We start from the raw sequence: 71,866 nt of genomic DNA, 5'->3' as shown, positions 1-71,866 counted from the left end.
CTCACTTGGATTTCATTTTCCCTCCCTTCACTGGTTAAAACTCACTTCTTGTTTGAAATCACTGGATAAAACAGCTTATGTGGGTTATTCTGTGGGAAAGAGACAAAGAGGAATGGGGGATAAAGAGAGAGGAAGTATGTATCATGTGCACATTTGTATGCGAAGAGCACAAGTACCATAACTCATAGAGAAAATTGCAAATTCTCCAAGGAGAAGTACAGTGAATCTTCTTTGCCTCATGCTGGTCCAGTCACAGGACCATGCACGGGGCAGGGGCCCAGCAAAAGGCAACATTGCTTGAGCCAGTGAGGGCAGAATTTGTGTAGGTGATTATGTAAGTGTGTAGAAAGGTACAATGAATATGTCTCTGTGACAACATGTCAATGAGTATGTGTCCTGGAAAGGAAATAAGAGAAGAAAAACAATATGAGGTTTAAGCAAGAAGGAATAATGTATTCTTGGAGTGAAGAGAAGACTTACAGGTGGAATACTGAGGATGAGGAGTGGCTTGGGACAGACATCATGGAACTCAGATGTGACTCAGTCCAGAATAAGAAGAGAGTCTTGTTCTACTTATGGCTGCCCAAGTGACAGGCTCTGGCTGTCATTGCACAATACCCTGCTGCTATCCCTGAAATGCCCTCTGAATGTGTCTCCACAGCCTCACAGAAGTACACAGTTCCAGGATTAAATAAATGATACATAAGCTACCCCCTCCCTGTCCATGCATTCTTACTCACAATGGGAGACCAAGAAAGGGGGGAGATTTAACCATTAACACACAGCCAAGAGTGGAGGTAAAAGTAATTTAATGGGACAGAGCAGAAACACACATTATTTTTCCATCCAGAATTCCTCTTCAAATGATCTTTGAGCAACTGGAGAAAACACAGACACTAAGACCTTCTGTTTAATTCAGAAACTTAGAGTACTTCTCAGACTGTGTATAAGGGAAGAATTTATAATACATACTTTTAGGATATGATTAAGACAGAGACAATGACTCAGGGTTTCGTTGTATTGATTACAAAGTTTACAGACAATTAAGACACAGAAGCAGATGGAAAGAAGGTGTTCATCAGATGGTGGTCAGCTCCTGAAGGGCCTGGCTGTGGACTGCATCACTTCTGCTTGGTCTTCTGCTGAGCTGGGCCTGCAGTGACTTTTGTGGGGGAAGGCTCAGGAACCTTGGTGTAGCCTGGCTGAGGGACGTTGGTGTAGCCTGGCTGAGGGGCCGCAGTGCAACCTGGCTGAGGGACACTGGTGTAGCCTGGCTGAGGGGCCACAGTGCAGCCTGGCTGGGGGACCACAGTGCAGCCTGGTTGAGGGACCACAGTGGAGCCTGGCTGAGGGACCACAGTGGAACCTGGCTGAGGGACCTTGGTGCAGCCTGGTTGAGGAACCACAGTGGATCCTGGCTGAGGGACCACAGTGCAGCCTGGTTGAGGAACCACAGTGGAGCCTGGCTGAGTGACCTTGGTGCAGCCTGGCTCTGGAGTCTTGGTATTCCCAGGTTGAGGAACATTGGGGTGGCATGGCTCCGTGATTATGGGAACAAGTGGTCCTTGAGGTGGAGGCTGGGAGGGTTGCTTCACTTGCTGCTCTTGAAGTTGAGGGGGTGGGACAAAGGGCTGCTTCTGCTGGTAGGAACTCATGTTTCAGAAGAGGCTGAACCTACAGGCAGAAAAACTGACTTAGTTTGGAGAAGCAAGGAAGAAACTCAACTTGATGACAAATCTCTTTCATTGCACATCCCTTCATAAGTGAGAGATTCCTTTTTATTTCTTTCTGTTCCTGTGAATTTGAGATCATAGGAGGCTTTATGATCTCTGCATACTTTCAAGGTAAAAGGTAAAGGTGATCTGTTGAGTTTCATGTGAATGGAACCCTTCTCTTTGCTTCCTCTCTACCTAGTGCATCCAGAAATCACACAACACAGACACTGAACACAAACCACTCAATAAAAGAGCAGGTTCCTAGGATTGACATAGGCCCCAGGTTTTCAAAAGTTTGGAAAGATGGTAGAGCAAAAAGTCCCCACTCGTCCATCTGATAGAGTGCCTTAGTTCTCATAGGGCAACTCTGCATGAACCTTCTCTTGGGCCTACAAGAGCCCTCCGGGAGCCTCTGTTTACACTGTCCCCTCTGCAGGTGGTTTCTGGAAGGCTTCCCTCTGCCTCACTGTTTGTCCTCATGTGCTTACTATCCTGGCTCTCCTCCCCAGACCTCTTCCAGATTCTAAGTCAACCTCCTCATTTTACCCCACCAGGGACCATCTACCCTTTTTCTACAATCACTTCTATAATTGTATATTAGTAAATTATTCACATGGATTATATTCTCTGATGTGAAGCAAAGAATTGTGAAGCAAAGAAGAATTTAACTTTCAAGCATTAAAATTGCATAAAGTGTCTACGGCCATACCACCCTGAATGCGCCTGATCTCGTCTGAAATTGCATAAAGCTGCACATTTGACAATGAAATCCTCTATAAAATTAGAGGGACAATTAAAATATCACTGAAAGTGTTACTAACAACCTTTACAGAAATCACTTCCATCTTTAGATCCCCAGTCCACAGCTGTAGTCTTAGGGGAAAGTTAAAAACATCTACATTAGCACCCTTAAGTACAAACTGCTTTTGCATTTAAAATAACCTTTCCTTAGAATGTCCTAAAGTCCCAGTGCAATAAAATACCGTGGGGTAAATGTTAAGAATTTCAAATGGGGAGTCTTACCTGAGAACGTTGAGCTCTCTGGTCTCTCTGGTCTGGTGTGTGAAGTTCCTGGCCAGCTAGATTTTTATACAGAAAATGAGCCCTGCCTTAAGGAAATGAGTTTTTGGAGAGCTGCTCTGCCTTCATTCCAGCTTTTGTGATGAAAATCTTCAGCTTAACATTTTTTCATACTTACTGTCTGACAATGATGTCACCTAGGCCTGTCCCCACAGTCCACCCTTTATGGTATAGTTGCTGTGGACAACAGGTTTCTTGGGGGGCAATGGATTAAATCAAGAGGAAGTACAGGACTACTTGGACCAGAAACAACCATGCTTCTTTATTAAGAACCTAATCTTTACTCAAATTAATCCTGTTTAGCATTTTAGTACTTGAAATTGATATGGAGATGAATAAGAGGCCTTTCTGGTTCTTCTGGGAGCTCATAGGGAAGGTGGTAATAGATAAATCACTTGTCAGTGGGCTCAGGTCTGGGAGGGGAAATAAAAGGCTCAAATGTCTGCCTTGGAAATGAGTTGTCTTCACTCTGGTGGAAGCCATAAAGATGACACATTGGCTGTTTTTTTTTTTTTTTTTTTTTTTTGGTACTGGGGATTCAAACCAGAGCTTTACCACTGAGCTACATCCCCAACCCTTTTTATTTTTCATTTTAAGACACGGTATCTCTGAGCGGCTGAAAGTATCCCTCAGGGCTGAGATTGACCTTGAACTTGGGATTCTCCTGCATGAGCTTCCCAAGTTACTGGCAGTAGAGGCATGTGCCACTGTGCCTGGCTGTTCATGTTGACTTTTTTGAACCTTAAAATTAAAAATATTTTGATTGACATATAGTAATAGTGCATAACTATGAGATACAATGTGATATTGTGATTCGTGTATACATTAGGTGAAACTCAAATCAGAGCCTGTCATCTTAAGCTTTTATCATTTATGACAAAAAATACTAAAAATTCTCTCTTCTAGTTGTTTTTGAAATGCTATGCATTATTGTTAATTATATTCACCTTATGGTGCCACAAAACACCAGAAACTTATTCAGCTTGTATAACTACTGTATTATACCCATAGACCAATCTCTGTCAACCCATTCTCCCTCCCCAGCATCTAGTAACTACTGTTCTCTCAACATCCATGAAGGTGTCTTCATTTTAGATCCCACACAGGAGTGAGATCATGTGATGTTTGTCTCTCTTTGCCTGACTTCCTTCACTTACCATAATAATCTGTAGTTCCATCCATGTTGTCTCAACTAACAAAGTTCCATACATTTTTATGGCCATATAGTATCCTGTTGTGAAAAAAGTCCTCATTTTCTTCATTCATTCATCTGTTGATGGATATTTAGATCAATTCCATATCCTGGCTACTGTAAATAGTGTTGCAATAAACACTGGAGTGCAGGTATCTCTTCAACATGCTGATTTCTTTTCCTTTGTGTATGTACCCAGTAGTGGGATCGAAGGGTAATGGATAATTATATGTTTAGCTTTATGGGGGAAATTGGACATTACATCCATAATGTCTGTACTAATTTACATTCCCACCAACAGGGATAAGAGTTCCCCCTTCATCACACCCTTGATTAATTAATTAATTAATTAAGCATTAATTCTTCTAATCCATGATTATGAGGTATCTTTTCATTTATTTGTATTCTCTTCAATTTTTTTCATCAGTGTTTTATAGTTTTCATTGTAAAGATATTTGGCCTCCTTGGTTAAATTTACTGCAGGGTATTTTCTTTTTGTGGGTATTGTAAATGGGATAATTATCAATTTCTTTTTCAGATAATGTCCCATTAGCATGTAGAAATGCTGTATTGATTTTTGTGTGTCCTGGGACATTATTAAATTCACCTATAAGCTCCAGCATATGTGTGTGTGTGTGTGTGTGTGTGTGTGTGTGTGTAAGTCCACAGGACTTTCTGTGTACAAAATCATGTCATCTGCAAACAAGGGCAGTTTAACTTTCTCTTTTTCAACATGGATGCCCTTTATTTACTTCTCTTGACTAACTGCCTTGGTTCGAACTCCTAATAGTGTTGTGTTGTGTAAAATTGGTGAAGGTGGGTATCCTTACCCTGTTCTAAATCGTAGAGGAAGAGCTTTCAGTCCTTCTCCATTCTGTATGCTGTTAGCTGTTTGTCTTTTATGGCCTTAATTTGTGTAGAGATACATTTCTACAATACCTGATTTGTTGAGAATTCTTATTATTAAGTGATATTGAATCTTATCAAATGCTTTTTCTGCATCTATTGAAATGATCCTGTTTTTGTCCTTGATCCTGTTAATGTAATGTATTAGAGTCATTGATTTGCAGACATTGGATGATCTTTACATCCCTGGAATGAATCCTACTTAATCATTATTTATTCAATGTGCTATTAAATTCAGTTTGTTAGGATTTTATTGAGGATTTTTGCATCTATGTCCATTAGGAATATTGACCTATGGTTTTTGGTATTGTTGTGCTCTTATCTGGTTTGGGTATCAGGGTAATGCTTACTTTGTAGAATGAATTTGGAAGATTTTTTAATAGTTTGATTATAGCTGGGTTTAGTTCTTCTTTAAATGCTTAGTAGAATTTAGCAGTGAAGTCATCAGGTCCTGGATTTTTATTTGATGGAAGTTTTTTTTTTTTTTACTATTGACTTAATCTCATTGCTCATTATTGATCTACTCAGGGTTTCTTTCTTCATGAATCAATTTTGGAAGGTTGTAGGTGTCCAGGAATTTATTCTTTTCTTCTAGTTTTTCAATTTGAGGAATATAGTCGTTTATAATTGTAATGTTTTCATTTTCATCTCCAGTTTTATATAAGTCCCACCTATCTCTCTCTTTTTCTTAGTTTGACTAGCCAAATATTTGTTGATTTTGTCTTTTCAAAAAAACAATTCTTGGTTTCATTCATCTTTTGACTTGCTTTTAAATTTCTATTTCATTTATTTCTGCTCTGATCTTAATTATTTCCTTCATTCTCTTGTTTTGGGTTTAGTTTTTTTCTTATTTTTCTAGTTCCCCAATGTCTAATGTTAAGCTGTTCATTTGAGAGCTTCCTTCTTAAAACTGCTTTTGCTGTATTCTATGAGTTTCAGTAAGTTGTATTTCCATTTTCAATTAACTCAGAATTTTTTTTTTACATTTCTTCATTGACCTATTGGTTTCTTAAGAGCATATTATTTAATTTTCATATATTTATACAATTTCTAGAGTACCCCCTGAGATTAATTACATGGATTAGGACTGATGAATCAACTGCTCAATAAAAATGCAAGTTGAGATTTTCCTCCTTCTGAGACTGAAGCAAACACTCATTGAGCTCCTGGGTGTGGCAGAACCAATGCCTGCTTTTTGTCATGATTTTCAACTTTGGTTGTGTCTCAGCCTGGGTTGGGCCTGGAGGTGGTTTGTGAGACTGCAGGAAGTGCTGTTTAGACTCCAGATGTGGCCGGTTAGTTGTTGAAATTCATCGTGAGGGTCTTCCCTTGCCCAGGCTGGGCCCAGAGACTGGAAATCTAAGAACTCAAGCCAAGAAGTACTTCCTATCTCTTCTGGGAGTAACCATATTGGCTTTATGGTGGGCTATGCTATTGGTATCTCTGGTCCAGTGCAGCCACTGGCAGAAATACTGTGATTTCACTGAAATCTACATACTGGTCTCTGTGAGCTCTGTCTGCTTGCTTATCAGGGCTTAGGTGGGCTAGCCATTCCGTCTCCTCCTATATTCTTCTTGAGCTGAGAAGAGAACTGGCTTTCTAGAAAGCATCTCAGAGTACTAGAGAAGCTGAGGCTTGGCTTTCGCTGTGCTCTCTACTCTCTGTGAGAGCTGTGGTTTCTGGAAATTTCTTTCTTGGTGGTGATGTCCTGACTTGGTAGAAAAGAAGGGATGATATCCAAAGATATACCAGATCTCTTATAATTTTAAAGCAGATTTTTATTCAGTTATGTAAAACATGTAGGTGATACAGTCTTATTCCTCAATTTTTCGGTTTTCACCAAGATGTTATTGTTTGTGTATAGTAGCTAGTTTATCTTTCTAAGGGGAGAGTAAAGACTGGGTTCTCTTATTTAACTGTCTTGGTGATATTCTCAAAATGACATGTTGACCTGGGGTAATATATGTCCTTAAAGAGAGACAGTCAGGATCAAGCAGATTTGCCCAACATGATGGCACTGTCCTAAAGACCCTGACTTTCATGACATCTTTCTTCTCTGGTGTGAACAGAATCTAGAGAACTCTGATTAGAGAATCAGAGTTCATATAGCATCCATTTTCTCTCATTACCAAAAGATGAACCTGAGGTCACTTACTCAGAGTTGCCCTGAATACAATCTCTTATTAGCTGTGTGTGGCCCTTAGGGAATTCCAAAAGTCCTTGAGAGTCAGGTTTGTGGAGGGTTTCTCCTTCCCACTGTGTCACCACTCATGAACGTGATGACCCACACCCAGCCACCACCATCAGCTCCTTCCTCGGTTTCCCAAACCCAGCAGTTGTGCTTCAGCCTCTTACACTGCCTGGTTAGAGTAGATTCTCAGTCAATAGGCAATTATTTTTCTCAATAGACCTATAGGTTCATGGAAGAGAAGAAGAAGAAAAGAGAGAAGAGGGAGGGAGGAAGAAATGAAGGAACAAAGGAGAGAGAGAACTATAAGACAGCTTCTTGAAAATGATTCACTGTCTTATGACAAATTTATGTATGAGTTGAGAAGGAGCAGAGGCTTCCACTGCGTTCCCCACCCATCTCCTCCTTCTCTGCTAGTGTCTGAGAAGCCACCTCCCTCTGGGGTGGTGACAGGGTCTCTGTCACACCTCAGCTCTAGTCTCTAGTATCATAATAGCTCTCCTTTGGGATTGGGTCCTTCTCTCTTTCCTCCTCAAAACCACCTCTCAGTAGCCACAGACACAGGGAGCTACTGTACCTGGGTTCTTATGACCAGGGGAGCCTGCCTCCTGCACCTCTGTCCTCCCTTAAAACTAATTTGTCTCCACAGCCTGGCTGACCTGATACTCAACTTGCAATAAGGGTCTGCTTTGTGTTCACCCCTGATTCATGGTCTTGATTCTAGAAGTAACTCCTTTTTTATTTCCTATGTCCCTTCCCTGGGTGAACACTCTCCTGCCCTTCCCTCATGGTGCCTCATTCACCCCAACACAAGCCTTGTGCCATCAGGGTCTTGAACTCCTAACTTTGCCTACACCCTGTCATTCCTGTTTGTTTGGTCAGGCACATCAGTGGCTGAGTGTTAAGGCTCTTTCTGTCCTTCCAAGAAGCTTTGTTTCTTCATGTGCATTGTTGGGTGTGCCCATGAATCTGGTCTCAGTTTCAGAAAGGATAAGCCCATTGGTTTTTAAAGGTGAGTTCCACATCCTCAGGGACATTAGTTTTTCCCATTGATTCCCTTTTCTAGTAGCAGGTAGCTTTGCTTTGTTCTGATTTCTTCAAGAGGAGGTATTTTCTATGAATGACAAAAAGGAAAGCAAATATATATTTTATAATAAAAAATAGTGGACTGGGGCTGGGGTTGCCTAGCATGTTTGAGGCACTGGGTTCAATTCTCAGCACCACATATAAATTGGTTGATTAAATAAAGGTCCACCAACAACTAAAAAAATTTAAAAAAAAATAGTGGACTGTGGCAAGCTTTGAAGGATCAACACTATTTGTTCTCTTCCTTTTTCTTGGCACAGCATATTTTCCAAACTCCAGTGCATTTAGATGGGATCATGGAATATTGATTCAAATGTGAACAGAAGTGATGAAAATCACATCTGGGTTCAACTGAGTAGGAAGGAGTTTTCCTTCACCTTACCCAAATTTCCCAAGTTCACACTGCAGTGAGGAACAGGCCCTGGAGGATGATAGAAATCACTGGGGTCAGAATCTTGTGTCCCTGGGTGAAATAGCACTTCCTAGTAGCCTAGATTCAGTTATGATATTTGCATAAACTAAACTTCTATTCTAAATCAGTGAAATCTTGGGATTTTTAAATTGAATCATTTCATTTATCTTACTGCAACCAATGTATAAAGCATTATCATTTATTATTTTTAATATATAATCATTTTCCTATGGCCATGATTGCTTATAATCATTATAAAATCTTAAATAAGTAAACAGAAAGATTCATTTGAAAGTTGACATTTTTCTAAGACAGTTTTATATGTCTTACATAATATTAGTTGAAATTTTGCATTAGGATAGTGCAAATAAAATACCAATATATTTAGTAATTACACAGAAAAATACAGTGTTTATAAAATCTTATTTATGAACCTACATAATTCTACAGAATATGTTTATATTTCTAAGAAGATTCCTGACTCATTTTTCACATAAATTCTATGAAATATTCCTCTTCCTTTTAATTCCTGCTTAAAACTCACTCCCATTTTATTAACACATATTAATTGTACATATTAATGGGGTCTAGGGTAGTGTTTCCAAACATGCATATGCCATGCATTGAGCATATACAACTACCTTTCTTCTACCCTAACCTTGGCCCTGCCTCCCCATCCATTACCCCTCCCTTTCAGCTGATCTTTTTTCAGTAGCCACATGTAAGAGAAAACATAAGGAACTTGTCTTGCTGTATCTGACTTATTTGGCTTAACATGATTTCCTCCAGTCATTCATTTTAGTGCAAATGACAGGATTTTATTTTTCTTTATGGCTGAATAATATTTCATTGTGTTTGTTTACCACATGCTCATTTCTTTCTTTTTCTTTTTATTTGTTTGTTTTTTGGAAGTACTGGGAATCAAACTCTACCATTGAGCTATATACCCAGTGCATTTATAATTTTTTTAATGTCAAAACTGTGCACATGCATAGATTGAGCTTTATTTTTCAACAGAGATCAGACAATATTACATAAAACATACTAGTATGGAGAGAATCTGTTTTTAAAAGAATGTAGACATTCTATGGAAAACATAAAAAAAAGATAAAATATAATCTGGAATGGATTCTATGATGCTTAATTATTTGTGATAATCAAATATTTGTATGCACTTGGAAATGAAAGTGTTGAGGAGGAAATTATGGTTCAGTGCAATACTTTTAACATAAACTATGAGAATTAAAGTGTTTGGACAAGAGATGCTTCAGTGTTCACACTGTACTGAAGAAAGAAGTAAAAACTAGAACTCTCCATGTCTTCATTTCTGTTCCTAAAGTTACCATTACTCGTAGTTTCTTCTCTTTATATATTTATACACACCTTTTCCCACTTCTTCAAATGTGAATACAGATTGAATTATGGCATACAACTGCAGTATAAGCGCTTCTTGACATACTTCTTAACACTTAGTATCTATTCTATTTTTTTTTTTTTTTATTTTGAGACAGGGTCTTACTAAATCAATGGAGCTGGTCTCGAACTTGCAATGCTCCTGCATCCGCATTCTAAATAGCTGGGATTATAAGTGTGCATCACTGTGCCCCTTTAGATTCTTTTTAATCTTTAACAATTAGTAATAATGCTGTAATGAGTAACTTAACACACAAGTCATTTCTGTGTTTAATATAAATTAATGGAAAAAGAATTGTTTAATTGCTGGTGGGAATGCAAATTGGTGAACCACTCTGGAAAGCAGTATGTACATTCTTCAGAAAAGTGGGAATGGAACCACCATTTGACCCAGTTATCCCACTCCTTGGTTTATACCCAAAGGGCTTAAAATCAGCATACTACAATGACACAACCTCATCAATGTTTATAGCAGCTCAGTTCACAATAGCTAAACTATGGAACCAACCTACATGCCCTTCAGCAGATGAATGGATAAAGAAACTGTGATACACACACACACACACACACACGCATACATACACATACATATGATGGAATATTACTCAGCTTTAAAGAAGAATGAAATTCTGGCATTTGCTGGTAAATAGATGGAATTAGGTAATATTATGCTAAGTGAAACAAGCCAAACCCAAAAAAACCAACCGCTGAACGTTTTCTTTGCTATGCAGAAGGTAATTCACAATAAGGAGGGGTGCTAGGGAAGAATAAAGTTACCTTATATTAGGTAGAGGAGAGTGAAGGGAGGGAAAGGAGTATGGGGATAGGAAGATAGTAGAGTGAAACACACATTATTACCTCATGTGCATGTATGACTGCATGACTGATGTGATCCTACAATATGTATAGTCAGAAAAATGAGATTACACTCCATTTATGTGTGATCTATCAAAATGTATAAATGCATTCTACTGTCATGTGCAACTTATTAGAACAAATAGAATAAAATAAAAGAACTGTTCAGTCAAAGGGTATGTGCATGTTCTTTTTTATTTTTGGTATTGGGGTTTTAACCCGGGGCACTTTAGCACCAAGTCACTTCCCCAGATCATTTTCACTTTTTATTTTGATTCAGGGTCTAAGTTATTTTGAAACAAGTTCCTAAGTTTCTTAGGGTCTTGCTAAGTTGCTGAGGCTTGTCTGGAACTTGCAATCATCCTGCCTCAGCCTCCTAAGTTGCTAGGATCACAAGTGTGTGCCACCATGCCTGTCATATTTGCCATATTTTCTTAATCCATTCATCTGTGAATATGTACCTGGGTTGTATCATGGCTTCTGTGAATAATGCCACAATAAACATGGGCACGAAGATATCTCTTTTCGATTCTGAGTTCATTTCCTTTGAATATATACTCAGGAGAGAGAGCACTGGATTTTATGTTAGTTCTTTTTTTAGTCTTTTGGGAAACCTCCATGTGGTTCTGCAGAGTGACTTTCATTCTCACACTGTATAAAAATTCCTATTTCTCCACATCTTTGACAGAATTTGTTTTGTTTACTTTTTTAAAATAAAAGTTATGTTATGATTTATTAGCTGCAATTTTTTATTGGTTTGTTTTAGTTATACATGACAGTGGAATTCATTTTGGTAAAATCATACAAGCATGGAATAGATCTTATTCTAATTAGGACACCATTCTTGTGAAAGTACACCATGGTGGGATTCACTGTGGTGTATTCATTTAGGTACATAGGAAACTTATGTCAGAGTCATTCAACTACCTTTCCTTTTCCTAGCCTCTCCTTCTATTCATTCCTCTTTGTCTAATCTACTGAATTTTTATTCTCTGTCCCCCTGACCCTACTGTGGGGACATATTATAGGACTTCATACATCCATTAACATAGATATTATTAATATTATTTTATGAACTATAAATTACTAAATGTTTCCATTTTATATGTTGTACACTAATATAAAATTTTTCATTTAGTTGCAAATAAAATTATTTAAGAAATAGAAAACCCCTTTTAAACATGTTAATCCTCCATTATTCATAATCCTTCTGGTTTACCTAACTCATGTAAGGATTTTTTAACCAACCACAAAAAAATCACTACCTTTAGCAAATGGGTGAAAATTAAAGTTAAAACCAGTTATGCTTTGAACATGATAAATGATTTAATTTTAAAAGTCTATGATTACAGGGACTTGGAAAAAAATGTGTTGGGGGAAGACACATGTCATTGAATATGAATTGGTAGGAATGTTCTTTTTTACCCATTCACTCAAGGATTCAATGTCCTGGTCCTGTATGGTTCCATCACCTTCTGGGGTCTCCCTCCACTTCACAGTGCCGTGTGAACCTAGAAAAAGTCTGTTTGTGGGGGATGAAAACTTGCTCCTGGGGCTCAGAGATGATATTCATCACTCTTGATCACATTCCATAGGGTAGAGCGCATTTCTGTGACACCATCCAACTGTATTGACTCTGGACATGTAAACCGTGCTTGTTCCCAGGAGAGGTTAGAAAACACAGATAACTATGATCCTTCAAAGCCGGCCACAATCCACTTTTTTGTTCATTAAGAATATTTTCTCCCCTTTTTACATTCAAACAGAATACCTCATAAAGAAGTCAGCACATGGGGATTAAATCATTTTCATCCACTTTCTCACTGTCCAGGATCTATGAGTGATGCATGGTCTTCTCCAGATCCTCACAGACCAGGCCTTCGTGGATCAAAAACATTTTGATATAAAAAAAGACAAACTACAGGTACAGTGGCACTTGCCTATAATCCAAGTGGCTCGGGAGGCTGAGGCAGGAGGATCACAAGTTCAAAGTCAGTCTCAGAAACTTAGTAAGGCCCTAAGCAACTTAGCAAGACTCTGTCTCTAAACAAAATATTTGAAAAGGGGGTTAGGGAGGTGGCTTAGTGGTTGAGCACCCCTAAATTCCATCCTTGGTACCAAAAAAGAAAAAAGATGAGAAAAGATAAACTATCATTGTCTCATTGCCAATGCCACACACCATAGTGGAACAATGCACGAAAATTTAGGAAGAACTTCCCTGAGGACAGAGGAAGAATAGGAGTCAATCATAAATCCTACCTACCTTGTGTTTTGAAGCCCACCTTCCCCTTGATTCTTCTCCCCAGCAGGCACTCCCTGGTCCTCTTTCACTGTGCCCTAAGTCTAGAGATTCCTCTCTGCTCATTAACCTCCATGACCATACTTGCACATGCTTAAGAATCTTAAGAGAACCCTTAACCAGAATGTTCTTCTTTCATATGTGTGTGTGTGTGTGTGTGTGTGTGTGTGTTGTGTGTTTACAGACTGAATTTTGATTCATTGTACACAAATGGGGTGTAACTTTTCATTTCTATGGTTGTACACAATGTAGATTCACACCATTCATGTAATCATACATATACATAGGGTAATACTGTCTGTTTCATTCTACTATCTTTCTTTCCTGCACCCCCTCTTGCCCCATTTTACTCTACACAATCCAAAGTTCCTCCATTCTTCTCTTGTCCCCCCTCCCCCCATTATGTATCATCATCCACTTATCAGAGAAAACATTCAGCCTTTGGCTTATTTCACTTAGCATGATGTTCTCCAACTCCATCCATTAACCAGCAAATGCCATAATTTTATTCTTCTTTATGGCAAGTAATATTCAATTGTGTATATATACCACAGTTTCTTTATCCATTCATCAATTGAAGGGCATCTAGGTTGGTTCCACAGTCTAGCTATTGTGAATTGAGCAGCTATGAACATTGATATGACTGCATCACTGTACTGTGCTGATTTTAAAAGAGAGCCTACAGAGTGGGAGAAAATCTTTTCCACACACACTTCAGAAAGAGCACTCATCTCCAAAATTTATAAAGAATTTAAAAAACTTTACACCAAAAATCAAAGAACCCAATCAATAAATGGGCTAAGGAACTGGGCAGACACTTCAAAGAAGATATAGAGGTTATCAACAAATATATGAAAAATTGCTCATCATATCTAGTAATTAGAGAAATGCAAATTAAAACCACCCTAAGAGTTCATCTAACTCCAGTTAGAATGGCTATTATCAAGAACACAAGCAACAGTAAGTGTTGGTGTGGATGTGGGATAAAAGGTACACTCATACGTTGCTGGTGGAGTTGCAAATTGGTGCAGCCACTCTGGAAAGCAGTATGGAGTTTCCTCAGAAAACTTGGAATGGACCCACCATTTGACCCAGCTATCCCACTCCTTGGTTTATACCCAAAGGACTTAAAATCAGTATGCTACAGGATGCACTTTTTAAATGCTTGGAATTCTTTACTGAAATTTTCCCATTCTACTCCACAGTGGCATGTTAAAATAGATGGTCTTTTCATATCATCATTTTCTAGACCAGGGAAGAGTTCTATGAGGACCTGATTGAGAGGATTGTCTATCTAGAAGAGGTAAGAATGCAGCTCTGTTGTGGGCATCGTAGTATATGTTAGGGGAGTTGTGTTCCCCAAACTTCAGCCTCTCTATTTTTTCATTGTTCTAACACACCTTTATCTTGTATTTGTTTCGCAGGTTCTTCTTCATTGTGACTGATAACAAGTGACTAAAATATTATACTGATGTTAGGTAAAAATTACCATAAGATGATAGCATTGATGTTCCAGTTATAAATTATTTTAATGTGTATTAACACATTTATCAAAATGATAAGTAAGCAGGTTATTATTGTCAACTAAAAATACTCCTGCAACATAAGAAATTATATCTGCTAATGCAGAATTTTCTGTATACATACTTTTTCTATTCTCAAAGACATTTACGCATGACTTTAAACCACTCCCTTAACTCTTCCTCTATAGGGCAAAAACTCTCATAAACAGAAATAAGATATTTGGGGGGGTATGAGACTGATCAAATTATGTGCATATACAAATATGACATAAGAATTCCAATATTATGTATAATGTAACCAAGAAATATGATAGCTTTAAAAATTAGAAATATCTGAAGATTGTAGTACATTTTTTATGGTTTGGATGTGAGGAGTCCCTCAAAATGTTAAGCTTTTGCACTAAAAGGAGTGTTATGAACACTTCTGTTAATGCAGGAGTGTTCAGAGGTGGAATGAGTGAATTCTGAGAGCCATAACCTAATCAGTTCATTCTGGTTTGAATGGACTGACTGGTTGGTAACTGTAGGAGGGTGGGGCATGGCTGGAGGATGTAGGTCACTTGGGCACACCCTGGAAGGACTCATTTTTCCGTTGCCCCATTCTCCCCACCTTCTCTCCCTCTGCTCCCTGACCCACCAGGAGCTGAGCAGCTTTCCTCTAATAGGCTCGTCTGCCACTTTGCTCTGTCTCAAATTGGGCCCAGAACAATGGACTGAACTTGCTAAACCTGTGAGCCAAAATAAACTTTTCTTCAAGTTGTTCTTGCCTTATGTTTTAGTCACAGAGACTCAAAGCTGACCAAAACAGGAATGGGTATCAAGAAGTGGGGTCATTGCCATGACTCACCTGATCATGTAGTTCAGAAACATTTGGAAATGGTTTGTGGAAGGAGTTTGGAAAAATTTAGAGATGCAGGCTGGAAAAGCTTTAGAAAATGTAAGTGGAGCTCAATGGACAATTCTGGTGGGAGATAAGAAGACCAGAAAGCCAAAACTGCTTGTGAAGTTTCAAAAGGAAATGAGAACTCTAATGGGAATTGAACTATAGGCCACTCATATTGCATTCTTGCTAATTGCCAATAAAATAATAAAAGGTAGGGGTTGTGATATTTTGGTCACAGCAACACAAATCTGACTAAAACACATTTGGACACTTGAAAAGACATTCTTTTTAAAAAATTTTGTTATAATTAGTTATACTTGACAATGCATTTTGACACAGCGCACATAAATGGAATAAAACTTCTCATTCCTCTGGTTGTACATGACATGATGTGGCATTACACAGGTCATATAATCATGCATGCACATAGTAATAATGTCTGATTCATTCTACTATCAATTCTACCCCCATGCTCCCTCCCCTCCCCTCAATCCCCTGTATTTACTTCAAAATATCACTATTCCCCTCCACCCGCTTAGTGTGAATTAGCATCCACATATCAGAGAAAACATTCAGTCTTTGGTTCTTTGGGATTGGCTTATTTTTAGCATGATATTCTCCAGTTCCACCTATTTACCAGCAAATGCCATAATTTCATTCTTCTTTAAGGCTGAGTAATATTTCTTTGTGTATATATACCACAGTTTCTTTATCCATTAATCTGTTGAAGGGTATCTAGGTTGGTTCCATAGTTTAGCTATGGTGAATTGAGCTGCTATAAACATTGATGTGGCTGCATCACTGTAGCATGCTGATTTTAAGTCCTTGGGGTATAAACCAGGAGTGGGACAACTGGGTCAAATTGTGGTTCCATTCTGTGTTTTCTTAGGAATCTTCACACTGCTTTCCAGAGTGGTTGCACCAACTGACAGTCCCACCAGCAATGTGTGAGTGAACCTTTTTCCTGACATCTTCACCAACACTTATTGTTGCTTGTATTCTTGGTAATTGTCATTCTGACTGGAATGAGATGAAATCTCCGTGTCATTTTGATTTGCATTTCTCTAATTGCTAGAGATGTTGAACATTTTTTCATATATTGGTTGATCAACTGTATTTCTTCTTCTGTGAAGTGTCTGTTCAGTTCCTTTGCCCATTTATTGATTGGGTTTTTTATTTTTTTGGTGTTTTTTGAGTTCTTTATATAACCTGGAGATTAATGCTGAAGGACATTTTTTAGTATATTTTTCTTTGAGCTAATTCCTTCTGCAGTGTGGGTAAGCTTAAAGTAAGGCGAGAGAGAGGGATGGAGGGGGGGGGGAGAGAGAGAGAGAGAGAGAGAGAGAGAGAGAGAGAGAGAGAGAGAGAGAGAGAGAATGCTCAATATTCTGTATACAAAGTGGTTGAAAAGAACCCTAAGCTTCTGGAGTAAAAGTAGAAGCCAGGACTCCTTTCCTTTGCCCCTCACTTGGCACCCTTTTACCCACTGTTGACTCCCCACTAACACTGTCATGCTCTTGTCTACAGGTAATCATATCAGAAATTCTCTTTGTCTATTTATTTTCCCAGATATCCATATATCTCAACTACCTCGTCCCCTTTATTTCTCTGAAACAGCAGCTTCTCAGGTGGATCTAACTTGACAGTACTTTTAAATTGCAACCATCAAGCCTGTCCATTCTCATCCTTGTCATTACTCATACTACTTTATTTTCATAGAAGTAACATAAATTTTTACTTTTTGATTATATGTATCACTTATTGTCCTCCCTTACATACTTTCAGCAATTACCATCAACATTTAAGATCTACAAAGATAGGGATCTTCATTTTTCTTTACTCATGTATTCCATTTAGTGGAACACTGTGGGCATGCAGTAAATTTTATGAACAAATGGATTAAAGAAGGCCCCAATTGGTCTAGAATTGGATAATCTTGTAATTCTTCAATTGTCATAGGCATTCAAATTTCCGGGAGAAGCAGAGTCTGCAGTCCTGAGTCTTTGCCCCAGCATAGCAGCATGACTGCCTGAACCCCTCAGTTATTTCAGACAACTTGTGTGTTAATTGAGAAATAACAGTCCAGTCTTGTGTTGGTAGACCCACTTCTCTATGTTAATTCTATAAATGGTTATTCTCCATAGCTGTCACTCTTCAAATTTGATTTTCAACCATATTAGAAAATCAGGTAAATCAGAATTCTTGGTATTCGTTTCTATTTATTTATTTTTTTCAAAAAACCACATGGCAAACATTAGGGTTTGAGATCAAGCAGTTCTCTTGAAATAGCATCTGCATTGTTTTCTAGGATTCTTGCTTTTAAGGTACATTATCATGATAATTTCTTCTGATGACAAGTAAGAACTAAATTCTAGGGTCATTTATTACTCAGACATGCTGTTTTATAAAACAAGAATTTTCTTTGAATGATTGCATAGGAATGGAGAGGATGTTTAGAGTTTGTAGAACAATTTACTGAAAGAGGAAAAAAACATCAAAATAAAGGAAGTGGAAGTCATTCATTATCACAATCATCAATTTGAGTTATCAGAGAATATCCTCGTAGATTAGAAAACTTCCCAGCTCATTATAGGTCCATTGATTTCTCTTACTTCTACCAACACCTTCACTTACTTTCTTTCGACTTTCCTAAGCTTGAGTAAAGGTAGGTACAGTGCAGACTTTTCTGTTACCACCTGTAATTCCTCCAGAAAACTCAAGCAGAAAGCTTGGATGGGGTGAGTGATCTGCACTAAACATATGTGGGGTTGGGAGTCTCTTTCACTCCTCCTGGTGTTCTGTGGTTCTTAAAGCCATCACTTTTTTGAAGCTGCCCAGCCTGTTCAAAGATATGAGTCCTTCTTTAAATATCAAATTTCTGCATTTTAAAAAAATGACAAATGACAAATTCTTAATGCCTGTGAGGAATAGGACATGCAAATAGCTAATAAGTTATGTTCTTGTTTTTTTGTAATGTGATCTTATTTGCCAAATCTTCAGTAGCTATATAGCCTTCTTTCCACTTATCCCTTCTCCAAAGTACAGCAACCCTGGCAAGACTTTTATTGAGATAGTGATTTGTGAAGTTTTAGTTTGTGGTATGGGTCCTTTCTGTCTCAAGGATTTATATATTGTCTTGCCCCAAGGCCAATGTTACTGGGCCCAAAGAAGAAACTACTTAGTTTTGCAAATCTAGGCACAGGATATTGTTATTCTAGATCAGCAGTTCTCAAAGTATGATGTGCAGGTTTTCAGGGGTTTTTAAGAAAGCTATCAGGGAGTCTCTGATGTCAAGACTGATAACAAAATCATAAGATGACAGTCTTTTTATTTTATTAATATTGCTCAAATTGTTCAATATAAAATGGAAAAGGACAAGTAAAATTCCTGGGAATTTAGCGACTAAGGCAGTGGGACCAAACTGTATAGGTAAACAATGCAGGAAGTTATTTCATCCATATATGATTTATAAATCAGAACAAGCAGTACAGGAAGTATTCAAGTGATTGATATAATGCACTTTGTCATCACATGCTCAACCATTTCCTCTGACTTCTGAAACACGCAATTCTAGTGAACACATCACCTTTTGAAGAATATTCATCATTGCGAGTCAGCAACTTGCAGGTGAGCAGAATCTGGCTGGGCAGTGGTGGCTGGTTTAGCCAGGAACTGCAACAAGATGCTGATGGTGATGGAGTTGGGAGTTGGTGATCTTAAAGCCCCAGGGCACACTCCTGGAGCCCCTGAGCCAGGGCCTGACCAACTGAGACATCCTCATGGCTAGGGTGTCTCCTGCATAACCCAGACCCTGAGGCTGCCAATACACTTCGTCTTCCTCGTATCATGGGGTTAAGATGCACTACATTTACTTGGTCAAATCCAGGACTAAAAATCCCACAAGAATAAATGAGGAGTGTGCAGAGGATTTTACATAAATACAAAACCACAGGGTCCATAAATGATCTCCAATTGCTCAACCATGGGCAAGAGTCTATCCTCCACAATCCAGATACCAAAAGTTCATATTTACATTTAAATGTCATATGTGGCTAGTGGCTGCTCTGTTGACCAGCCCAGTTCCAGAGACTCCAAAGATGGATCAGTTCCAAACTTCTTGCACTGATCTATCAGATGACTTCCTGACCTTGGCCTCAGCACTGCTTTCCATCACTAGGCATTTATGTTTCTCTTTTTCATCTCAAATACAGCATGTGTTTCAGAACATGCCAGACTGGATTCCTTTTAATCAGAGCTTAAGAAAATGATTTATGTGCAGCTAGTTTCTTTGGGAACATAATTGTAGAGAGGAGGAATATGGGATTAAGGGAGAGAGAAACCAAGCAAAAGGAAAAATTGATAAAGAATAAGTGACTAAGTAGGTAGCCACCAAGGGCAACTGAAATTATATTTTATTGTTTGTTTGTTATGGTACTAGGGATTGAAACCAGGGGCACTTAACCAGTGAGCCACATCCCCAGACCTTTTTACTATTTTTTTGTTGTTGTTGTTTGTTTGTTTGTTTTTTGTTTTGAGACAGTGTCTCACTAAGTTGTTTAGGGCCTCACCAAGTTGCTGAGGCTGGCTTTGAACTTGCAATCCTCTGGGTAACTGAAATTTGATCCTCAGAATCATCTAAGAGAACAGAAAAAATTTGTCATAGAAGGATTATCCCTGGGAATGAAAGAGGAAAACATCATCTATTAGTTAATATCCTCTACTGACAAAATATGGTTACTTGGTGTTAACCATTTTGGACTTCAAGCATGCATATCCACAGTGTATTAAAGATTCCCACAGACTGTGGCATCAGAAAAACCTTAGGTCTGAAAAGGAGGGGAAGAGCCATAGACAACATTTTAGAATGGACCATACAACTAGAACAGGTAAAAGAACAAGATCCGAAAGATTTGGACACTGCCAAGAAGTTACCCAGTACTACTCACAAACAAGTCCCAAGAAAGTCCAGGAAAATGAAGTTGGAAAAAAAATCAGTCTCCTACCACCAGAGAATACAGTGAGGAAGACCAAGGTACCTGGAGATGTGGGATTTAACTTCAGAAGCTACTCGGTTTACCCTCTTTGAAACTGAGATCAGATTCATGGGCACACCCAACAATGCACATTAAGAAACAAAGCTTCTTGGAAGGACAGAAAGAGCCTTAACACTCAGCCACTGAGTGTGCCTGACCAAACAAACAGGAATGACAGGGTGGGGGCAAGTTAGGAGTTCAAGATCCTGATGGCACAAGGCTTGTGTTGGGGTGAATGAGGCACCATGAGGGAAGGGCAGGCAAGTGTTCACCCAGGGTAGGGACATAGGAAATAAGAAAAGAGTCTCTTCTAGAACCAAGGTTCAGAATCAAGGGTGAACATGGAAGAAACCCTGAATGCAAGCTGAGGTCACCCAGAGAGGTGCATGGTGCCATCCACTTATGGTCCCAGGAAGGTCTCAGATCAATGAAGTAGGAAGGAGGATGGAGGAGCAGGAGCAGAAGATCAGAACCCTGGTGGAACAGCAGGGAATGACCAGAGTTCCTTGCATCTGGGGCTATAAGGAGGTGCCTTGGGAGAGGAAAAGGAACCTGAACCTCACTCCAAAGAAAATAGAATGTGATATCAGAGACTGGCCTTAGGTGTGACAATGACCCTGGCATCACCTCCCAGGGTGGTAGCTTCTCAGACACTAGCAGAGAAGGAACAAGATAGGTGGGAGGCTGTGGTGGCAGCTGCTCCTTGAAGAACCCTCGCCCTTCTCAGCTCACACCGCAAGGCCTGTCAAATACGCTGGATCATTTTCAAGGGCAGTCCTATGTTTCTCAAAGCAGTTTCTCAGTGTGTCTGTATTCCATGCTTTTCTTTTTTCTCCTCCTTTTCTTATTATCATTCTATTCATTCTACTTCCTTCATTCCTTTCTGTCTGCCTTCCAGTGTTTTTTGTTTACCTACAAATCTATTTTAAAAAAAGAATAATTGTCCATTGGCTGAGTATTTACTATAACCAGGCAGTGTGAGGACAGAGAATGACTTCTGACTTTGGGAAACAGGTGGAAGGTGCTAATGATGGTGGCCAAACCTGGGGTATCAGGTTGATGGGAGGTAACGCTGTGGTCCATCAGTGGATGGGAGAAACTATCCACATACCTGAGCTTAAAGGATGTTTGGATTTCCTGTGGACCATACCTAGTAAGAGATTGTGTATTCAGAGCAACTATGAGTGAGTGACCTCAGATTCCTCCTTTTGTGATGAGAGGAAATGGCTTGTATATAAATTCAGTGAACCAGAACTCTTTTTATTCCTGTATCATTCCAGAAAAAAAAAAAGGTAACATAAGATGCAGGGTCTGTAGGCCTGTGCCATCATGTCAGAAAAAGCCTACCAATCCCGACTGTCATTTCCAATGGTGCCTCTACTATCCCTGGTCAACATGGCATCTTAAGTTCTCCGAAATGAAAATAACCTATTTCCAAAGGAGACATTTGGCCCTTTCATTTCTTATTGATGACTTAGAACCACTGAGAGATTGAAAACCAGATGATTCACTTACTCTGCACCACCCCATTCCCTACCAGAAGAACCAGAAATGCCTATTAATATCCACACATCCGCTTCAAATGTTGAGAAGGCCAATAGGACTAATCTAGGCTAAAGATTAGGGCTGTGGTCAAGAAGCATGACTCTTTCTGGTCCTGGCAGACCAAGAAATTCCTTCTGTTTTAACATATTACTTCCCCTCCAAGAAGCCTGTTGTGCGTAGCAACCACCCCACAAAGGGTGGACAGTGGAGACATGCCCAAATGACATCATTGTCAGAGAGTAAGCACAAAAAAAAAAAAAAAAAAAAAAAAAAAAAAAAAGAAAGAAAGAAAAGAAAAACGTTGATCCGGAGATCTCCATCACTAAGCTGGAATGAAGGCAGAGCAGTCAAAATTAAAATCCTACTTCCTTAAGGTAGGGCTTATTTTCTGTATAAAAAGGGAGTCAACCAGAGACTCCACACCAGTCCTGAGAGTCCAGAGAGCTTGAATTTCCCTGCACACCAGGTGAGTCTCCCCACCGAAACGTCTTAATATTCTCCTATCAGTACATCAAATTAATTGGGATCTATTTGCCATGTTAAGGATACATCTATTTTTAATGTGAGGGTGGTTTTATTCAGGGTGACTTCACAATGTTTCTTTTACTTCTCACTCAAATTACAGCTGTGGAACTGAAGATCAAAAAAGGGGAGTGATCTGTGTAAACATTTGTTAACAGGAGAATATGACTATATCAAGGGCACTTTTTGTGACATTTTAATCATTCCTCTAATATTTTTTGAGAATTTTTAATATAGAAGGTAATATATTGGCAATTTGAATATTCTTAAGTATTCCTTACCCATGAATGTATGATCCATTAGAAAATGTGTGCATGGGCATAATTTGCTAACTATAAAAAGGGAGGACAGAGGCCCTGCGTGGGTAAAATGAGAAAGGCAAATTGGAAGAGGAGGAAGCAAAGAGAAGGATTCCATTCACATGAAACTCAACAGATCACCTTTACCTTTTACCTTGAAAGTGTGCAGGGATCTTAAAGCCTCCTATGATCTCAAATTCACAGGAACAGAAAGAAATAAAAAGGAATCTCTCACTTATGAAGGGATGTGCAATGAAAGAGATTTGTCATCAAGTTGAGTTTCTTCCTTGCTTCTCCAAACTAAGTCAGTTTTTCTGCCTGTAGGTTCAGCCTCCTCTGAAGCATGAGTTCCTACCAGCAGAAGCAGCCCTTTGTCCCACCCCCTCAACTTCAAGAGCAGCAAGTGAAGCAACCCTCCCAGCCTCCACCTCAAGGACCACTTGTTCCCATAATCACGGAGCCATGCCACCCCAATGTTCCTCAACCTGGGAATACCAAGACTCCAGAGCCAGGCTGCACCAAGGTCACTCAGCCAGGCTCCACTGTGATTCCTCAACCAGGCTGCACTGTGGTCCCCCAGCCAGGATCCACTGTGGTTCCTCAACCAGGCTGCACTGTGGTCCCCCAGCCAGGTTCCACTATGGTCCCTCAACCAGGCTGCACTGTGGTCCCCCAGCCAGGCTGCACTGTGGCCCCTAAGCCAGGCTACACCAACGTCCCTCAGCCAGGCTACACCAAGGTTCCTGAGCCTTCCCCCTCAAAAGTCACTGCAGGCCCAGCTCAGCAGAAGACCAAGCAGAAGTGATGCAGTCCACAGCCAGGCCCTTCAGGAGCTGACCACCATCTGATGAACATCCTCTTCCCATCTGTATCTTTGTCTCAATTTTCAATAGACCTCATAATCAATATGTTGTCACCCTGACTCCTTATCTGTATCCTAAAACTATGCACTCTAAAACCTTCCCTTGCACACACTTTAAGGAAGTATGTATAGGACTTTAAGAAACTCTTAGTGTCTTTGCTGGTCTTTAGTTTCTGAGAGTTCATCTGAATGGTTTTTCTTGATGGAGGGAAATGCATGTTTCCTGCTCTGTCCCATTAAATTACTTTATCTCCACTCTTGGTGTACATGCCATTTATTTAACCTTGGTACTGCATACTTTTATGAGACTATGGGGGATAAACTTCAAGGGCATTTCTTGGATATTAATGAGGTATAATATAAAGCAACCAGAGACTGTCACTTTGGGCAGTCACAATTAGAACAAGGATTGCTTCTTACTTTGGACTGAGTCACATTTGAGTTCTATGATGCCTCCTCGAAGCCACTCTTGCTCTTCAATATTCTGCCTAGAAGTCTCCCGTCTATTCCAAGAAAACTTCACTTCTACATATTGGAATTTGGTAATTTATTTTTCTTCACTCATTTTACAGTCCAGCTACCCTGAGACATATAGAACCACATATATTCACAGAGACATATTTTTTGTAAGTCTTTTTGCTCAATATCTTGCTGAGTATCTTTTGCTCAATAGTTATGTGCATGGAGACCTAACACTGTTCCAGGAAGATGGAGAAAAGGGCACAGGGTGGCTCCTGTGGAGAATTTGTAGTCTTCTTTAGGAGATGAGATACTCACATTCTTTTCATACAAATATACAACTACACCTCCCCATATCCTTACAAACACATTCCCAATAGTTTCTCTCCCAAAGTGGCCCTCAGAAGTCTAAGAAGCAACTTTTTAAAGGGATGACCGATAGAAATGAATATTATCAAAAACAAAACAAGTATAAGAAGTAAAATCAATAATCAATAAATGGGATGGTATCAAACTAAAAAGCTTCCTCACAGCAAAGGAAACACGAGCATGAAGAGAGAGCCTACAGAATGGGAGAAAATATTTGCCACCTGCACCTCAGAAAGGGCATTAATTTCCAAGGCATATAAAGAAGTCTGAAAACTTAACACCAAATGAACAAATAACCAAATCAATAAATGGGCAAAGAAAGTGAACAAACACTTTTCAAAAGAAGAAATATGAATGGTCAACAAATATATGAAAAATGTTCAACATCTCTAGCAGTTAGAGAAATGCAAATTAAAGCTACACTGAGATTTCATCTCACTTCAATCAGAATGGCAATGATCAAGAATACAAGTAGTAATAAATGTTGGAAAAGCTGTGAGGAAAAAGGTAAACCCATACATTGTGGCGGGACTGCCAATTGGTGCAACCACACTCAAAAGCAGAATGGAGATTCCTCAAAAAACTAGGAATGGAACCACCATTCGACCTAGCTCTCCCACTTCAGTATATACTCAAATGACTTAAAATCAGCATACAATAGTGCTGCATCCACAACAATATTTGTAGCAGTTCAATTCACAATAGTTAAGCTATGGAGCCAACCCAGGTGCCCTTAGACAGATGAATGGATAAAGAAAAAAATGTGGTATATGTACTCAATAGATTACCACTCAGCCTTAAAGAAGAATGAAATTATGGCATTTTCAGTAAATGGATGGAATTGGAGAATATTATGCTAAGCAAAATAAGCTAATTCCAAAGAACCAAAGGCTGAATGTTTTTTCTGATATGCAGATACTAATTCACAATTGTGAGGGCCTAGGAAAGAATGGACTGGGGAATCTCTCAGTTGGATTGGAGAGAGAGCTCTGTCCTCAGGAGCTCTAAGTCTTCTAAAGGAATCAAGATACCTCTATTCAAAGGGTGTTGCAGGTATGACTAGGTAAGAGCATGTGGTTTTCACTGTCATGAGCATTGCTGCCTTAGATATGTAGGGAGAATGAGGTTGGGGAAGGATAATGCTCAGTGATCCCCAAGATAAGAGTGATCTGTGTTCAAAGAATGTAGTGCAGACATCCTCAAATTCCCTACATCATTCAGTGAAGGTAAAATCTCTCAGCAGAGATGAAATGACCCCAGCCACTTTGCCGGTAGCAAGATGGACCCAGTAGAGAAGCTCTAAGCAAGACAAAGAAGATATGGATCCAGGATAAGTGCATTGTGTGGGACATGCAGGGCCATTTGGCATAGGATGCAGCACATTTGAAAGCTGTGTCTGTTAATGTATCAAGGGCCAGTGGAAGCCTAATAAGACCTTAAAGCCTAGACTGGACATTTGGTTCTGGGGAAATATGTGAGGTAGCAGAGTTGAGAGAGTGGTGAACATAAAACTGGAATAGAAGAACAAGAAGAGAAGCATGACAGAGAACCAAGTAAATTAAGTAGGGCAATGGAGGAAGCCAGTTGGGACATGATTTCACAGAGATGTCCACGGAAGAGCTCTCCAAAGTCAGAAGTAGGGAGGAAACAGCCAGCCGCCCAGTAGGAATCCCCTTATTAAACTGTTCTTATCTAAACAAGATAATGGCTTTCTTTTTTGTTCAGTACACATGGAGACTCCTGGTCCTGCTAGGACACAGGAATGAGAGGGTGAGGAAACCAAGATATGGTCATGAGAAGAAACTAAATATGCATCTCTTTACCTGCACAAAGTGAGGTCAGCAGGCAGGTTGTGAACCTGCAATTCACCAAGCAGTGTGTGGTTTGTGCCTTGAATTCCTCATGTAAAAAACAAGACCCTGCCCTCTATTGTTGACTCGATGAATAGCATTCCCTTATCATTGCACAAGAAAGCCGCCAGGGGAAGAGTAAGAGCTCTGACAGGGAGAGTTCAGCCCTGGCCAGGTATACTTTATCCTGGGATGGCAGTGTTGAAGTCAGAGGAGAGATTGGAGCCTTTGTGAGTGGGGCGGAGGGAGTGTCATTGGGGATTTAGAATTGAACTGTGGTGTTATGTGCATACCACCACAAAGTCTTAGGACTCTTGCCCCCACCCATTTCACCTTTGGGTTGCTGGCCTGGAAATTGCTGCAGGGCTTCTGGAAAGTTCTGGACACACACTTTCCCTCTAGTTATTGATTTTTTAAACATATAAAGAAGTATTATAAATAAACATATCAATTTATGGGATAAACAATGGCTAAAATATACAGATATTCAAAGATAAAGTAATACATTGTACTCAACAAATGTAGTCACTGTTTATGCTTTGCTATAGTTACTTCTATTTTTATTGTGCAAAGATGTGATTATGTCTTATATGCCAAAGTATTTTAAATGATTTTAATATTATCAAAACATTTTTGCATATAACTATTATCATTTTATGTTTGCAGTATACTACAGCCCTTAGAGTCAATTTTCTCTTTTGGGAATGTATGTTTTTTCCCTCCCATTTTTTAAATGACATATAATGTTAAAATGATCACCCTAACAAATAAATAATTTGTACAGGAATGACTGTTACCCTGTGGAATTCAGGGAGCATGCAGATATTTAAGGATTTCAATTCATTTTGCTCTTGGCTTTACACCCCTAACAGCTATGTATCACCTGCCAGTCTCACCTGGGCCTGCCCCTTTAAATTAAAGTGACTACTCCTAGAGATGTTAGTGACATTTTCCATCATGCTAATAAGTTGTAATTTGAAGTCATCTCAATATGTGCATACCTTACAGATCCAAGTGATGTATGTTATTCTCTCCTGCTAGTCTGACATCTACTCTTCAACTTGCAAAAACTTTTTAGACAATTTTTATCTTTGGTTTGAGCTCTTTCCAGACTCACTTGGAGTGCTGACATGTCACACAGGTGTTGCCTGTCTCCTGACTCACGCTCCTTTGGTGTTGTGGACCATCCATCTTGGCTAGGAATGGGGTTTGCTCCCCAGTGACCTCTGCATCCCCTCTGAAAATCCCCATTGGCCTCTCATCCTCTGGAGATGATTTACAAATAACTCAGACCTGGTCAACTGAGACTTTGAAACCTACTGGCCACCAGGGGAGCAGGATGATAGGGCTCCAGAGGCTGAGAGTCAGAAGAGCTGGGTTCCAGGGGTGATTCAGAGACACGACTTCTGGATGACTTTAAATAATTATATTCACCTTTCTGGATCCTGTCTATCTGGAAAATGAGTGGACTGGCCTAGGTGCTCTAACTTCCCCTAAAATTTATATCGTGATGACCTGTTCACCCTCATTTAATGCTGGACTTTTGTTCTATTTTTGTTAATCTTTCTTCTTCTGAAACCTGCTTAAACTATTTGGTCTTTTATTTGATGCATTTTTTTTTTTTGTTTTATTTTGAGAAGTACTGTGTGTATGTGGAGAGAGAGAGAGAGAAAGAGAGCTCTGTGTGTACTTTTCTGAGAATGTATGTTTGTATGGGATGGGATAAACATCATCTCTCTTAGAGTTATCATAGGGCAGGCACTATGGATTCTACTCTCCTTTGTCCTGCTATCATAGGTGTCTTCATGGTGGGAACTCAATAAAAGAAGACTGACTAAGCTGATCAAATCTGACTGTGTATGCACTTTTTGTGTGACTTGGGTGATCTAAGTGTGTGGAGGTGTCTGTGTGTGTCCATCTTCTAAGTACAGGAGTCTACCCCTGCATGTATGTGGGCAATATGTGTTTGAGGATGTGAGTGTTGAGTATACAAGTGTTTGACTCCAAGCATAGTGAACATCAAAAAGGGAAGATGAATGAGGACAAATGATCAGGTTGGAATTTATACAAGAACTATTTTTTGGAGTTATTTTTTTTTTAAGAATAAGGACAGTTTAGGGGCAAGGACTGAGTCAGGGATGGCTTGAAGCAGGTACCACGTATACTTAGGTGTGACTTTACACAGGTGAAAAGAAGAAAGCCCTTCTCCAACTGTAGCAGCCCAGAGTAACAAATGTTGGATGATCTTGAACACTCTCACTGCCAACCCAGGGGTATCCTATATGTAAGATCCGCACAAGCACATTGCTCTCAGTGCCAGGGTTTCTGCCAACAGCGTTTATCCTACTAGTTCCTGCTTCACGCTGAGAGAGTAATGAAGGTTGAATCATCGAATGACACACTCAGCCAGTTGTGGAGTTAAAAGTGATTTAATGAGGACAGAACAGGGAAAATTCACTTGATCCTTCCCAACATCCCTCTTCAGATTAATTCTGAGCCCCTGGAAGACCTACTCATTCAGTGAGACTGAGTCACACTCAGGGGCTCCAGAAACCCTCCATAGTGAATGTGAGGGACATCTTTTTAGGGGGTTCAAGAAGGAGGGATTATGACTCAGGGTGATAGCATGTTAATTTAAGGTCAGAAGAAAAATGGAACTCATGAGCAAAACGGGAAGGGGGATGAAGCATCCAGTGGTTGTCTCTTCAAGGGCATGGCTGTGATCCGTGTTACTTCTGCTTTATCTTCTGCTGAGCTGGTGTTGGAGTGACCATTGAGGGGCAGGGCTCTGACACCTTAGATTGGCAAGGCTCAGGCACCTTGGGTTGGCAGGGCTCAGGCACGCTGGGTTGGCAGGGCTCAGGCACGCTGGGTTGGCAAGGCTCAGGCACCTTGGGTTGGCAGGGCTCAGGCACCTTGGGTTGGCAGGGCTCAGGCACCTTAGGTTGGCAGGGCTCAGGCACCTTGGGTTGGCAGGGCTCAGGCACCTTGGGCTGGCAAGGCTCAGGCACTTTTGTGTGGCAGGGCTCCTTGGTTTTGGGAACACATGGTTCCTGGGGTGGAGGCTGGCAAGGCTGTTTCATCTGGTGCTGCTGCAGCTGAGGGGGCAGGGTGCAGGGCTGCTTCTGCTGCTGGGAACTCATGCTTCAATGATAGCTGGTCCTAGAGACAGAAAAGCTGACTCAATGATTCAATGAAACAGAGACGAAGACAAGTTCAGTGCCCAGTAGATTTCATTTCATGCCCGTTTAGAGAAAAGAGCCTCTTCTTTCCCCTCACTGACCCCTACGTTTGAAAATTTACTATGATGATTTCTGGGATCCTTTAAGAGGAGGAGCTTAAAGGCAGTTTGCTCTGTCCATTGTAATGGGGTTCACTCCTCAGCTTTTCTTCCCCAGACATGTTACATCCCTCATTGGAAAATGCATGAAGAAAACTGGCTTCTGAGAAACACAGATCAGATCTTCTGGAGACTGGCATCACAGACATGACTGTAGTCTATCCTCCTGGTTCTCCTTGGAATGCTGTGTGACCTATAGGATGGCTCTCTGTTAATCCAAGCCCCATGGTTTTGATTCTGGTATTTGCTCACATTATTTCCTATAAAATGCTTTCCCTTTCATGTCTGCTTGTCAAATACTCCTCCATTATGGCTCACATCACATGCCACCACCAAGAGGCTCTTCCTGACCAATGTTTCCCTGAACCCCAAGCCCTTCCCTGCCCTGCACTCCTTAAACTAACTACTATCTACCTTGCATTGCATCTATTTATCTGCATGTATTAACATCCATGATAGGTTGTTAAGTTTGGTAAGTTCCATATTGGTCTATTTATCTAAAGTGTCTAGCATAATGTCTTTTTTTTTTTTTAGCATACTGTCTTAAAGGCAATAAGTACTCAATAGATGGACCTCAATAGGTCCATCTAACAAATTAAAATTTCCATAGTAAGTATCACAACAGAGAAAATTGTGATGTAGACCTGAGCCTTAGCCCTTGTCCTGCTATGAACTTCCTGTGGGCATTTGAATGGATCCCTCTCCTTCTCTGGCCCCCCAATTCCATGGCTGTCCACTGAGGAGACAGACAACCATCTTTAAGTTCCCTTCAAACCCAAACTGTGCTTTAATTTAAAATAAAGATATTCCAGTGTTCTCTAACTCTAGTTAATACACTGCATCAACCTTCTTCCATACATTTATCTTGTCTAGTCTCCAGCAAAAGTAATAAAACAAACAATAAGTTCATATCAGTTGTAATCAGAGACTTACCTGGTATTCAGAGATGAATGGTCTGTCTGGCCACTTGGGTCTGATGTGAAGGAAACAGCCAGCTGGCTTTTATAAGTTGAACAGCTCTCCTCCAGGAAATAGAATTGCCTCAGCTGCTCTGTTTTCATTCCTTACCTGTTACACATGACTCACTCTACTCCCCTCCATCATCCTTTGACTCAGTTTTCATGATGAAAACCGCCCACCGGATTTAATGGCACTGGTAGTCTGACAATGATGTCATCTGGGTTCCACTGTTGCCCTGCCCCTCAGACACAGGTGTCCTGCATGACCAACAGGCCCCTCTGGAGGTTTAACGAGTTAGACCTGAAGGAAGTCTGAGTTCTCTACTGGTTCCATTGTAATGGTTGCTGTTCATGCTTTGGGGGACAGAATACTTTTGGGCAATTGAATGGCTGGGAAAGAGGAGTTGAGGTGGGCACTGGCTGTCTGTCTTAGGTACAAACTAGAGATAAGGAACTGACTGATTACAGACTCCTCAGATCATCTGGGGTGATCCAAGAACTTTATGTCCATGTCCCACATCTTTCTCCTAATTCCATTGAGCCACACACATTCAGAATTATTTACGTATCACCCCCACCCCACCCCTCCCTGGTTGGTTGCTAGTCTGGGAAAACCTGCTTTGCTTTCACCAACCACACCTTCACCCCTCTCCTATTTCATTAAATTTCAACAACTAATCCCTCTTCTGGGATAACCTTTTTCTGTACTCCACCCATTCAGGGGGACATGGCCCTTTCCTCCTTCCTAACCCAACTGTATTCTATCCCCCACCCAAACACCTGGAAGCCTTTTCTAACTGCTTTCACCGCATGCTCATTCATGGAGTCCTTAGTACTTAACCGTCTACCAACTCTTGCCCACTTCTGCCTCCAGCCCCAACACCTCTTCTAGCTTCAATGTTTGCCTCCCTTGTTCGATTGTACTCCTGGGGGCTCTTGAGGGTCAGGGATGTGCCTGCTCAAACCAATGGTGTTCCCATGGTCATATTGCTTTCTCTTCATTCAAAAAATATTGATGGAGCACCTAATATATACCAATCATGTCTGTCATTCTAGGAGCTAAGGATGAAGCCCACTTTCACTGATAGAGAGGGAACTCCTCAGGGTGAGTATAAGCCACTGGATTTAATGGGTCTCAGAGAATCTTTTGTCCACATTGCTCAAAGGATGATTAGGGATTTGAGGCCATGGGAGGTGAAACAACTCACCAAAGGTGGAACAACAGACTCCCAGAGGAAAAGAATGCTACACAGATATTCCATATTCTCCTTTGTTTTAAACCCTTCTGTTTCCCCAGGGGAAATTAAGCCCAGATAGGAAAATGATGAAAGGTAGGATGGGGAGTTCAGACTTCTTTGCTTGGCACTGGGTCTACTCACATGAGTGGAAATGTGAGAGGACAGAAAAAGCCCTGCCTTGTGGGTAAGCCCTTAATCGTTGGTAAAATGCAGCCTCTTAATTAAGAATAAAGCTGCTTCGTGTTTGAAATGGCTCTGGGAATTAACAATAGGTATTTCTAAGCACTGGTAAAAAATAGGAGGAGGCATGATTAGCATAGGTAGAAATAAGGGACTTATGTAGCTCAGCATCTCTCGGTGGACCAGAGTATAAGAGAGGAAGGAAAAAGCTAAAAATGCTAAAATGTCTTTTGAACTCAATTGCTTTCACTCTGGAGGAGGTCTCAGGGCGGCATAGTGACTTGATCAGTGAGACCTTGAGGATGCCTCTGAGCACCTGTTCAGGTATGCCTCCCTCCCTGGTCTGAGAACATAGAACAAGGATTCCCTGAGCTCTTGTACCAACAGTTTTCTCCAATTAGCATAACATGAAACTGAGGTCACTGATTCAGAGCTGTATTCCAAACACAATCTGTTAACAGTTGTAGCCTTGGAAAACTCAAATTACCTTAATACTCAGGTATGTGGATGGCTCCTCTTCTTTATCCCACCCCTCCTTTCCCCAAACACATACCTAATAGTGGTGGAGCATCTGCTGTCTGGGTCATCTCCTATGGACTTGAGTCCAGATCAATCTCCCACTGTGTCCCAAGTCATTGGTCCACATACATTCTCACATGGTGCCTGATGTGTAGTAGTTGCTTAGTATTTGGTAATTGTAGACTGACTGATTGAATGCATGAATGAATGGGTGAGTGAGTGAGTGAGTGAGTGAGTGAGTGAGTGAATGAATGGCATTATTTGTAGAGAGGCCTGGAAACCAGTTAAAGAACTGTTGAGAAGTTTCTTGTAAGAGAAACATTCCCTTGTGATGGGTCTTTAGGGATGAACTGCAAAGGAGAGAGAGGGCTTAGCAAAGGACAGACAAGGCTTCCACTGCCTTTCCCCACCCATCTCCTTTATTTTCAACCAGTTTAATAACTCACCTTTCTCAGGCTAGTGCAGTGCCACTGCCACCCCTGAGTCCCAAGCCTCTTGCCTCATTTCAGCTTGCTGTAGTGGGCTTAGGTCCCTCTCTTTGCCAAATCTCCTCTTCAGGGCCTGTGACTGCAGGAGCTCTAGGCAGAATCTGCTTCTGTGGTTGGGAGGGTTCTGAGCCCTAGAAGAATCTGTTTCTTGATCCTCTGTCCTCCAGTGCTACCCAGCCTGTCTCAGCTCCAGGTGGACCTGAACCCAGCTCTGAAGGTAGGGTACTCCCATGCCCCCTGGATGTGAAGGAATCCCTCTCTCATCAGGTATCTGCCATTGGCTGGACATTCTTGCCTGCCTCCACCTGTGCCACCTTCTCTCCAAGGATGCTCTGGTTCTAACCTCTGGAACTTCCCCTTGATTCCCAACATTGTTTTACATGAATTTATCTGAAGTAATTTATTGGTGACTTGAACTCTCTCCTTTTAGAAGAGTCTTAGTTTCTTCACCACCAGGACTAGGTGAACTTTTGAATCAGGCCTTACAAACTCCCACATGCAACTGGACCTTTTCTGATGATAAGTACAACTCCCAAGATTTCTCAGCCTTGCCCAGGAACCCCAACTTATAGCACAGGAAGCTGCTGCTCTTCCCATGTTGAAAACTGGCTCCCATTCATCCCTAAGTCAGGATCCTCCACTGACTCTGGGTGTCTCTAGTTCACCCCTCATTTGCAAAGCAGGGCAGATTAATGGCCCTAAATTTAATCAGTGGTCAGGCTTTTCTTGGCTTAGATTACTCCTTCCTCACCACTTTCCTAATACTCAGAAGGCCTTGCAGAAATGAGGTTCTAGTCTTTGCTCATGTGCATACTTAAAGCATATTAACATCTGGAAACATGTAGTCTTGGAAAAGTTTGACCTTCTGTCCTCTGATCCTGTTTAGGACCCAGGGAAACCACCATGTCAGCTGCTTGATTCATGAAAAAAAAAAATTTAAATTAACTGAACTATGAAACCGAGATGCCCTTCAACAGATGAATGGTTAAAGAAAATGTGATATATATATCATAAATATATATTATATGACATATATATGATGAAATATCATTCAGCTTTAAAGAAGAATGAAATTCTGGCATTTGCTGGTAAATGGATGGAGTTAGAGAATATCATGCTAAGTGAAATAATCCAAACCCAAAAACCTAAAGGCTGAATGTTTTCTCTGATATGCTAATTCACAATAAGGGGGTAGATAGGAAAGAATAGAGTTACTTTATATTAGGTAGAAGGGAGTGAAGAAATGTGACAGGGTATGGGGGAAGGAATGATAGTAGAGTGAAACAGACATTATTACCTGATGTACATGTATGACTGACTGCATGATTGATGTGATCCTACAATATGTATAATCAGAAAAATGAGAGATTACATTCCATTTATGTATGATCTTTAAAAGTGTGTAAATACATTCTACTGTCATGTACAGCTAGTTAGAACAAATAAAAAAAAATTAAAAAAAGAGTCCTTAACACACATGTCCCCTGCTTCATGAAAAAAACAAGGAATGAAGGAAGAAACATCAGATCCCAATTGTTAGACGCCTCCTGAACACTTTGACCCAACAGACAGGAAAAGTCAAGTTTGCTAACATGGGGGCAGAGGAGAGAGAGGGAAGAGAAAGGTAAGGAGGAGGTACCCATTTTAAGCTCTATAGCAGCACAGTCAGACCAAAGCCTGAATGCCAGATCTCCATTCCACTATCTCCCTAAGAATATAGCCTGTTGCTTTTCCTTCCTTTTTTCTTAACAATTCTGATAGGGTAGAAAAAAGTTAATATGGCTTCTCTTGCTTGATAAGGAAAAGACCCAGGATGCTAAGCTGTTTCAAAGCCTTGTTATGCCCTTATTCCTTGGATAACTTGAACAAGTTGCTTAACTTTTCTGCACTTTTATTGTTGTCATCTTTATAAGAAAAACTTTAAATACTACACAAAATTCTGCTTCTCAATACTAGTGGGGCATTTTATGAGCTAGAGGAATAGTTTTAGAAAAGACACTCATTGAGTGGACATGCTCACACATCTGCACTAATCAACTACCTATCATTTATTTGAGAGAGAGATTCTCTGGGTATGGATGATTGACACAGAGACTCCCCAGGGTACTGGAATCTGGGGCAGTTCAGACTGATGAGCTCTTCTGATCACTCATTGTCCTTTGAAATGTGATGGGGGGCAAAGAGAGAAGCACATGGTTTAAAATTTTCTACAGAAAATCCAAAACTCCATTGGAGGTATACACTGTTTGCAGATACTTTCTTTTATGTATACATCTGTGCCTGCTTTATCCCTGGCCTTCCTTTGAAAGTAAGTTCCTCCAGAGTGCAGAGTTGTCTCTGTAGGGCACAGGTTTGAAAACAAAAGTCTTAACTTGAAATCCATACTCAGTTCCTTACTAGCTATGTGTATGGTATTAGAAAAGTTTACAAATGATAACTACCACTAGCTTGGCATGGACCCTCACACTAGCAGTGCAAGGAACAGATCATAAATATATTCCATAGATGGGGAAGTTGGAACACAAAGACTAAATCACTTGCCCAAATTAATGGGCAAATAGGAGGCTTAGCCAAGATGCAAATCCAGCACTGTGACTCTGTGGCCTTTATGAATCTCAGTTTATCTTATCTGTAACTTAGGAATGATAATATTTGCTCTCTGAGGTGTTATTAAATGATATTACATATGCAAAACTACTATAGTGACTCGAACACAGTGGATGGATAATAGGTATCAAGTGCCTCTCTTCTCATTAGGGTTTGAACTACATCTATTATTAGAAGCTTATCTCCAGTGACTCATAGACTTCCATCATTTTCTTCATTTTTGAAGTAGTCAGTCAGTCAGTCATTTGACACATGTTTGCTGAATGACAGTCAAATGTCAAGTGTGAAGCCTCAGCTTTATGAAATCTGGAGGGGAACTAGCCGGCATCCTATGAGCTTCTGGGGTCCATTCTTCATTTGTGAGGGGTGTATCCCCAACTGATCTAACCATAATACTCTCTTGGGATCTTGCTACAGTCTCTCCATCAGAATGAAGGAGAATAGTTGTGGGCCTGTATTTCTAAAGTATGTACTAGATGGTTTTTATGATTAAACAAGTTGGGAAACACTAGATTTTAAACACAATGGCTTTTCTACCTTGATTACAATCAACACCATCTGGTCTATGTCTGAGTTCCATGACAGCTTTATTTAGTCAATTAATTTTCTAAGACCCCCAGATGATGTGAGGAATTAAAATCACTGCCCTAACAGAAATAACAACTTGCGAGACCTGAACCTATCAGGACTGTCCCAGTCCTATGAACTACTCCAGGTGGAAGGAGGGTCAGGTGGGTGCTAAGGTACCTATGCAAACATTGGTGTTGGTGCAACTGATTCTGATGCATGTGGGTGATTGGCCTGAGGGTATTGGGAGATTTAAGCAATTAAGTACCAAGGAAGGCTAAGTACTTCTACACACCCTTGTACCTCACTCTCCCTCCAAGGAATCATCAAAGGACAGGTTCAGGTTGGTTCAGTAGGGGTTCTAGAGCAAGTAGCCTGGAGGAAGGGGATGATCCTGTGTCACCTTCCTGGACTCTGTCATGTGCATGGTATGGAAATTTTCTAGTGGGTTACAGGCCCATATTTCCTAACTCCAAGGAGCTTCTGACAGGGATAAATTACAACCTTTGGAGTTCCAAAGTACTAAGTATTGTTTTCTGCTGTTGAAAAGGAAAATCTTACCCTCTTAGATTCACTGATGGGGGGCTGTGAATTTAAGCGGCAAAAGACAAATTAACAGGAGAAAGACGTGTTTCTTATTAATGTTAGTGTTTTTTACATTCACAGGAGCTTCACAAAAAAGAAGTGAATACTCAGGGAAGAGGTTAGACTTGAAAAGAAGTAGAAAAGACAATCATAAAATTCATATGTAATCACAAAAGACCCCAAATAGCCAAAGCAATCTTAAGCAAGAAGAACAAAGCTGAATGTGTCATACTATCTGACTTGAGAATACACTAGAAAGTTACAGGAACCCAAATGGCATGGAAATGATATAAACAGAGAGACACATAGGCACAGCCTAGACACATGGAACAGACCAGGAAGCCCAGAAATAAGTCCACAGATTTATAGCTAACTGATTTTTGACTAAGATACCAAGAGGACAATCTTTTCAATAATGTGTTGGGAAAACTGGATATCCACATGTGGAGGAATACAATTAAAACCTTATTTCTTACCATGTAAAATATCATCTCCAAAGAGATGGAAGATTTAAGTACAAGATCCAAACTGTGACACTACTTGAAGAAAATACAGAGGAAATGTTTTATGACGTTGGTTTGGGCAATAACTTTTTGTATATGACCTCAAAAGCACAGGCACCAAAACCAAAAATAGACAAATGGAATAACATCAAGCTAAAAAGCTTCTGCCCAGCAAAGTAAGCAATCCAAAAAGGAAGAGACAGCCTACAGATGGGGAGAAAATATTTTCTTTTTTGTTTTTATTGGTTCATTTTAGAAATACATGACAATAGGGCTCATTTTGGCATAATTATCAAAGCTTGGAATATAATTTGTTCGAATTCAGTATCCAGTATTTCCCCTTCTCCTCCCATTCTCCCACCCCCTGTTCCCTTCCCTCTAGTCTACTGATCTTTCTGCTATGTACTTTTAGTTTTACTTAAATTAGTGTTTTGTGGATGTGCATGCTATCTTTAAATCCTTTGGATGGAAAAAGAAAGAAGTGGTCAAATGGTCGTTCTGTTCTAAGTTTTCTGAGGAATCTCCATACTGTTTTCTAGAATGGTTGCAACAATTTGCAGTCACATCAGTGATTTATGAGTGTACCCTTTCCCCTATATCTTTGCCAGCTCTTACTGTTACTTGTATTCTTGATAATTGCCATTCTGATTGGAGTGAGATGTGATTTCGGTGTACTTTTAATTTGTATTTTTCTAATTGCTAGAGATGTTGAACTTTTTTCATGTATTTGTTGACCATTTTTATTTATTATTTTAAGAAGTGTCTGTTCAGTTCCTATACCCATTTATTGATTGGGTTATTTATTTCCTTGGTGCTAAGTTTTTTGAGTTCTTTGTGTATATCCCAGAGATTAATGTACTGTCTGAGGTGCAGGTGGCAAAGATTTTCTCCTGTTCTGTAGTAGCTCTCTCTTCACACTCTTGATTGTTTCTTTTGCTATGAAGAAGCTTTTTAGTTTTATACCATCCCATTTATTGATTTTTTATTTTACTTTTTACACTTTAGGAATTCTTGTTAAGGAAGTCAATTCCTGAGCTGACATATTGTAGTATTAGTCCTACATTTTCTTCCAGCAGGTACAGGGGTTCTTGTCTTATTCCTAGGTATTTGATTCACTTTGAATTAAATTTTGTGCAAGGTGAGAGATAGAGGTCTAGTTTCATTCTACTATATATGGATTTCCAGTTTTCCCAGCACCATTTGTTGAAGAGCCTATCTTTTCTCTAATGTATATTTTTGGCATCTTTGTTTAGTATGAGATAACTGTACTTATGTGGGTCTGTCTTGTCTCTGTGTCTTCTAGTCTATTCCATTGGTCTTAATGCCTGTTTTGGTGCCAGTACTAGGCTGTTTTGTTACTACAACTTTGTTGCGTAATTGGAGGGCCTGTATTTGTGATGCTTCCTGTTTCACTTTTCTTGCTAATTATCACTTTGGCTATTTTGGGTCTCTTGTTTTGCCAAATTAACTTCATGAATGCTTTTTCTATTTCTATGAAAATGTCATTGGAATTTTGATGGGAATTGCATTGAATATTCATAGTGCTTTCTGATAAAATGACCATTTGGACAATAGTGATTCTGCCTATCCGAGAACATGGGTGATCTTTCCAAGAGGAGAACATGTTTTCAAACTGTACATCTGACAAGAGATTAATATCAAAAATTCATAATAAACTCAACTCCATAGCAAGAAAACAAATAACCTAATTAAACCTGGGTAAAAGGCCTGAGTAGACACCTTTCAAAGGAAGACATATAACTGGTCACAGGCATATTAAAAATGCTCATTATTACCAATTATAAGAAAAAATGTAAACCAAAACCACAGTATCACCTCCTACCTGTAAGAATGGCTATTATAAAAAAGATGAAAGATAATATGTGTTGATGAGGGTATAGAGAAAAGAGAACTCTAACACTACTGTTGGAGATGTAAACTAGTATTCCATTATGGAATAGCAGTATGGAGTTTTCTCAAAAAACCAAAACCAAAACGAAAAATACAGAACTACCATATGGTTCAGCTAACCCACTACTGGATCTACATTTAAAGGAAATGAAAGAAGTATTTTGAGGAGATATCTGTATTCTCATATTTATTGAAGCACTATTCACCATACCTCAAATATGGAATCAACCTCAATGTTCATCAATGAATGAATGGATAAAGGATATGTGGTATTTATAATCCAATGAAATATTATTCAGTTATAAAAAGGAATCAAATTGTCACTTGCAGCAACATGGATGGAACTGGAGGACATCGTGTTAAGTGTAGTAAGCCAGACACAGAAGAACAAGTACCTCACATGGAATATAAAAACATTGATCTCACACACATGGAATATAAAAACATTGATCTCATAGAGGCAGAGAGCAGAATGATAGTTACCAAAGACTTGGGTGGTTGGGGGAGGTGCACAGGATGGGAGAATGTTGACAGAAGAGTATGTAATTACAGTTATATAGTTTTTTTTTAAAGTGTGTGCCAAGAATAGGCAAATTCAGAAGGACAGAAAATAATTGTGGGAGTCAGGGAGATAGTTGGGGTAGGGGAGAAAAATAGGGAGTGACTGCTAATGGCTATAAAGTTTCTTTTCTGTGTGATGAACATATTCTAAAACTGTGGTGATGGTTACACAACTCCATGAATATACTGGGAACCACTAGATTGTACACTTTAAATGGATGGATTATATGATACATGGATTGAATCTTAATAAATCTGTTTTAAAAATGAAAACAAAAGAAAAGAAGATAGAGGGTTGGATTTGAAAGGATAATACACTACAGAGGATATATGGGGAGTCAGGGGAAGACAGGGTGTATTTCAGCAGGCATTGTTTGCTCAGACTCATCTTTGTGCTGGTTCTCTGCCCCTGGTAATAAGAGTTGCTCCACTTGCTCTGATCAGGAGGGGGAGGAATTGTGCCACCTCACAAAGGGAAATTCTTGTACTGCTTTTAGGCAGATAAAGGAAGGGGAGAAAATTCTATCTGTATCTATTGATACTTAATTGTCTTCAGTTCAAAATTACCAAAGTGACACTTTTTTATGTTTTTAATTTTTAAAATTTGTTCTAATTTGTTGTACATGACAGTAGAATGCATTTATACATTCTGACAGATCATACAAAAATGGAGAGTAATCTCCCATCCCTCTCATCATACATATTGCAGGATCACACCGGTCATTGAGACACATATGCACATAAGGCAACAATGTGTGCTTCACTATACTACCATTTATACCCCCAACCCCCTCCCTTCTCCTCCCCTTTCTCCCCTCTACCTAATATAAAGTAACTATTCTTCCTTATCCCCCCACTGCCCCCACTGTGAATTAGCATCTACATATTGGAGAAAACAATAGGCCTTTGGTTTTTTGGGGTTTGGCTTATTTCACTTAGCATGGTATTCTTTAACTCCATCCATTTACCAACAAATGCCATAATTTCATTTTTCTTTAAAGCTGAGTAATATTCCATAATATATACACACCACATTTTCTTATCCATTCATCTGTTGAAGGGCATCTAGATTGGTTCCATATTTAGCTAGGGTGAATTGAACTGCTGTAAACATTGATGTGGTTGTGCAAAGTAACACATTTTAGAGTGGCAGATCCTGACCTCTTCACAGCTTTCCACACTCCCTGTACATCTGTGTAATTCAGAATTAATCTTTATCTTCCAAAATCACCTAAATATCATAGTTGCTACTTCTTTTTAGATTTTCTGGTGACCACAGTCTGAAATTATTCAGGGAATCAGAGCTTCACTCATTTATTTATTTTCTTACATTTTTTTATTGGTGCATTACAGTTGTACATAATGATGGGATTTTTTGTTATGTGTTCATAAATGCACACAATGTAACAAAACAATTTGGCCAATATCATTCCCTAGCACTCCCCCTCCTCCCCAGCCTCCCCACTTCCCACCCTGTGGTCCCTTTCCTCTACTGATCTTCCTTTGATTTTCATGAGATCCCCCATCCCTGCCACCTTTTTTTCATTTTTTCTTTTCCAACTTTTGCATATGAGAGAAAATATATGACCTTTGACCTTCTGAGTTTAACTTATTTCACTTAACATAATGGTCTCTAGTACCATCTGACTTCCTGTGAATAACATGATTTCATTCTTCTTTATGACTGAATAAAGCTCTACTGCATGTATATATATATTTTACATTTTGTTTATCCATTCATCCACTGATGGACAACTAGGTTGGTTTCATACTTTGGCTATTGGTATAGCTGCAGAATGGTATAGCTCAGTCATATGGTGGTTCCATGCCTACTCTTTTGAGGAACCTGCATACTAACTTACAGTCCCAACAACAATGTGAAAGTGTTCCTTTTTCTCCACATCCTCCCCAACCTTTATTATTATTTGTTTTCTTGATAACTTCCCTCCTGACTGGTGTGAGATGAAATCTTAGTGTAGATTTGATTTGCATTTCCCTGTTGATAATGATGTTGAACATTTTTTCATATATTTGCTGACCTTCTCTATTTCTTCTTTGGAGAAGTGTCTGCTTAATTCATTTGCCCACTTATTTATTGGGGGTTTTGTTTCTTTAGTGTTTTTTTTTTGAGTTCTGTATATATTCTAGATATTAATCCTCTTTCAGAAGAGTAGCTATCAAAGGTTTTCTCCCATTATGTAGATTCTCTCCTTTTTATTTTCACTTATTTATTTTCTCACTTTCTGGGCTTTGCTGATGTCCCAAATGCCTATACTTGGCTTATTAGGAAGTCAACAGCTTCACCTCCATGGAGTGAAGAGGGTGGAGTAGGGAACAAAGTCACAAAAAGGCAAAAGAATTCAAGGAATCACTTAATTTTTCAGTCAGGAAGAAGGTATCAAACTTAACCTTACATTTGCTAGGTAAAAGACTGAGATTAAAAAACTTGCCCAAGATCTGTTCACTAGCAGAGTCAGAACCAGAACCCAAGTCTTCTCTTTCCCAGCCCAGAGCTCTTCCCAGCTGGGAAACAGATAACAAGTACACATTATTATAGATTCCTGAACCAGAGTAAAAGGACTTCCACATGGCCACCTTCTATGCAGAGGAGTATCTTTTTTTTTTTTTTCCTTAAATCACAACACATGGTTTTTATTAAAAATTTAGGATCACATGGTAGAGAACTGGAGTTGCCCTGAAAACCAGGACACAAATTTTTTGCTGTATATTTTTCATTTATTCTTTTTAGTTATTTGTGACAGTGGAATGTATCTTGACATCTCATACATACATGGAGTATGACCTCTGTGGTTGTATGTGATGTGGAGTTACACTGTCCTGTGTTCATATATGAACATGGGAGAGTTATGTACAATCCATTCTACTGTCCTTCCCATTCCCATCCCTCTTCCTTCCACCCATTCCCCACTTTCTAATCTGGTGAACATCCACTCCTCCCTCCTCCCTACCTATTGTTAGTCAGCATCCACATATCGGAGAGAACATTCACTTAGTTCTTTGGGATTGCTTATTTCACTTAGCATGACAGCCTCCGGTTCCATCAATTTACCAGAAAATGCCATGATTTCATTCTTCTCTATGACTGACTAATGTTCCATTGTGTATATGTACCACTTTTTCTTTATCTATTCATCTATTGAAGGGCACCTAGTTGGTTCCATAGTTTAGCGATTGTGAATTTAGCTTCTATGAACAGTGATGTGGTCATGTCAGTATAGTATGCTGATTTTAAGTCCTTTGGGTATGTACTGAGGAGAGAGATAACTGGGTCAAATAGTGGTTCCACTCTAAGTTTTCTAAGGAATCTCCGTACTGCTTTCCAGAGTTATAACACCAGTTTGCAGTCCCACCAGCAAGGTATGAGTGTACCTTTTCCCCCACATCCTCACTGACATTTATTGTTACCTGTATTCTTGATAATTGCAATTCTAACTGGAGTGAGATGAAATTTCAGTGTAGTTTTAATTTGCATTTCCCTAACTACTAGAGGTGTTGAACATTTTTTTCATATATTGTTGACCATTTGTATTTTTTCTTCTGTGAAGCATCCCTTCAGTTCTTTGGCTGATTTTTTTTTTGATAGTGTTATTTTTTTTCTTTTTGGTGTTAATATTTTGAGTTCTTTGTATATCCTGGAGATGAAGCTCTATCTGAGGTGCTTGTGGCAAAGATTTTCTCCCATTCTGTATGCTTGCAGAGGAGTATTTCGACTGATACTTTGGGAGTTACCTTCCCCAGGAGTAAATGACAACAACATCAACCATTTGATGAGCATATACTGTATCTAGCCACTTTCTGGATTTTATTACTAGTCCTCACAAAAATGCAACAAATGATTGTTATTAAATCATTACAGCTTTTCATGTACAGGATATATATGATAAAACTTAGATTTGGGGTCCAAGTAACTGAATGAAATCGCCCAGCTAGAAAATGAGAAGCTGGGATTCAGTTCTATGTTATCTGACTGTAGCCCTTACTGCTTTTTAAAAAGTAATGAATGTCTGAACAGCTCCTTTGTAGATACCCAAGCCTGGTCAATTTGACTCTAAAGGGTTCCTGGCCAGAACAGAAAGTGAGGGAATTTGAGACAATCAGGTCTATAACAGATGGATTAGGTTGGGGCACTGTTTTGTTTCAGGGGTGGAGAGAATTTTCTGGGCAAGGTGAGGAGGGACAGTGGAAGGGGAGTGTAGTGAAATATCCCTACCCTGTGGAGTGCTTAGAGGCTTCAGAAACATAAACATAAACATTAACATTAGAAAACATTAGAAAAACAGGAATTTTAATTTCATTAATATATTGCAGGATAGGGTTTAAAGATAAAATGGGAAAATTAGTGAAGGGATAGTGAGAAAAATCACTTAAGTTCATCAGAATGGAAATATTGCCTAGGTAATTTTTAAATTTATATAATCATTTTTAAATAAAAATATATTATTTACAGGAAAATGTGCATGCATACAGCTTATTAATTTTCAAAAAGTGACCACTTCCATTTTACTAGATCCCAGATAAAGATAAAACTTTACCAGCTCCCTGTAAAGATCATTTTCTAGTCATTCTATTGTACAAATGGAGTCATAAAATAAGTAATTTAAATTCCTGCTTTTTTTCTTTAAAGATTATGTCTGTAAGATTCATCCCTATCACGTAGCATAGTTTGTCTAATCTCATTGTTTTGGGGTATCTCATTGTATGAATATATCACAATTAATTTGTCCGTCCTACTGTTAATGGATATTTGAGATATTTTCAATCAGAGGTGTTTACAAATACTGCTATAATAAACATTTTCATACATGTGATTTTAGCAATCACATATACATATTTCTGTTTTGTAGACACTAAAGAGTGAAATTGCTGGAATGTGGATGCATGTGCTGAGCCTTAGAAAATACTGTTTTTTGAAATTATGTCCAATTTACACAGTCATCAGAAGTTTATGAAAGTTCTGAATTACCCATGTAATTACATGGGTAAATACATGGTATTTTCTTTTTTAATTTGTTCTAATTAGTTATATATGACAATAGAATGCATTTGATACATCATACATAAATGGAGTATAACTTCTCATTGCTCTGGTTGCACATGATGTAGAGTTATATAGGTCATGTAATCACATATGCACATAGGGTAATAAGGTCTGATTCATTCTACTATCATTCCTACCCCTACACCCCCTCCCCTCCCTTCACTTTCTTCTGTCTAATCCAAAATATCCCTCTTCTTCCCTAGCTGCCTCCTTATTGTGAATTAGCATCCACATATCAGAGAAAACATTCAATCTTTGTTTATTCGGGATTGGCTTATTTCACTTGGCATGATATTCTCCAGTTTCATCCATTTACCAGCAAACACCGTAATTCCATTCTTCTTTATAGCTCAATAATGTTCCATTGTGTATATGTACTACATTTTCTTTATCCATTCATCTGTTGAAGGGCACCTAGGTTGGTTCCATAGTTTAGTTATTGTAAATTGTGCTGTTATAAACATTGATGTGGCTGTATCACTGTAGTATGATGATTTGAAATCCTTTGGGTATAAACCAAGGAGTGGAATAACTGGGTCAAATGATGGTTCCATTCCAAGTTTTCTGAGGAATCTCCTGCTTTCCATGGTGGTTGCACAAATTTGCAGTTCTGCCACCAGGTATTGTTTTTTAAAATTTTCCTCATATGTTAAACTGTGTAGTGTATCAGAGTTTTATTCTAATTTGCATATCTTAGATCAATTTAATGATAATTGGATATCTCTATAAAATAATGTCTTCCAATACATGAAGATAGCAAATCTCTTTGTTAGTTATTTTATAGTTTTTCTCATTAATATATGTTTTATTAAATTTAGTTAAGGTAACTGATACTTTTAAAATGGTATCTATTTTTATATTGGGGTTTAACTAACAAGAAAATGCACAAATCTGAAATATAATTCATTGTGTTTTTTGGTATACACACACACACACACACACACACACACATAACCACTATTCACAAGATTGGGAACTTTTCCAGAATTCCAGGAAACTTCATCATGTCCCTTTCCAGTCAGTACTCTCCCAAACAATGACTGCTATTAGGGTTTGGATCTTAAATACTCCCCAAAGACCATCTGATCAAAGCCTAGTCTCTAGCTGATGGTGCTGTTGGGAGGTGACAGAAACATCAGGAGGTGGGGCCTAGTTGAAGTAAGTAGGTCACATACAGGAGGGGCATGCCTTTGAAGGGTTTATTCTTTTCTTGAAACCTCCATCTCTTTTTCCTGGCAACTGTTAGGGTGAGTACTTCTGCTCCACCTTGTTCTTTCCATTTTGACCTTTCCAAAGGCTTAAAAAAATGGGGCCAAATGACCATGGACTAAAACATCTGAAACCATTAAGCAAAATAAATATTTCTTGCTCTAAGTTGAATTTCTCAGGTATTTTGTCACAGTGACAGAAAACTGGCTAACACAGAAAGTTGGTACCAGGAATAGGGTCATACTGTGGTGTCATGCTGAGACTAGATCTGATCATGTGTTTCAGAAGCCCTTGGAACTGGTTTGTGGGGGGAGTTTGGAAAGGTTTGGAGATGCAGGCTAGAGAAGCCCTAGAATATTGTACACAGAGCTGTGGGGTGCTTCTGTGTGCACAGGGTCACCTAGGGAGTTACTTTCCCACTTTGAATCATTCAGGCACTTGGAAGCTGCTGCAACTATCATCCAAATGAGCCCACCTACTGCTCCTGTTGTTGGCAGACCTTGCTAGCTCACTTGCATGGTGCTGGTTTTGCAGGTATATATGTTTCATGAGTTATAGGGTCACAGAGGCTTTTACTGAGCTTTCAAAGGAAGTCATGTGAGGCCAGGCAGCATGTGACAGGATCAGAGCTCTTGAGAGGGCAATGTATGAATCTGTCAGAGTGAAGCCTAAGTGCAATGGAGAGACCCCAGGAATTTAGAGATACTAGGAACATACAATGTCTGCTTGAGAAAAGCCAGTCCAAAGGAGTGGCCATGTGGACCATGGCCAACAAGGCCATAGGGGCAGGACTGCCCAAACCCTTCAGGGTTCACATTATGCCATCATGTACCCCAGATGCTGGACATGGGGCTATAGGATTTAAAGTTTGCCTTGCTGGATTTTGGTCAAGCTTTGGTTTGATCCTTTCTGAATATTCTCTTATTCTTCCCTTTTGTAATGGGAATGTTTATCATGTTTCATTATATTTTGGAAGTATATAATTTGTTTTTTGATTTTTACAGGGGATCATAGCTAAGAGCTTGCCGAGAGTCTCAGAGGAGAGTTTGGACTTGGACTTCTCAGCAATGCTTGAACAGTTAAGACTTTAGTAAACTTGGAGGTGGACTGAATGCATTTTGCTCTGTGAGACAGGCATAGCTTTTGGAGCTGGGGGGCAGAATGCTATGGTTTGGATCTTAATGCACATGTACTAAAGGTTTGTCCCCAGTTCAAGGTGCTGTTGGGAGGTAGTGGAAACAGGTGTGGAGTCTAGTTAGAGGAAATAGGACATAGGGGCCATTCCTCTGAAGATTTATTTTATTCCTGGTCCCTGTCTCTTTATCTTTCTTTGCTCCCTGACCTCCATGAGGTGAGCATCTCTGCTCTGCCTTGAGTTCCCCGTCAAAGGTCCAAAGCTCTGGGTTCAAGTAATCATGGATTGAAGTCACTGTAATGGTGAGCCAAAATAAATCTTTCCAGTAAGGGTCCTTCACAGTGAAAACCCAGAATTTCATTATTCTGCTACACCTGTAGTCCACAACTTATCCCAGGGTAAAATTTTTTTGGTTCACCTCTTTGTTCTTCTCCTATTTCTGGAGTCCTCAGGACCCCCAGGTAAGTGCAGAGAATTTACAGATTTGGCCTAGATGTACTCTAGAATGTTGGTTTTCCATTAACTATCTTATTCTGCTCAAGACACAATTCTTTCTACTGTACTTTTAAAAAGCATTTTGTCCATTTGGGGATAGTGAGATCGATAAAGCCCTTATGCTTCAAGGTGTTATAATGTAATAAGAGAATTAAACACATAAAATGAATTATAGTGAAAAATAATTATATGCTTAATTAATAAATAATTATAATTATATTAATAAAAATTTCTATGAAGTGTCATGAATGCTTACAGGAGTTATTAGTTCTTTCTAAAATGTTAAGTGAGTTTCCATGGAGATATTTGAACCAAACTCTTGTAGTCAAAAGATTATCTTCAACAAAAAAGTGGGGAACTGGTATTCTATACAGAAGAAATAGCATGAATGAAAAACCAGAGGCATCAAAACTTAATGGTATATTTGGAGAAAGGTGAATTATCTGGTGTGGCTAGATAGTGGTGGGGTTTTGGTCTTACAGGGGAATTTTGGTGTAATACATGAGTTTTTATACTTTAAAGTATACAGGAATTGTGGGAGAATTTTTTTTTGTAACCAAAACTTCAATCCCAAGGATTCTCACAAAACATATTACAAATGACAGCATGAAAAAAAAAAAATCTTGTACCATAACTCAAAAGTTCAGCTCTATAATGTACCCTTAAACTGGCAAGACATTGGTATTTTAAAATCTCAAATTTCCAAATAATGAATGTTACAAATAGCTATGTATTCACATATAAGCAATCACATAAGAACTTATGACCTAAGCAAAGGTAAACTTTTCTTGAAACAGATTCTACACCAGCTAGGCAACCTGTGTCCCGGGTGAAGACTAGCTGGATTTTATAAAACATCTAGTTTAATAGTGCAGATTTTATCTTTACCTGCTTGCCTGTGTTCACAGCTGCACTTCAAGATTGCTTTTTCATCCACACCTGCATACTATACTCCAGCTATTAAAAAGTAAATCTTGGTTTGATTGTTTTGCCAGTTTTGTTCCTATAACATTAGAACATCACACTTTAGTTGGGCAGGATTTAGAGGTTTATTTTCAGTCTATGCAAGACTAAAGTTCAAAGCAAATTCAATTTTACTTAAGGGAACATTGTAAAGTAACAATTCTTGGTGTTACATGCCTCATATGATCCATTTCAAACCATAGAGAATTACATCTTTATGTGTCACTGTTCCAAGAGACAAATAAATTCGAACAGCTAAGACATCTTAAAAATGCACCAAGCTTATGAAGTCTCAAACAAAACCTGAATTTTTTGCACATACTCCTGACAAATGAAGTTATTTCCTGTACACCACTTCTCTTGCAAACTGGTCTTCTATTTCCTTTCATTTGACCTAGATCAGCTAGGAGACTTAGAGAAGGATAGGACAGCTTGTGATTTCTCTCCCGAGACAGTGATCTCTCTCTTCTCCTATCTCTAGAAAGGGACCTGCTCCAGCTGCGAGAGAAGCTTCTCCTTCTTGGATATCTGCTGCAAGATGGAGGACTCCTATGATAATCATCTCAAGGGCAATGACTCCAAGAGGGAGTCACGATTTTGACTCCTTTTTTCATCATTCAACAGTTCCACTCTTATACGACAGCCACAAAGTTTTCTTCCATCTAGATCTCAGACAGCATCAGCTGCATCTCGGGGATCTTCAAATTCAACAAAAGCAAAGCCGGGTGGGTTTCTAGCAACCCACACACTTCAGAGTGGTCCACAGTAGCCAAAAGCCCATTCCAATTCAGTCTTGTGACCATTGTTTCCAAGATTACCTACATAAACCTTACAGTCCAATGGACAAGAATCATGATGCATTTTGAGATCGTGGGTTAGAAATGTGGAGGCTCAAATCCACAGGATCCAATGGGTCTTGCTGCTCCTACTCCAGCTCAGCATCCACAGATGCCCAAGCTTACCCAGTGTCCATGAAATGGCCGAGAATTTTTTTTGAGGCATGGTCTCACTCTGCTACCCAGGCTGATCTCAAACGCCTTGCCTCAAGTGATCCTCTTGCCTCAGGTTTCTGAGTAGCTAGGACCACAGGCACATGTTACTATGTCCACCTAGGAGAGTTCTTAAGTTTTATTTTTGGTCAGGGAAGAAGTTGAAACAAATGTTACTTTGTGTTTTGACAATATTTTACTTTATGTGCAAGGGAACCAGGAATCACCCTTCTTTTACCACAAGCATGGGTGGGATTTTGATAAACGTCAATGTTGCTTTGTGAATCCTTCAACGGTGAAATTGCATGAACATATTTCTTTATGAGAGAAATGGGTAATCACATAATTCCCAAAGAGATAGGACCCTGTCCCTGGCCATTGGTGTGGAAGCTTACTGAGTTAATAACCTGGGACACAGACAATGCAGAAGCATTGTTTGTTTGTTTGTTTTCATTCAAGTCTGTCCAAGTAGCTGGAGATGTTGCAAATTTGTCAGCTCTGGAATCCATAAATCTGTGGGAGGACTTGATAGGACCTTCCTAGGAGACATAGCATTAAAAAAGCAATGGGATCCAGAACTGGCAGGAGCTTAGATGGAAGGAAGTCAGGAAGAGGGTTGCTGAGATGCATCAGTCTTTGACAGAGGGGAGTTATTTTAGGATGTAGGGATTGGGAGGCAGAAAGACTGTCAAAGACTTCTTGGGGTTAGAAACATTCATTTCTGAATCTTGTTTGTTTTTGTGGTACTGGGGATTGAACCAAGGGCTTCCTGTATGCTAAGGAAGTGCTCTATCTCTGAATCACATCCCCAGTCCATGAATCTTGGATTTACAATGTTTGATGTTCCTGGTTAGTGTCTATATACACTAAATTTTAAGTAATTATTAGTGGGAAGTATCAACCATGGGCAGTGATTTTAAGGGGAAGTGGAGAAGGTGGCAATTCATTCCTTTTCAGGCCAGTTTGTTAAATGAATAATAACATTATTCATAATAATGAATATTGAATATATATATTCAATATATATATAATTCATAATAATGAATATTGAATATATATATTCAATATATATTGAATATATATTCATAATAATGAATATTCATAATAATGAATAATGTTATTATTATAATAATGTTATAATAATGGCATTGCCAGTGGTTGCAATTAAAGTTTCAGTGAACAGATTCCAAGAGAAGAATAAAGCTCCAGGGGGGAAATCCAGCTTTGTGTCTAGCTACTCCTCCCCAGGTCCTTCCTTCAAAGGACCTTCTCTGTTCACATCTGGGAGGTTTGCTACTTCTTTCTAATGTAGGCAAACTGGCTTCATGCCAGATTAGGAAGGTTAGGCTCCCAACTACAAAAACAGGGCTTCTTCCGTCAGTTCTATGAGGTCAGGCTGGCAAAACCAAGCTCAGTATACTTTGAACAAACTCTGTGCATGGCAGCCCCTGCAGTGACCTTTTCCTGTATAAGAAAATGACTTTGACTTTCAAACAGGAGACTGAGTCTCAGGATAGCTTTGGGAAACCAGCATAGGCAGAGTGTAAAATTAAGCTCATACCAGAATTTTCTAAATATCAGAAGAGTGAGTGAGGAGTGTGAGTTAATGAACAAATGAATAAACAATAAAAAATACATGAAAAGTCATTTGCATGTTTGTATAAATGTCTTGTAGCACTCAGGTCATTTATGTACGTTTTATCTGATGTTTCAGAGTGACAACTTCTAAGAGGCAAAACCACATTCATTAATGGTAGGAACAAAACATTTCCTACACATTTTGATCTTCCCTAGATGGGAACCCATGGTCTCTGGACTTGTTTTCTCCCCTTTTTTACTTGAGATGTGTCAAGATCTGACCTCCCCACTGTGGTTAGCTACCAGAGAGTAACTGTGCCCATGTGCGGATGCTCTGAACTCCCAGACATTACTCACTCACTCTCTTCCCCAATATTACTTCTGTGGCTGGGAGTGGGAAGAATCAGTCATCTCAGCAAGCAGACAAATTTACTACATGAAGCACACATTTATTAGCAGGGTAAACAGAAGTGCAGACAGGGGGCATTGGGGAACATATTGAGGCAGAAGCGATGCATCAGCTCTGATGTACACTCTCGTCAGGGTAGAGCACCAGGAAAAGCCCAGATCTTTCCCTGCTTTGGGATATGGATGGGGCCATAGTTATGGCCATGATGGAGGCTGGAGAGGGAGAGGCCTTTCTCAAGCCCACCTGGGAGATCATCAGAGTGGGATATAGAAAAGGCTTTGGAACGAAGGAGGGGCTTATGATGAGAGGTTCAACAGGAGGAAATTCTTACAATGATTTGTTGGACCCCAGGTAGAGGAGGAGGGGAAATCTGGAGTTGGAGGAATGCAGGAAGAAGACAAGGCTCCCTCTAGTAACCTGGATGGCAGGTGGAAGATAATCCCCAATCCATCCTTACTTCTGTTTATTCTTGGGAGTTTGCTGGGATGAGGGGCACATATGCTGGCTTGTGCCCTTGGGTGAGCATTGCTTCTTGGCTTGGGGAGCACATGGATCCTTGGTTTTAGGAGCACATGTCTCTTGACATTTGACAGGGGGTGGCTGACAGGGCTGCTTCACCTGCTGCTGCTGGACCTGCTGGGGTGGGCACTGCTGCTGCTGCTGTTGCTGCTGTGAAGACATTGCTCCAAGAACAGGTGAGTCTGAAGGAAACCCAAGTAGAGATAGCATGAGAAGGGCTCCCTCCCTCTATCCTGTCTGAATCCTTAGAGGAGTGTTTTCCTCTAACAGCCAGGCACATGACACATGATTAATTGCTTCAAGTTGACCAATGATTGATTTACACACCACTCACTAGGATCTTCCTCTCTCCCTTTCTTCATTCTCCTGTGATGTTCAGATTTCCTATCTTCCTTCATCCTCCTATGGACTCCTGACTTAACTGAACATGACTTATTTCTCAGTCTTACCAGGAAATAAGGTGTGGTGATGAACAGAGGATTAAAAGTAGCCTAAGCATTCTGTAAGTTTAAGGTGTGAGATCTTCACTGATGGACAAGTCAACTGGCTACCTTGAATCATGCAGATGGTGAGTGTGGACAAGGAAGGAAGGGCATGAAGAAGAAGGTAGAGCAGTCTCTGTTTCAGAGGGCAGTGTGATGGTGTGATGAGACTGGAGAAAGGGCGTAACAGGAATACAGATGCCTGGTTCTAATGCCCACTCTGCTCCTGACTCACCATGGAATGACAAGGAAAGTCACTGAACCTGCCTATAGTATGAGTGGTCCCCATGTAGGACTGGGGACCATGAGGGCCAAATACTTCACTGGAGGCAAAGGATCATAGGAGGATTTTTTACCAAGAGGGAATCTGGTTCCAAGGAAAGAGAACTATTCAACCAGGCTCTGGCATGGGTTTAGATGCAAACTTGCCAGTCACTGGCCAGGTGTACCTGTGGGCACTCTGCTTTCTCTGGACCTCTGCTCTTAATGAAGAATGCAGATTGGAAATTTTCTGAGGCCTTATTAGTTCTAATGAGGATCTCTGGCTTTCTTTGTAGATAAAATCCCTCATCTATAAATTGGTGATTATAAATGGGAAGTATAGGTCCCAGAAAGTGGAGAGTTGGCAATTGGAATAGTGAGGTACAGGAGATGTGCAGTATGAAATACTGTGTCTAGATACCTACTTCTAAAAACCTAAAAAGCATAGTTTAAAGCTGGTAGTAGGGCCCAAAGGCAAAACGGAATGAGAAAAGTTTAGGGAGGACTCAGAATTGTTACAAAACACTACAGCCCTAAATTCCGCCCTCTTCATGCGTTCAGAATCAGGAAATGTCATATCTAGCAATGGTGTGGAAGGACATTGAATTTCCTAAGTTATAATTATCATCACATTTGTGTAATTGTCAAGAAGCTATGTCATTCCATAATTACCCAAGAATAGGAGAGGAGCTTGGCCTAGCGGCTTAAAGCAGTTCAAGGAGAAGGAAAGAGCCCAGCAGATCCCAGGGGAACAGGGGCAGTCTCACTTACCAGAGGCAGTGAAGTGGACCCTGGAGAGGAGGCTGAGTGCAGATCCTTGGGCAGCCACTCCTGGAATCCTTATAAGGGCCCCCAACCTGCCGCAGGCTCTTGGTGTGGCCCGATTACCTGCTCCCAGGGAATTCCTCACCCACTTCTCCCACCTGCACTTCCTCCAGAGACTTGCTTTACTGACCTGTTTTGACGGAAACCACCCACCAGATATTTCTAGCACTCTGGGTTTCTGTACCTGAGCTGATTTACCCACTGGAAGAGTTTGCTTCATCTCAAGATCTTTTAAAAACAAAGCAAATCTGAGGAGCTACTTGTAAACTGAGGGAAGAAACATTGAGGAAAGGAGAAGGAGAAGGGGAGGATGAGGTCTGGGATAATTCTGACAAAAATAGAAACATTGTTTCTGATGCTAATCACTGTCATTTATTGAATAATCACTGTGTACCTAGCAGTGAGACAATACTTATCATGCCCATTATTTCATTTTGTCTTTATATCCCCTCTTAGACAAATGCTATTGTTATCATTTTGCAGATAAGAAAATGATACTGAGAAAGATTACATAGGTAATAAATAGCAGGGGTGGGATTTGAACTCAGAGCTGGATGATCCAAAGAACCCAGATTCTTAAACATTGGTCAATGCCTAGTCACAGGTGACATCTACCCCCTCTCTTTTCCCTAACACCAGTGCCTTTGGGTTTCCTGACCCTGAGGGACCATTTGCAGAGTATTCTATGAGGCCTCTCATGTCGGGAACAGTGTTAAGTGATACTTCAGCACATGGTACTGCTGTCCCCCACCTCCCAACCCAGAAGAGATCTGTTGAGGATATTAGTGATGACCAGAGGGTGGGATAGAACTTGGTCTCTGTGGTAGGCATGTCAAATAAAATATAGCCCATCCAGTTAAATTTGAATTTCAGATAACTTTCTGAAGAATGTCCCAAATAATGTATGAGACATCTTTTACTAGAAAATTATTTGTTGTTTATCTGAAATATAAATGTAAGTGGGAAGGTTCTATTTTTTTTATTTCTTTTTTTTTTTTTGTTCTTTTTAGATACATGTGATAGTGGAGTGTATTTTGATGTATTATACATACATGGAGTATAACATATTCTAATTAGAATCCCATTCATGTGGGGTTGTACATGATGTGGGGTTTCACTGGTGATGTATTCATATATGAACATAGGAAAGTTATGTCCAATTTGTTCTACTGTCTTTCCTATTCCCATCCCTCCTACCTTCCCTTCATTTCCCTTTGTCTAATCCAATGAACTTGTATTTTTCCATACCCCTCCCCTTATTATGTTTTAGCATTCACAAATCAGAGAGAACATTCAGCCTTTGGTTATTTGGGATTGGTTTATTTCATTTAGCACCATAGTCTCCAGATCCATCCATTTATCAGCAAATGCCATAATGTTATTTTTCTTTATGGATGAGTAAGATTCCATTGTGTATATATAACACATTTTCTTTATCCATTCATCTATTGAAGTGCACCTAGGTTGGCTCCATAGCTTTGCTACTGTGAACTGAGCTACTATAAATATTGATGTGGCTGTGTCACTGTAGTATGCTGATTTTAAGTCCTTTGGGTATATACAGAGGAGTGGGATAACTAGATCAAATGGTTGTTCCATTCTTAGTTTTTTGAGGAATATCCATATTGCTTTCCATAGTGGATGCACCAATTTGCATTCCTAACAACAATGTATGAGTGTACCTTTCCCCACATCCTCACTAACACTTATCACTACCTGTATTCTTGATAATTGCTATTCTGAGTGGAGTGAGATGGAATCTCAGCGTAGTGTTTTTTTTTTTGTTTTTTTTTTTTTTCCTTCAGAAGCAACAGTAATGTATTTGGCAAATGTCTTGAAACATGAATTGTAAATTAACGTAAGTATAATCCTGATTGATAATAAGAAAGAGTCACAAATGCTTATTTTTTAAAGTGTTAACATTAGAAAAAAACAAAAACTACAATTATCATCATCTCTATTTCCTGAAAATTCAGTTGAGATAAACTCTGCAAGTTACAGCTCCACATTTGCATACAGTTCTGATCCTCTTTTTGGCAGGGCTATGGTCAGTAGAATCTGAAGATATATGTCCAGAACCTTTCATCTGATAATCAAATGTCAACTCTTCTCCAGCATTTATGGTTCTCATGGAAAATTATGCTATTGGGGAAGACAAGTATCGAGGTTATGGATTAAAACATTGAACACCTGAAGATTTGGGTCCCAACTGTGATTCACAAAATGAGACACATTTCCATATCAAGCTGCATCCACTGTGAATTCATCAGATTCATAGTCCAGATCAAAGAGATATGTGATTCCTTTGTTGTCACATAATTGCCCCTTTCAGCTTCTTCACTTGTGATTACCTAGATAAAAAACTGCCCAACATATTCCATGACAAAACTCATTTTTTTAATCTTCATAAGCATTTTTACACCCCAGCCACAGCCATTGCTAGTTTGAAAGATGCAAAGTGAATACTGTGTGCCTTTTTGTACAATCCTGTTGGGACAATCAGGTCCACATCGGCACCTTGAATTGCATTCATAGATGGGGGTAGCAAGCGGGATTCTAATTTGCTGGTTCTTATGATAAGCCAAAAAAACTCCAGCTTCAGCAGGACAACATTTCTCAAAGTAACAATCTGTGCATGAACAACCAAATGTAGCTTCATTGACTATGCTAATCCCAGGAGCTGGTTTGTATTCATTAGTGTAGTAGAAGTCTGAAGGTGGACCCTCTAAGTCAATAGTATTTTCAACAAATATCATTCCTTTATGATTCTTTCTTCTGTTGAGTTCATCTTGCCATCTCTGCAGAGCTATCCTTAGTTTGGCTTTCTTTGCAATGTGCTCAACAATGGCAGTTTCAAAGCTTTGTTATTGTCTTTTGGAACTATTGCTTTGCCTTTCTTTACCTGAGATAAATAATTATGCCTGTCAGTAGAGGATTGCTGAAGCAGTAACAGACATTTTACAAAGGTTCCCAAGTGTTTGTACAATCTGGCCAGCCTTTCCATTTTACAAGATAATACTCCATATCCTCCTCATGCCTCGGCCTCGGCTGCCACCGTCTTGTGGAACATTCATTTCTCAGTGTAGTTTTAATTAACATTTCTCTAATTGCTAGAGATATTGAACGTTTTTTTCATATATTTGTTGACCATTTGCATTTCTTCTTCTGTGAAGTGCCTGTTAGTTCCTTTGCCCATTTATTGATTGGGTTATTATTATTTTTATTATGTTTTTGATTTTTTTGAGTTCTTTGTATATCCTGGAGATTAATGTTCTATTTGAGGTGCAGGTGGCAAAGATTTTCTCTCATTTTGTAGGCTCTCTCTTCATGTTCTTGATTGTCTCCTTTGCTGTGAAGAAGTTTTTCATTTTGATACCATCCCATTTATTGATTCTTGATGTTGTTTCTTGTGCTTTAGGAGTCTTTTGAGTTCCTAAGTCAACAGCATGGAGAGCTGGGCCTACATTTTCTTCTGGTAGGTGCAGGGTCTCTGGTCTAATGCCTAGGTCCTTGATGTACTTTGAATTGAGTTTCATGCAGGTCGAGAGATAGGAGTTTAATTTAATTCTACTGTATATCAATTTCTAGTTTTCCCAGCACTATTTGTTGAAGAGGCTATCTTTTCTCCAGTGTGTGTTTTTGGCACCTTCGTCTAGTATGAGATAAATGTATTTATGTGGGTTTGTCTCTGTGTTTGCTATTCTATTCCATTGGTCTTCATGTCTGTTTTGGTGCCAATACCATGCTCTTTTTGTTACTATAGTTCTGCAGTATGATTTAAGGTCTGGTATTGTGATATCTCCTGCTTTACTTTTCTCACTAAGAATTTCGTTGGCTATTGTGGCCTCTTATTTTCCCAAATGAATTTCATGACTGCTTTTTCTTTTTCTATGAAGAAGAGCATTGGAATTTTAATAGAAATTGCATTAAATATGTATAGAGCTTTTGGCAGTATGGCCATTTTGATAATATTAATTTTGTCTTCCGAGAACATGGGAGATCTTTCCATGGAAGAGTCTATTTTATATTTTATTTTTTCTTCTCCTCCTCCTCCTCCTCCTCCTCCTCCTCCTCCTCCTCCTCCTCCTCTTCTTCTTCTTCTTCTTCTTCTTCTTCTTCTTCTTCTTCTTTTTGTGGTGCTGAGTATTGAACCCAGGGCCTTGTGCCAAGGTTCTATTGTAATTTGCTAAATCTAGTAATCCTCAGGGACCTACTCAGGTAGGAGGAAGGAACCCAGTTCTTCACTTGGTCTTCTAAACTCTGGGAAGTAGGAGGGTAGGACTGTCCTGGAAGGCTGATCCCCCTTTGAATCACTGCTCCATGCCTGAGGGTCCTGCCTGATAAGAGGTAATCCTCGTGCTTATTTCTGTCATTACCAGAAAAATAGAAGGATGCCTGGGAAATGATAGGAGTAACTTAAAGCACTTTCTAAAGCATTTTTCAAACCCTTTCCATCATTTAATCCCCATGACAATTCTGCTGAATAATGAAAATCTAATTTTAGAGTTTGTAAAAGCAGACCCAAAGAAGTTAAGTGACCTGCTGAACAACTGGAAGGGGCCTTGACTCAGGGCTCATTCATTACATTACAGTGGCCAGCATCACCACAGTGGACACATGACTGTCACTGGGTAGGAACCATGGCCAATAAGCTTTTCTGAGATTTCTGTCATATATAGAGTGAATATTCCTATTTCTCAGGATTAACCTCATTTAAAAATTGACCTTTCCCTAAATTTTCCCTATATGCCAGACCTCTTCCTCCTCCTCCCAAACCTATCAACAGTAAAAATGAATTATTCTGGGTTCCAGATTCTAGACTCTGCATTCCATCTCCAGTGCCTCTCTACCTGCAGCCAACTTCCTCTCTTCTCCACCTATACCCCAACTTCCTCTCCTCTTCACCTATACCTTGACTTCCTCTCCTCTCCACCTGCACCTCAACTTCCTCTCCTCTCCACCTGTATCCCTCACTTCTGCCCTCCCACTCCACTGAGCTCACGCTGAAGCATACTCTACACAAGGGAAACATATAGCAAGACAGATTTGGCAAACACACAGATTGTGACACATTCACAGGCCTGGCACCTGGAAAACATCTGTGTGCATGATGTTTTGCATATGAACAAATGGCTATCTCCATCCCTTCATGTCTCATTAAACCACATTGATTCTCTGGAATGAATTTTAATCCTCCTTATTTTCCCCAGTTTGGTCATTGGCCTCTTACTTTATCAATAGACAACTCCTGCTTAGTTCTGAAGAATTCTGGCTAGCAATAGAAGCTTAGTTTTCAGTACAGCTATCATCTCAGAGGATACTCCAGGGATGTCCAGGATAGAGACCTAAACATGATGACCTCGAAGGGGTCATGCTTGCTAGATATAAATATCCAAGACACAATCAATCTCAGTGCATTCCATACACTACATTTTTAAAAATCTTGGCATTGAACTTCCCTGTTGGTCACTTTACCCTCATTCTATGGAGAGGAACACTGACGCTTGAATGAAGATGTACTTTGCTCAAGGTCATGCAAAGATTAATGTCAAAGCTGGGTTTGAATCACAGTCTCCTGACTTTGTAACTCTTTTCAGTCAGTTGAAGAACAGCTTCTTAGCAGAAGCTCCATGGAGATATTTGGTTCTGGTGGACTCTGCCTCTTCTTGTGCCAGTCTCCCTCGGGCCTTCCTCCCTGGCACTCAGGTAAACCTGTCCCCAATCCCTCTCCTGTCTTATCTCTCTCCTTACACTATCAAGTACAGGTACATTTTTATTAGTCATTAAACCTTATAAAGCACTTCCCAATACAGTGTTCACAATACTCTATGAAGAAAGTTACTTGAATTATATGTCTTATAGATGAGAAAACTGTGGCTCTGGTGGTGGCTATATCCAGCACCTTACTGTGAGGGCTGACCCAAGTCTCTTAAAGCTACAATGACTGGTTTCTAGACACCCCAACTGGCTGGGTCAGTGGATTATTCTTTCAAAGTAGGAGGGGAGACTTGCTGGCACCCCTCAGATCACCCCATCCGAACAAGCCCTCCAGGTAGGGTGGAGCCTGAGAAGCTGTGGGGAATGGTGACTTCTAGTCCCCACTCCCACCCCCACCTGCCCAGCCTAGTCACAGGACAATTGCCTGGTACATTTTTCATCCTGCATGTGCTCCTCTCTCATCATCAAATGACCATGCTAAATTGACACGAAGAAGCCAGGTTCTTGCCTCTTCCTGCTTGAGAGAGCAGGTGCCTGAGAACAGGTGTGTGCCTGTTACTCCATTAGGGATGGGAGGGCATAGGCAAGTCTCATTTCTGAAGGTGAGTCAAAGCTTGAGAAATCCAGCCTCACCCCGCAGGTAAACAATGGAGTGACAGGGAAGCAGGGACCTGGGACTGGGAGGCGCCCTGCAGAGACAGTGCTGATCACTTAACATCCCACCCCATTTTTTGCAACTCCATTTTTGTCTCTGGGTCTTGGGGAAAAGGTTGTGGAAGGCTTCATGTGGAGACAAGTGGAATATATTATGCTATTTCTATGAGTAACAACATAAAAAAGGAATGCTTTGGGTTGATAATGAGGATTTTTAAAAAATTTCTTGATAAAGTCATTATCTTTTATTGGTACGTATAATTATACATAATAGTTGGATTCAATATGCCATTTGTTCATGAACATGATGTAATTTGATCACTCTCCTTCTCCAATATCTTTCCTTTCCTTCCTCTCCTCCCTCCCCCTGATTTCCTTGCTCTGCTCCATGATCTCCCTTGTATTATCATTATTTTGATTAGTGCATTATAATTTGTATATTTCATATATATGTATCAGAATTCACTGTGGTATATTTGTACATGGACATAGCACAGTTGGGTACATTTTGTTCCCCTGTACTTCCCCATGCTCTTTCCTCCTTCCTCCCTCTCCATCACCTTCCTCTACTCTCTTGTTCTCCCTTCTATTTTCCTGAGATCCTTTTTATCCTTTCTCTCTAGCTTCCACATACAAGAGAAAACAAACATTCAACTCTGATTCTCCTTATCTAGCTTTTTTCACTTAGCATGATGTTCTCCAGTTCCCTCCATGAACCAGAAAAGGACATGATTTTGGCAATCATCTGGTATACAAAAAACAATTATTATTGGTGAGGATATCAGGGAAACTAACATATATTTTTGTGGAACTGCAAATTGGCACAACTACTTTGGAGAGCAGTATGGCAATTTCTTAAAAAGAATAGGAATAAAGTCACCATATGACCCAGTTATCCCACTCCTTGGTATTTATCCAAAAGAACTAAATTCAGCATACCATAGTGATACATGCATACCAATGTTTATAGCATCACAATTCACAATAGCTTAAGACATGGAATCAGCCTAGATGCCCATCAACAGATGAATAGATAAAGAAAGTGTGGGATACATAAACAATGGAGTTTTGTTCAGCCATGAGGGACTTTTATGAGAGGAGCACTGTGCTTGGTAGGGAAGACAGTGAAAGCTTGGGGCTTCCAGAACTCCAGCATTTTAGCTGCTTGTCTAGCAAAGAGAAAATGTAAGGCTGAGCTAGTGGCAACTCACCTTTATAATTGTAATCACACTGCATTTGCTTCATCTTAATTTCTGGATAATACATAACCAGTGGTTATGTGTCACCCATTAGTGATGATGGCCTGTCTCCAAATGCCCCAGGGAAGTTCAACCTTCAGGAGCCATCTTAAATGTTTCTTTCTGACCCTTTTTCCTAGTCTTTACCAAAAGATGGGCTTTCCTCTTCACAACACTTGCAGCTTTTTATTTATACATATTTGGAGCACTTTGCATATAATGTTTTGACTTGGAATGTATTATAAACTATAAAGTACATCTAGACTTAGCATCAAATGTAAGTTCCTCAATGGTAGGAGATGTTTCACCCCCATGATGTATTCATGATGTTTATTTACCTTCTACCACCTCACAGCAGCCAAGCATATATTATATCCAGTCCATAAACCTGAACCAAAAAATAGATATACTTGAGTGAATGGGTAAAATGATTTATAAATGATTGAGTTGAATTTGTAAACCCACTGTTAGACATTTTGACTCTACAAGTCAAACCCATGAAGTCCCAGGCAGGATACTTTGTGGACTAATCTACGTTCTCAAGTTCAGGTTGGCATTTAAGTAGTTCTCCCTGTTTATCCCAACCACACACATTGCCCTTGTATCCTTCAACCTTGAAAGACTATGCAGAATTCATCTTTTGTCTGTAGAAGACCTGGAGCCTGGATGTTTTATACACACGTGAGCGTGTACAGTGGAGCTATTTTTATCCAAAAGTACTAGGGGCAGGAGGGATGTTCAGCATGGAACTGATGCCCTAGCAACTAGTAGTTGACTAGCTGGTAGACTGGCTTGTAATGGGGTGGTCCAGTGACTAAAGGATGCTGCTGAGTGAGTGGGTGAGAAAGCAGGTGAAAGAAGGAGGGGTGAGTAGGTGAGTGCATAAGTAGGAAGAAAGCCGACAAACTGGCTGCCTAACTGGTTAATTCGCCCAACAACTGACTAGCTGGCTGGTGGAGTGGTTCATCAGCTGATTTCCTGACTGGTGGGTTGGCTGGCTGGTGGATGGCTAACTTTGAAAAGCAGATACAGTATAGTATATAGTATAGTATAAGAAAGCAAGCCCCATTGGGGATAGGGGCCAGTCCAAAGGTAGAGAACTCAAAGGAGTTCCCTATGATCTACATCCCTGATGTTAAAGAAAAAACTTACTTAATGACACTTAAGGAAGAACTGGATATGGTCATGCACACCTGTAATCACAGCAACTTGGGAGGCTGAGGCAGGAGAATCGAAGTTTGAGGCCAACCTGGGTAGCTTAGTGAGACCCTATCTCAAAAAAATAAAATAAAATAAAAAGTTCTGCTAATGTAACTATGTAGTAGAGTGCCTCTGTGTTCAATCCCCAGTACTGTGAGAGGAGCGGGGAGAGCAGAGGAGGGAAGAGGAGAGGACAGGAGAGGAGAGGAGAAGAGAGGAGAGAGAGGGGAGGGGAGGAGAAGAGGTGAAGGGAGGGGGAGGAGAGGGGAGAGAGAGAGGAAAGAAGACGTAACCAGGGCAACTGTGGTAGGAATAGGGACCACTGTAATGGGGGAGAGAAAGTTTGGTCTCAGCTTCAAATATAGCATTGGCAAGTGCTTCTCTGATGGAATTTATAGCCAAGGAACAGGGTGGGAGTCAATGGACAGAAACTTCCTCAAAGGAAACACAATGGATAAGGGTGACTGTGGCTAAACCAACCAAACAAGATTCTTGTTGAAGATAAGCCAGGGTGATAAGACTATACCTCGGGGATAGTGGAGAATAAGGAACCTGATTTGATGTTAAGGACAGCAGCATATCAAGGGTGGGGAAACTGAAGGTATAAGACAAGACATGTCACAATGAATTCCACTATTACATATGATCATAATGCACCAATAAAAAATTTAAAAGAGAAAGAATGCTCTGTGTAGGAGCCCCTAAGAAGCATATCACAGGAGTTGGAAATCATTTCCTTGTTTTATTTCTTTTAGTTATTGTAAGTAATCATTATTATAAATATTTAATATTCATTTTTAAATTATTTTAAGTGTTTTAAAAAACTTATTTCTTGCTAAATTGACATTAATAGGGTTCTTTGCTAAAACTGGGTTTTACAGGGAGTACAGAGCCTAGAAGAAGTTTCAGAAGCCTGATTAGAGTTTGGCCAAGCAAAGAATCTTTGTCATTGGTCAACTGAGCTCAGTGAATGTTGTCTCAGCTAAAGACCAGCCAGAAGCATCCCTAGTGGGCAGTAACTCTCTTCCTGGAAGATGGTTGGAGCAAGAGGACATTTCTACCTTGGCACACAGTCCATGGGGGACCTAACTGTTCCCTTGGCCCTCAGAATGGGGAGCTGGGGCTCAGGTTGCCCCTCACATCAGCTGGGGCCTCAGTGATGGTGGCTGAGAAGGGAACCCAACCAAACAGAACTATTAGGATACAGTACAATGGGGGCCAGTTTGTCTAATTGGTGCCCTGCTCTCTGACCACAGAAGTGACTTTGGAAGACAGTAAGCAAGGGCTGCCAGAATCTACTTCAGATAGTATCCCATGATGACTCAAGGATCCTCATTTTAGGACCAGGGCCTCCAGGGCTCTGTGTAGCTGCCATCCTGTGCTGTGACATGCTAAGCACACCGGTATACGACCCCAACCCCACCACCACATCCATCCCTCCTGAACTGCATAGGAAGGTAAAGGGCAGGACAACATCTTGTATCCACAGTAATCAAATCCCTCCATGACCAAAAGCCTTCAGGGACTCCCCACCGGTCTCAGAGCGAAGGCCATACTTCCAGACATGGCTTAGGAGGTTCTTCACACTTCAGATCCCTCTAAAGGTCCCCAGCTTACTTTCTCCCCTCTCATCCCCATTCCTTCTTCTTTCTCTGCAAATTCTCTACTGCTCTAGCCATAAGCCATGGTGAAGTACTTACAGTTTCTTTTTATTTTCAAAGATAATATGTTCTTCTTTTCCTGTTAATAAACCACTTTCTCTGCCTGGACTGCCTGCCCCTACTCTGTGCCTAACTAATCCTCTTTGTACTTCAGAAACTGGTCTGCTTTTTCCCTGAAAATTCACATCTCCACTTAGGAAGCTCCTGTCCTGACACTGATTCTATTGCTTTTTGACAGACTGCGCAGGAGTCTAGTCCTCTGTGAACTGCAACTTTTTGTTGTTGTTTATTTTTTGTCTTTAGTACTGGGGATTGAACCCAGATATGCTAACCATTGAGTCACATGGGTAGACCTTCTTATTTTGAAATAAGTTCTCACTAAGTTGCTTAGGGTTTCACTTAGTTGCTAAAGCTGGCCTCTAACTCGCAATCCTCCTGCATCAGCCTCCAGAGTCACTGGGATTACAGGCGTGAGCCACCATACCAAGAAACTGTGAACTTCCTGAAGCAGGAACATTCCCCACTTTTCTTTGACTCCTATCAGTCTATAACATATACACATCAAATATTTGTTTAAAATAAACATAGCCAGGTGCAGTAGCACACATCTGTAATCCCAGTTACTCAGGAGGCTGAAGTAGGATGTCAAAGTAGGAGGATCCCAAGTTCAAGGTTAGCCTGGGCAACTTAGACTCTGTTTCAAATTAAAAAGGACTGGGGACATCCTTCAGTGGTAGGGTATCCCTGGTTTCAACCACCAGAGCCACAAAAATAAATAAACAGTAAAACAGACAAACAAATTTAAAATCACATCTAGTTGGGTTTAGAGTTAGGGTTAGATCAGAGAGTCCATATAAATGTGATTATCCCCAGGTGTCTGTGATGGAGAACTCTTGTCTCTATTGGCAGACCCCGGTTGTTTTTTATATCCCTGGCCTCTTCCTGCCTAGGGCATTTTGTCCCTCTGTGTTGGCCCACCAAAGATAAATTTCATTCACTGTCCTTATTTCTCCAATAAGGACTGAGCAGGCTCCAGATACAGGATGCTTTGGCAGCCTGGGTTTCAAAGTTGAATCAGTTTGTAGCAGGTCTGCATCTGAACCTCAGTGGCCATGCGGAATAAATGAGGAACGAGCCTTTGTTTAAGCTGCTGAAATTTGTACTTCATGGATTACTGAAGTATACTTTAGTTTATCCTGACTGATACACAAACTATATAAAAACTGACTTCTTTCTCCCGAGGAGATTCCCCTCCTAATTCTGGCTTAACACTGGCCAAAGGGAAAGTAAATGCTAAAGCCTAGTGTGTCCTAATGGCAGAGAAGATGTTAACTCAGGTGTGTTCATATCTGCCCATGTGTGTGTGTGCACTTATGTGTATGTGACTGTGCATACTTAGGTGGGAGATGTACAAGGAGAGGGGAGAGGAAGGAGATATGGAAGAAAGCCAGCCTGGGCCTAACACAACAGCATGACAAGGACCATCTATTTGTGGGCAACTGATATTTTCTCATGAATGACTTTATGGTTGTGGTTGGGAAGATAAATAAACCATCTAATTTCTGACTCTGATTGTAGAACCTAGTGCCAAACCACATCACACGTCCAGCCCCTAGGCAATTAGGGCAGAGCACCACCTTCTGGGCATGACACGCCAGTGCACCTGTTTCTCATTTCAGCAGAGTCTAGAGCAGGAAAGAAACAAATAGACTGGAAATTCAAGTGAGACCTCAGTGATCCCTGTACCTCACGTTTAGCAGGGAGACTTGGGGCTGGAGAGTACTCAGCTGGTCCTCCTCCCACTGCCACAGCCTCCCAAGCTGGACCATGTTTCTCCCAGAGGAAGGGACTGACAACTTTCCCCTTGAACTCAGTCAGCCTTTTTCTAGGGTTCCTTTACTAGTTGTAGATGGAAGTATGGCTTGACTTAGAGAGGCTGGCTGAATTGGTGCATGGGACGTGGAATAGGTAGGACTCCCTGGAGATCAGAAGGATCAGTCTGGGTGGAGAGCAGGAGGTATGGAAAAGGCAAGGCTCCCTGTAGTGGATCCCATCTCTCTAGTAGAGAATCACCACATCTGTTCATCAAATGAGGGAACTGAAATTCAGAGAGGTTAAGTAACTTGCCTCAAGTGATGGAGCTGGTAAATGATTGGACCAGCACCGAAGCCCCTGGCAGCTTGCTTTAACGATTGAACTTTGCACTGAATCACACTCTCTCCTTTCCAAATGATGAGCCTTCTTGACTGTACCTCCCAGCATAGGGAGAAGTAAGGAAGCATTGCCTAGGGTTTGGATAGCCTGGAAGTGCTTGAGTATGCTTCTGGATGTGGAGGATAAGGTGGCCTCATCCTGAAAGGCAAGATGTTGGAGGTGCCCTTGCAGTGGAGCTCATGCTGGGAAGGCATGAGTCAAACTCATTGACCAGAAGATCAGTAACACCAGGCCGTATGTCACTCTGTGTGTATTTGCCTTTTTTGGTGACTAAGCCTTTAGTCTAGTTCTCTTTGAAGCCGCTTTGGCTTCATTTTAGTTCTGAGGAAAGGGCTTCAGAGAAGGAAGCCATGATTAGAAAGAGATCTCCAAGTAAAAGCTGAATCTTTTTTTTTTTTTTTTTTTTTTTTTGCGCACTGGGTTGAACCCAGAGCACCTAACTACTGAGCCACATCCCTGGTCCTTTTATTTTATTGTTTTTAGTTTGAGACAGGGTCATGCTAAGTTGCTCAAGACTTCACTAAGTTGCTGAAGGCTGACTTGCAATCCTCCTGCCTCAGCCTCCCAAATTTCTGGGATTACAGATGTGTTCCACCACATCCGGTTTGAAGATAAATCTTGAGCAGCAAGAAATAAGCTGAAGTTCCATACATCTGGTCTCAGGGGTTGTTCTCTTTGCTGACCTAGGTGATTGTCTTTAATTTAATTTATTTCTCACAGAGACTGCTCTAATTATTGACCAGCTCCTACTCTTCTTCCCCCAAAAGCTCTTCCTGGCTTCAAGCCTGGGACAGGCAGCCCCTCTTGGTCCAACCTGCAGAAGGAAGGAGCTTGAGATCATCCTTGGTGTGAATTGCGTGTGCTTCTATGTCAGCACCTGCAGGTGAGTCTGGGGTAGATGCCTGGTGCAGCACACCCTTTTACAAGGCTACTGGTCCTACTGTCTAATCCTTTCTCTCCTATTCCCCTTCCCCTTGCGTTTCTCACTGCTGCTTGCCCTGCAAGCACAGGTCACTTGTCCTCTAGGATAGCAAAGCCAACACTATTCTATGAACTACCCCAGTCTATTCTAAAGAGTATCAAAATGAACATCTTTAACAAAACCAAGATTCTGATTTCATGATTGTTCCCACAGAGGACCTAGTCAAACTACATATGATGGAACATTGGCAGGAAATTTTATTAAGATTTTGCTAGTGGATGGCACTTTCCTGACTGTCCACAAAGAAAATATTATAAACACATGTGTGTGCATGCACATGTGAATGCACTTGCACACATATACACATGCATGCCCACAAATAAACAGGACACTCTACACACAGGGAACAAAGGCAAAGGCTGCTCTCCTGATCTAGTCTCATGGGGGAATGGAATAGCTGGGGGGATGGGACTGAGTGCTCTCTACCAGGCTTAAAAAACACAGCTCTTTCACCCCATGCCATTGAAGAAGTTCTGGCCAATACACACTTGTCTGATGGCTTAATTTTATTTCCTCGGGCCAACATGAACAAGAAAAAAGACTCCCATCCAGTTCCACAGAGTTGGTAACCTGCACCTAAGCCTTTGTTAGACATCACCCACAATTCTCCCTCTACTGGAATATATAAATGAGAAAAAGCCAGCTTTGTCCACCGTAGAACTTTTAGTTTAACCTTGGGGGATCAGAGTCTAAAGGATGGACTTGCATGAAAGGCAGATTCATTCCCCACCTTCCTTCCTTTCTTTCTTTCTTTCTTTCTTTCTTTCTTTCTTTCTTTCTTTCTTTCTTTCTTTCTTTCTTTCTTTCTTTCTTTCCTTCATTCTTTCTTTCTTTCTTTCTCTCTGTAATTTTATAAAGCAAACTTTTTATTTTGGAATAATTTTAGATTAACAGTAAAATTACAAAGATAGTGTGGGGAGTTTCTGTGTTTTCTTCCCTCAATTTCTCGCCTGTTGACATCTTTTCTTCCTTTCAAGCAATTTTTAAAGTTTCTATTTGTTTTTTAATTTAAAAAAGTTGTACATGTTTGTGATATACAACATGCTATTTTGAAGTATACATACATTGTGGAATGGCTAAATGGAGCCAGTTAACATACATATAATAAGCTTACATTTTTGCTTTTTTTTTTTGGTGTAAGACTACTTACAATCTACCCTTTTAATGATCAAATTAACTTAACATTGTGGCTAACTAGAGTAGATTTCTTGAATTCATTCCTCCTGTCTGATTGAAATTTTGTACCCTTTGACCAATATCTCCTTCTACCCAGCCCCTGCAACCATTCAACTTTCTGCTTCTGTGGGGTTTTCTCTTTAGATTCCACACAGAATTCAAGTCATTCAGTATTTGTCTTTCTGTGCCAATACAGACATATTTGAATCCCAGCTCTTTAGCTATTAATTATATGGTCTTAGGTAAAGTTTGTGACCTCTTTGAGTTTCACTTTCCTCATTTGCAAAATAAGAATCTGTTGTGTCTTATGTTGCAGGAATGACTATCATGTAGGATGAGTGTTAAGATAGCACTACAGAGCTTTATTTATAGCAGTAACTTGCTGCTTTTAAATAGCAGCAAGACCGTGTATGTGTGTTGGTTCTCTGGAGGGAAAAGGGTTAGTCCTCAGCCTGAGGGTTCTGCAAACATGCATTAGGGTTTCACCTAAGCTTTCTCTGTACCTCCATGCAAAGAACTTGGGTGGCCTCACCCCACAAACTTACCTCTGTTGGGGTTTCCCATAACTGTGATAGTTAGGAAAAGAAGACACTAAATAGAGATTAGAATGAGTCACCTCATATTGAGTCAGAACTGTAAGAAAACTGAGAAACAATTCAGCAAGCCCAACACTGCCATCACCCTGAGTTTTCCCTTTGCTGGAGTTCTATAATAAAATGCACTGGTGGGGACCACAAGGCCTGTGGAATGGGAAGGACTTGCCCAGGATCCAGTAGGAGACCAGAGGCAGGGTCAAGACAGTCATTTGAGTCTCAAGTTCTTTCCCTGTGCTCTTTATTTGGAGGTATGGGGCCTCTGAAGACATGAACATCCTCATACTATGGATCATGAGCTCATACAGGCAGGGGAGACTTGAATCAAAGGGCCACCTGGAAATCCAGGACAGAGCAAATGGTTACCTTTTATTTCATTTCAGAGTGAGCTGGAAACAGTCTGTCTAATTCCTGATAGCTGGCATATAATTTCCAGAAGACTGAGGACTGAATACCAGGAGCCAGGAGTCAGTAGAACAAAGATGGCTGTTCTCTGCACATGGACAGGATCCCCACACAACCACCACCCAGAACAGGCTGGCACCTAAGCAACATAGGAGGAGTTTCAGCATGGCTGGGCAGCAACTGTGGCCACACCTGCAGTGTCTTTAGTGCCCCAAGTCTGTGATTCCCCAGAAATGTCAGGCAGCTAGGGCTGTACAAACATGCAGGAGAAGGTGGAGCCCACCAAACCCTGTCACACCCACAGGCAGGGTTTCCTCCAGAGGATCCTGACTGCCTGGAGCTGGAGCTTCTATGCAGAGTCCAACACCAGTTGGGGCACCTGGGGCAAAGAAAGGTGTGTGCCCAGCAGCAGGGTGGGTGAGCATGACCTTTCCTAGTTGTGGGGTGTAGAATGAGGAAAGGGTAGGCCAGCACTGCCTGTCAGAAACTGCTTGAGCTTCACATTCAGACCCTGAAGTTTGAGTTATTAGTGTCATTTAATAGCTTAGAAGGCAGATGTGAGTTGGCTAAGGTCACCTAATGTGAAAGCAGGGAAGAAGGGATTGGACCTCAGAACTGTCAGACTCTAGGAGGATGGATGGGTATTTTTTAATTTTTTTATTTTTTTTAGTTGTTGATGGATATTTATTTATTTATTTATTTATTTATTTAATTTATATGTGGTGCTGGGAATCAAACCCAGTGCTTCACATATGCTAGACAATTATTCTGCCATTGGGTCATATCCCCAACCTGATGGATGGGTATTCTTTTTCTGTCCCATACCATCCATGTTGCCTTTCAGGGAATTTCTTTATTTGGAGTGTGTTTATGTGTGTGTACAATTTTGTTTTCTTTTTTGAGGAAGGCACATCCCCTTCCAACCGTCATCTCCACTCTTCATCCTGAGTTCTCTGTTCTGTAGGAATTCACTGAAGACAGATGGTCAAATATCCCTTCCTGAATGTGGTAATAGTCTGGAGAAAAGTGACAGGGGTCATGAGGACAGAGGCCCAGTCTCAGTCCTCTGCAGTCACAGCATGAGTTCAAGGGACAATGTGAGTATGTGTTTGTGTGTTGAGGTGTCTGCCAGTTTATGTTCATGGGTGAAGACGTTTGAATGTAATGGACACCATGTAACTGTGTCAGTGTGTGATGAGCCCTCATGTGAGGCCTCATGGAGGGTGTGGAACATGAGCATGGGTGTGAGTGTGTGAGGATGAGTGTGCACAGGGCTGATGTTCAGCAGATGCTAGCAATCTACACAGGTGTTGCTGAATCCATGGTCAAAATATTAAAATACTTCTCTAACAAGAGGTAAATGGCCACAGCACCAATTCCCTTGCCCACCTGACTGCCCACTCATTCTCCACTCTAAGGAAACCTATGAGGCTGATGGGGCCACAGCAAGGAGCCCCTAGGACTCTTCTCCAGCTTCTTCTGTCAATGCTCAATGTCAGCCTATAAAGTCTGTAAAACAATGTAACGTTATTTTGAGTGCCAACCTTGTGAATTGAATTTGCATAAGAATGTGAACATGCATGAGTGTATGTCTGTGTTATACAAGCGAGTGTGTTACTGTATGTGAACATGCCTGGCTTTGCCTTCTTATTCTGGAATTTCCAGGCTTTATGCTTCTAACAGCTGCTATCACAATAAGAACACCTGCTAGACACAGACTAGAGGGTCTGATGGTCCTAAGTTTAAATATCAGCTCTACCACTGACAAGACATTATTACTATGATCAAATAAGGAACTTCTCTGAACTTATCTGTCATGGGCATAATGGTACCTACTGTGATAGGGTGGTGCCAGAATTGAATGGTTTAATGTGCACACATGTTTAGCACCTCTAAGTCATTCAAGCCCCTGCTCCTGTACCTGCTTGCTTTCTTGTTGGCCTCAGTTCTTGCCCTCCAGGGAGCATAATCTGCCTCCAAAAGACATGACTAACTTCACTAACTGACAGGTGATGACCATTGTGGGTCAAAGCTGCCCCAGATCACCTTGAGTACAGGATCTGTCATGAGCTGATGTTAAAAAGTGAAGATTTTGGAAGAGAAGGGTAGCCACCAAATTGGGCACTTTCACCTAGACTAAATTTTGCTTCCT

General features: G+C 40.2%; 4 protein-coding genes and 2 pseudogenes across 7 annotated transcripts; 1 reads left to right on the top strand and 5 right to left on the bottom strand.

The window, feature by feature from the left end:
• Positions 1-805: 805 nt before the first annotated feature.
• Positions 806-2,835, bottom strand: SPRR3 (small proline rich protein 3). Its single transcript, XM_079155568.1, has 2 exons — positions 2,739-2,835; positions 806-1,674 (listed from the first exon to the last, which is right to left on the bottom strand). Exon 2 carries the CDS (start codon positions 1,653-1,655, stop codon positions 1,122-1,124), a length of 534 nt encoding a protein of 177 aa, XP_079011694.1. The 5' UTR covers positions 1,656-1,674; positions 2,739-2,835; the 3' UTR covers positions 806-1,121.
• Positions 2,836-22,298: 19,463 nt separating this feature from the next.
• LOC306670952 (uncharacterized protein) lies at positions 22,299-24,041 on the top strand. The gene is made up of 2 exons (XM_079156023.1): positions 22,299-22,596; positions 23,276-24,041. Exon 2 carries the CDS (start codon positions 23,295-23,297, stop codon positions 23,754-23,756), a length of 462 nt encoding a protein of 153 aa, XP_079012149.1. The 5' UTR covers positions 22,299-22,596; positions 23,276-23,294; the 3' UTR covers positions 23,757-24,041.
• A 4,860-nt stretch (positions 24,042-28,901) lies between these two features.
• LOC306670777 (uncharacterized protein) lies at positions 28,902-30,851 on the bottom strand. 2 transcript variants are annotated; one of them, XM_079155719.1, is made up of 3 exons: positions 30,765-30,851; positions 29,383-29,653; positions 28,902-29,310 (listed from the first exon to the last, which is right to left on the bottom strand). In XM_079155719.1, exons 2-3 carry the CDS (start codon positions 29,632-29,634, stop codon positions 29,221-29,223), a joined length of 342 nt encoding a protein of 113 aa, XP_079011845.1. In that variant the 5' UTR covers positions 29,635-29,653; positions 30,765-30,851; the 3' UTR covers positions 28,902-29,220. The 2 variants fall into 2 exon arrangements, with proteins under 2 accessions (XP_079011845.1, XP_079011844.1); XM_079155718.1 differs by having other exon boundaries at positions 28,902-29,653.
• An 18,334-nt stretch (positions 30,852-49,185) lies between these two features.
• On the bottom strand, positions 49,186-49,722 carry LOC306670700 (serine/arginine-rich splicing factor 3-like; annotated as a pseudogene). The gene has a single exon. The product of its transcript is annotated as a serine/arginine-rich splicing factor 3-like (transcript).
• Positions 49,723-51,816: 2,094 nt separating this feature from the next.
• On the bottom strand, positions 51,817-53,898 carry SPRR4 (small proline rich protein 4). The gene is made up of 2 exons (XM_079155948.1): positions 53,820-53,898; positions 51,817-52,487 (listed from the first exon to the last, which is right to left on the bottom strand). The coding sequence occupies exon 2, from the start codon at positions 52,465-52,467 to the stop codon at positions 52,240-52,242; it is 228 nt and encodes a 75-aa protein (XP_079012074.1). The 5' UTR covers positions 52,468-52,487; positions 53,820-53,898; the 3' UTR covers positions 51,817-52,239.
• Positions 53,899-55,774: 1,876 nt separating this feature from the next.
• LOC306670703 (histone-lysine N-methyltransferase SUV39H2-like) lies at positions 55,775-56,897 on the bottom strand (annotated as a pseudogene). The gene is made up of 2 exons: positions 56,776-56,897; positions 55,775-56,224 (listed from the first exon to the last, which is right to left on the bottom strand). The product of its transcript is annotated as a histone-lysine N-methyltransferase SUV39H2-like (transcript).
• Between the last annotated feature and the right edge of the window lie 14,969 nt (positions 56,898-71,866).

Source organism: Sciurus vulgaris (assembly GCF_902686455.1).
Source record: "Sciurus vulgaris genome assembly, chromosome: 1".
NCBI lineage: Eukaryota > Metazoa > Chordata > Mammalia > Rodentia > Sciuridae > Sciurus > Sciurus vulgaris.
This window is presented reverse-complemented; position numbering and strand designations above follow the sequence as displayed.

Coding starts and splice junctions, on each gene's coding strand:
- SPRR3 (XM_079155568.1), bottom strand. CDS start 1,655: ATGAGTTCCTACCAGCAGAAGCAGCCCTTTGTCCCACCCCCTCAACTT.
- LOC306670952 (XM_079156023.1), top strand. CDS start 23,295: ATGAGTTCCTACCAGCAGAAGCAGCCCTTTGTCCCACCCCCTCAACTT.
- LOC306670777 (XM_079155718.1), bottom strand. CDS start 29,634: ATGAGTTCCCAGCAGCAGAAGCAGCCCTGCACCCTGCCCCCTCAGCTG.
- SPRR4 (XM_079155948.1), bottom strand. CDS start 52,467: ATGTCTTCACAGCAGCAACAGCAGCAGCAGCAGTGCCCACCCCAGCAG.